The sequence below is a fragment of the Scyliorhinus torazame genome, chromosome 11 (genome assembly GCF_047496885.1).
Source record: "Scyliorhinus torazame isolate Kashiwa2021f chromosome 11, sScyTor2.1, whole genome shotgun sequence".
NCBI classification, from domain to species: Eukaryota; Metazoa; Chordata; class Chondrichthyes; order Carcharhiniformes; family Scyliorhinidae; genus Scyliorhinus; species Scyliorhinus torazame.
The window spans coordinates 231,080,312-231,151,636 of record NC_092717.1 but is presented as its reverse complement, the minus strand read 5'-3'; the positions used below and the strand labels follow the sequence as shown (position 1 = coordinate 231,151,636).

General features: G+C 48.8%; 1 protein-coding gene across 1 annotated transcript; it reads left to right on the top strand.

Annotated features, from left to right (window-relative positions):
* Positions 1–35,736: 35,736 nt before the first annotated feature.
* On the top strand, positions 35,737–60,156 carry seh1l (SEH1-like (S. cerevisiae)). Its single transcript, XM_072468428.1, is given in 11 exon segments — positions 35,737–35,922; positions 42,343–42,393; positions 44,100–44,246; positions 45,965–46,176; positions 50,381–50,479; positions 51,746–51,810; positions 51,813–51,854; positions 51,857–51,884; positions 55,127–55,284; positions 57,479–57,641; positions 59,917–60,156. Coding segments are annotated over 11 exon segments (1,086 nt in total). The 5' UTR covers positions 35,737–35,811; the 3' UTR covers positions 59,927–60,156.
* The last annotated feature ends 11,169 nt before the right edge of the window (positions 60,157–71,325 follow it).

Genomic DNA, 71,325 nt, shown 5'->3' with positions numbered 1-71,325 from the left:
CTGCTACTGTAATAGCTGTCTCTGGATCTGCTGCTGTAGTAGCTGTTTCTAGATCGTCTGCTGTAATAGCTGTCTCTGGATCTGCTGCTGTAATAGCTGTCTCTGGATCTCCTGCTGTAATAGCTGTCTCTGGATCTGCGACTGTAAAAGCTGTCTCTGGATCTGCTGCTGTAATAGCTGTCTCTGGATCTGCTGCTGTAGTAGCTGTTTCTGGATCTGCTGCTGTAATAGCTGTCTCTGGATCTGCTGCTGTAATAGCTGTCTCTGGATCTGCTGCTGTAATAGCTGTCTCTGGATCTGCTGCTGTAATAGCTGTCTCTGGATCTGCTACTGTAATAGCTGTTTCTGGATCTGCTACTGTAAAAGCTATCTCTGGATCTGCTGCTGTAATAGCTGTTTCTGGATCTGCTACTGTAATAGCTGTCTCTGGATCTGCTGCTGTAATAGCTGTTTCTGGATCTGCTACTGTAATAGCTGTTTCTGGATCTGCTGCTGTAATAGCTGTCTCTGGATCTGCTGCTGTAATAGCTGTTTCTGGATCTGCTACTGTAATAGCTGTCTCTGGATCTGCTACTGTAATAGCTGTCTCTGGATCTGCTGCTGTAATAGCTGTCTCTGGATCTGCTGCTGTAATAGCTGTCTCTGGATCTGCTGCTGTAATAGCTGTTTCTGGATCTGCTGCTGTAATAGCTGTCTCTGGATCTGCTGCTGTAATAGCTGTCTCTGGATCTGCTACTGTAAAAGCTGTCTCTGGATCTGCTGCAGTAAAAGCTGTCTCTGGATCTGCTGCTGTAATAGCTGTCTCTGGATCTGCTGCTGTAATAGCTGTTTCTGGATCTGCTACTGTAATAGCTGTCTCTGGATCTGCTACTGTAATAGCTGTCTCTGGATCTGCTACTGTAAAAGCTGTCTCTGGATCTGCTGCAGTAAAAGCTGTCTCTGGATCTGCTGCTGTAATAGCTGTCTCTGGATCTGCTGCTGTAGTAGCTGTTTCTGGATCTGCTGCTGTAGTAGCTGTTTCTGGGTCGTCTGCTGTAATAGCTGTTTCTGGATCTGCTACTGTAAAAGCTGTCTCTGGATCTGCAGCTGTAATAGCTGTCTCTGGATCTGCTGCTGTAGTAGCTGTCTCTGGATCTGCAGCTGTAATAGCTGTCTCTGGATCTGCTGCTGTAAAAGTTGTCTCTGGATCTGCTGCTGTAATAGCTGTCTCTGAATCGTCTGCTGTAGTAGCTGTTTCTGGATCTGCTGCTGTAATAGCTGTTTCTGGATCTGCTGCTGTAATAGCTGTCTCTGGATCTGCTGCTGTAAAAGCTGTCTCTGGATCTGCTGCTGTAAAAGCTGTCTCTGGATCTGCTACTGTAATAGCTGTCTCTGGATCTGCTGCTGTAATAGCTGTCTCTGGATCTGCTGCTGTAAAAGCTGTCTCTGGATCTGCTGCTGTAATAGCTGTCTCTGGATCTGCTGCTGTAATAGCTGTCTCTGGATCTGCTACTGTAATAGCTGTCTCTGGATCTGCTGCTGTAGTAGCTGTTTCTAGATCGTCTGCTGTAATAGCTGTCTCTGGATCTGCTGCTGTAATAGCTGTCTCTGGATCTCCTGCTGTAATAGCTGTCTCTGGATCTGCGACTGTAAAAGCTGTCTCTGGATCTGCTGCTGTAATAGCTGTCTCTGGATCTGCTGCTGTAGTAGCTGTTTCTGGATCTGCTGCTGTAATAGCTGTCTCTGGATCTGCTGCTGTAATAGCTGTCTCTGGATCTGCTGCTGTAATAGCTGTCTCTGGATCTGCTGCTGTAATAGCTGTCTCTGGATCTGCTACTGTAATAGCTGTTTCTGGATCTGCTACTGTAAAAGCTATCTCTGGATCTGCTGCTGTAATAGCTGTTTCTGGATCTGCTACTGTAATAGCTGTCTCTGGATCTGCTGCTGTAATAGCTGTTTCTGGATCTGCTACTGTAATAGCTGTTTCTGGATCTGCTGCTGTAATAGCTGTCTCTGGATCTGCTGCTGTAATAGCTGTTTCTGGATCTGCTACTGTAATAGCTGTCTCTGGATCTGCTACTGTAATAGCTGTCTCTGGATCTGCTGCTGTAATAGCTGTCTCTGGATCTGCTGCTGTAATAGCTGTCTCTGGATCTGCTGCTGTAATAGCTGTTTCTGGATCTGCTGCTGTAATAGCTGTCTCTGGATCTGCTGCTGTAATAGCTGTTTCTGGATCTGCTACTGTAATAGCTGTCTCTGGATCTGCTGCTGTAATAGCTGTTTCTGGATCTGCAGCTGTAATAGCTGTCTCTGAATCGTCTGGTGTAATAGCTGTCTCTGGATCTGCTGCTGTAATAGCTGTTTCTGGATCTGCTACTGTAATAGCTGTCTCTGGATCTGCTACTGTAATAGCTGTCTCTGGATCTGCTGCTGTAATAGCTGTCTCTGGATCTGCTGCTGTAAAAGCTGTCTCTGGATCTGCTGCTGTAATAGCTGTTTCTGGATCTGCTACTGTAATAGCTGTCTCTGGATCTGCTGCTGTAATAGCTGTTTCTGGATCTGCTACTGTAATAGCTGTTTCTGGATCTGCTGCTGTAATAGCTGTCTCTGGATCTGCTGCTGTAATAGCTGTTTCTGGATCTGCTACTGTAATAGCTGTCTCTGGATCTGCTACTGTAATAGCTGTCTCTGGATCTGCTACTGTAAAAGCTGTCTCTGGATCAGCTGCTGTAGTAGCTGTCTCTGGATCTGCTGCTGTAATAGCTGTCTCTGGATCTGCAGCTGTCGTAGCTGTTTCTGGATCTGCTGCTGTAGTAGCTGTTTCTGGGTCGTCTGCTGTAATACCTGTTTCTGGATCTGCTACTGTAAAAGCTGTCTCTGGATCTGCAGCTGTAATAGCTGTCTCTGGATCTGCTGCTGTAGTAGCTGTCTCTGGATCTGCAGCTGTAATAGCTGTCTCTGGATCTGCGACTGTAAAAGCTGTCTCTGGATCTGCTGCTGTAATAGCTGTCTCTGGATCTGCTGCTGTAGTAGCTGTTTCTGGATCTGCTGCTGTAATAGCTGTCTCTGGATCTGCTGCTGTAATAGCTGTCTCTGGATCTGCTGCTGTAATAGCTGTCTCTGGATCTGCTGCTGTAATAGCTGTCTCTGGATCTGCTACTGTAATAGCTGTTTCTGGATCTGCTACTGTAAAAGCTATCTCTGGATCTGCTGCTGTAATAGCTGTTTCTGGATCTGCTACTGTAATAGCTGTCTCTGGATCTGCTGCTGTAATAGCTGTTTCTGGATCTGCTACTGTAATAGCTGTCTCTGGATCTGCTGCTGTAATAGCTGTCTCTGGATCTGCTGCTGTAATAGCTGTCTCTGGATCTGCTACTGTAATAGCTGTTTCTGGATCTGCTACTGTAAAAGCTGTCTCTGGATCTGCTGCTGTAGTAGCTGTTTCTGGATCTGCTGCTGTAATAGCTGTCTCTGGATCTGCTGCTGTAATAGCTGTCTCTGGATCTGCTGCTGTAATAGCTGTCTCTGGATCTGCTGCTGTAATAGCTGTCTCTGGATCTGCTACTGTAATAGCTGTTTCTGGATCTGCTACTGTAAAAGCTATCTCTGGATCTGCTGCTGTAATAGCTGTTTCTGGATCTGCTACTGTAATAGCTGTCTCTGGATCTGCTGCTGTAATAGCTGTTTCTGGATCTGCTACTGTAATAGCTGTTTCTGGATCTGCTGCTGTAATAGCTGTCTCTGGATCTGCTGCTGTAATAGCTGTTTCTGGATCTGCTACTGTAATAGCTGTCTCTGGATCTGCTACTGTAATAGCTGTCTCTGGATCTGCTGCTGTAATAGCTGTCTCTGGATCTGCTGCTGTAATAGCTGTCTCTGGATCTGCTGCTGTAATAGCTGTTTCTGGATCTGCTGCTGTAATAGCTGTCTCTGGATCTGCTGCTGTAATAGCTGTTTCTGGATCTGCTACTGTAATAGCTGTCTCTGGATCTGCTGCTGTAATAGCTGTTTCTGGATCTGCAGCTGTAATAGCTGTCTCTGAATCGTCTGGTGTAATAGCTGTCTCTGGATCTGCTGCTGTAATAGCTGTTTCTGGATCTGCTACTGTAATAGCTGTCTCTGGATCTGCTACTGTAATAGCTGTCTCTGGATCTGCTGCTGTAATAGCTGTCTCTGGATCTGCTGCTGTAAAAGCTGTCTCTGGATCTGCTGCTGTAATAGCTGTTTCTGGATCTGCTGCTGTAATAGCTGTCTCTGGATCTGCTGCTGTAATAGCTGTCTCTGGATCTGCTGCTGTAATAGCTGTTTCTGGATCTGCTGCTGTAATAGCTGTCTCTGGATCTGCTGCTGTAATAGCTGTTTCTGGATCTGCTACTGTAATAGCTGTCTCTGGATCTGCTGCTGTAATAGCTGTTTCTGGATCTGCTACTGTAATAGCTGTTTCTGGATCTGCTGCTGTAATAGCTGTCTCTGGATCTGCTGCTGTAATAGCTGTTTCTGGATCTGCTACTGTAATAGCTGTCTCTGGATCTGCTACTGTAATAGCTGTCTCTGGATCTGCTACTGTAAAAGCTGTCTCCGGATCAGCTGCTGTAGTAGCTGTCTCTGGATCTGCTGCTGTAATAGCTGTCTCTGGATCTGCAGCTGTAGTAGCTGTTTCTGGATCTGCTGCTGTAGTAGCTGTTTCTGGGTCGTCTGCTGTAATAGCTGTTTCTGGATCTGCTACTGTAAAAGCTGTCTCTGGATCTGCAGCTGTAATAGCTGTCTCTGGATCTGCTGCTGTAGTAGCTGTCTCTGGATCTGCAGCTGTAATAGCTGTCTCTGGATCTGCTGCTGTAAAAGTTGTCTCTGGATCTGCTGCTGTAATAGCTGTCTCTGAATCGTCTGCTGTAGTAGCTGTTTCTGGATCTGCTGCTGTAGTAGCTGTTTCTGGATCTGCTGCTGTAATAGCTGTCTCTGGATCTGCTGCTGTAAAAGCTGTCTCTGGATCTGCTGCTGTAGTAGCTGTTTCTAGATCTGCTGCTGTAATAGCTGTCTCTGAATCGTCTGCTGTAGTAGCTGTTTCTGGATCTGCTGCTGTAGTAGCTGTCTCTGGATCTGCAGCTGTAGTAGCTGTTTCTAGATCTGCTGCTGTAATAGCTGTCTCTGGATCTGCAGCTTTAGTAGCTGTTTCTGGATCGTCTGCTGTAATAGCTGTCTCTGGATCTGCTGCTGTAATAGCTGTCTCTGGATCTGCTGCTGTAATAGCTGTCTCGGGATCTGCAGCTGTAGTAGCTGTTTCTAGATCTGCTACTGTAAAAGCTGTCTCTGGATCTGCAGCTGTAAAAGCTGTCTCTGGATCTGCTGCTGTAATAGCTGTCTCTGGGTCTGCTACTGTAATAGCTGTTTCTAGATCGTCTGCTGTAATAGCTGTCTCTGGATCTGCTACTGTAATAACTGTCTCTGGATCTGCTACTGTAATAGCTGTCTCTGGGTCTGCTACTGTAATAGCTGTTTCTAGATCGTCTGCTGTAATAGCTGTCTCTGGATCTGCTACTGTAATAACTGTCTCTGGATCTGCTGCTGTAATAGCTGTCTCTGGATCTGCAGCTGTAATAGCTGTCTCTGGATCTGCTGCTGTAATAGCTGTCTCTGGGTCTGCTACCGTAATAGCTGTTTCTAGATCGTCTGCTGTAATAGCTGTCTCTGGATCTGCTACTGTAATAACTGTCACTGGATCTGCTACTGTAATAGCTGTCTCTGGATCTGCTGCTGTAATAACTGTCTCTGGATCTGCTACTGTAATAGCTGTCTCTGGATCTGCTGCTTTAATAGCTGTCTCTGGATCTGCTACTGTAATAGCTGTCTCTGGATCTGCTGCTGTAATAGCTGTCTCTGGATCTTCTGCTGTAATAGCTGTCTCTGGATCTGCTGCTGTAATAGCTGTCTCTGGATCTGCTACTGTAATAGCTGTCTCTGGATCTGCTGCTGTAATAGCTGTTTCTGGATCTGCTGCTGTAATAGCTGTCTCTGGATCTTCTGCTGTAATAGCTGTCTCTGGATCTGCTGCTGTAATAGCTGTCTCTGGATCTGCTGCTGTAAAAGCTATCTCTGGATCTGCTGCTGTAGTAGCTGTCTCTGGATCGTCTGCTGTAATAGCTGTCTCTGGATCTGCTGCTGTAATAGCTGTCTCTGGATCTGCTGCTGTAATAGCTGTCTCTGGATCTGCTGCTGTAAAAGCTGTCTCTGGATCTGCTGCTGTAATAGCTGTCTCTGGATCTGCTGCTGTAATAGCTGTCTCTGGATCTGCTGCTGTAATAGCTGTTTCTGGATCTGCTGCTGTAATAGCTGTTTCTGGATCTGCTGCTGTAATAGCTGTTTCTGGATCTGCTGCTGTAGTAGCTGTCTCTGGATCTGCAGCTGTAGTAGCTGTTTCTAGATCTGCTGCTGTAATAGCTGTCTCTGGATCTGCTGCTGTAATAGCTGTCTCTGGATCTGCAGCTTTAGTAGCTGTTTCTGGATCGTCTGCTGTAATAGCTGTCTCTGGATCTGCTGCTGTAATAGCTGTCTCTGGATCTGCAGCTGTAGTAGCTGTTTCTAGATCTGCTGCTGTAAAAGCTGTCTCTGGATCTGCAGCTGTAAAAGCTGTCTCTGGATCTGCTGCTGTAATAGCTGTCTCTGGGTCTGCTACTGTAATAGCTGTTTCTAGATCGCCTGCTGTAATAGCTGTCTCTGGATCTGCTACTGTAATAACTGTCTCTGGATCTGCTACTGTAATAGCTGTCTCTGGGTCTGCTACTGTAATAGCTGTTTCTAGATCGTCTGCTGTAATAGCTGTCTCTGGATCTGCTACTGTAATAACTGTCTCTGGATCTGCTGCTGTAATAGCTGTCTCTGGATCTGCAGCTGTAATAGCTGTCTCTGGATCTGCTGCTGTAATAGCTGTCTCTGGGTCTGCTACTGTAATAGCTGTTTCTAGATCATCTGCTGTAATAGCTGTCTCTGGATCTGCTACTGTAATAACTGTCTCTGGATCTGCTACTGTAATAGCTGTCTCTGGATCTGCTGCTGTAATAGCTGTTTCTGGATCTGCTGCTGTAATAGCTGTCTCTGGATCTGCTGCTGTAGTAGCTGTTTCTGGATTTCCGCTGCAATAGCTGTCTCTGGATCTGATCCTGTAATAGCTGTCTCTGGATCTGCTGCTGTAAAAGCTGTCTCTGGATCTGATCCTGTAATAGCTGTCTCTGGATCTGCTGCTGTAAAAGCTGACTCGGGATCTGCTGCTGTAATAGCTGTCTCTGGATCTGCTGCTGTAATAGCTTTTTCTGGATCTGCTACTGTAATAGCTGTCTCTGGATCTGCTTCTGTAATAGCTGTCTCTGGATCTGCTACTGTAATAGCTGTCTCTGGATCTGCTGCTGTAATAGCTGTCTCTGGATCTGCTGCTGTAATAGCTGTCTCTGGATCTGATCCTGTAATAGCTGTCTCTGGATCTGCTGCTGTAAAAGCTGACTCGGGATCTGCTGCTGTAATAGCTGTCTCTGGATCTGCTGCTGTAATAGCTTTTTCTGGATCGTCTGCTGTAGTAGCTGTCTCTGGATCTGCTGCTATAATAGCTGTCTCTGGATCTGCTGCTGTAATAGCTGACTCTGGACCTGCTGCTGTAGTAGCTGTTTCTGGATCTGCTGCAGTAATAGCTGTCTCTGGATCTGCTACTGTAATAGCTGTTTCTGGATCTGCTACTGTAATAGCTGTCTCTGGATCTGCAGCTGTAATAGCTGTCTCTGGATCGTCTGCTGTAGTAGCTGTCTCTGGATCTACTGCTGTAGTAGCTGTCTCTGGATCTGCTGCTATAATAGCTGTCTCTGGATCTGCTGCTGTAATAGCTGACTCTGGATCTGCTGCTGTAGTAGCTGTTTCTGGATCTGCTGCTGTAATAGCTGTCTCTGGATCTGCTACTGTAATAGCTGTTTCTGGATCTGCTACTGTAATAGCAGTCTCTGGATCTGCTACTGTAATAGCTGTCTCTGGATCTGCTACTGTAATAGCTGTTTCTGGATCTGCAGCTGTAATAGCTGTCTCTGGATCTGCTGCTGTAATAGCTGTCTCTGGATCTGCTGCTGTAGTAGCTGTCTCTGGATCTGCTGCTGTAATAGCTGTCTCTGGATCTGCTGCTGTAATAGCTGTTTCTGGATCTGTTACTGTAATAGCTGTTTCTGGATCTGCTGCTGTAATAGCTGTCTCTGGATCTGCTGCTGTAATAGCTGTTTCTGGATCTGCTACTGTAATAGCTGTCTCTGGATCTGCTACTGTAATAGCTGTCTCTGGATCTGCTACTGTAAAAGCTGTCTCTGGATCTGCTGCTGTAAAAGCTGTCTCTGGATCTGCTGCTGTAATAGCTGTCTATGGATCTGCTGCTGTAGTAGCTGTTTCTGGATCTGCTGCTGTAGTAGCTGTTTCTGGGTCGTCTGCTGTAATAGCTGTTTCTGGATCTGCTACTGTAAAAGCTGTCTCTGGATCTGCAGCTGTAATAGCTGTCTCTGGATCTGCTGCTGTAGTAGCTGTCTCTGGATCTGCAGCTGTATTAGCTGTCTCTGGATCTGCTGCTGTAAAAGTTGTCTCTGGATCTGCTGCTGTAATAGCTGTCTCTGAATCGTCTGCTGTAGTAGCTGTTTCTGCATCTGCTGCTGTAATAGCTGTTTCTGGATCTGCTGCTGTAATAGCTGTCTCTGGATCTGCTGCTGTAAAAGCTGTCTCTGGATCTGCTGCTGTAGTAGCTGTTTCTAGATCTGCTGCTGTAATAGCTGTCTCTGAATCGTCTGCTGTAGTAGCTGTTTGTGGATCTGCTGCTGTAGTAGCTGTCTCTGGATCTGCAGCTGTAGTAGCTGTTTCTAGATCTGCTGCTGTAATAGCTGTCTCTGGATCTGCTGCTGTAATAGCTGTCTCTGGATCTGCTGCTGTAATAGCTGTCTCTGGATCTGCAGCTTTAGTAGCTGTTTCTGGATCGTCTGCTGTAATAGCTGTCTCTGGATCTGCTGCTGTAATAGCTGTCTCTGGATCTGCTGCTGTAATAGCTGTCTCTGGATCTGCTGCTGTAATAGCTGTCTCTGGATCTGCTGCTGTAATAGCTGTCTCTGGATCTGCAGCTGTAGTAGCTGTTTCTAGATCTCCTGCTGTAAAAGCTGTCTCTGGATCTGCAGATGTAAAAGCTGTCTCTGGATCTGCTGCTGTAATAGCTGTCTCTAGGTCTGCTACTGTAATAGCTGTTTCTAGATCATCTGCTGTAATAGCTGTCTCTGGATCTGCTACTGTAATAACTGTCTCTGGATCTGCTACTGTAATAGCTGTCTCTGGGTCTGCTACTGTAATAGCTGTTTCTAGATCGTCTGCTGTAATAGCTGTCTCTGGATCTGCTACTGTAATAACTGTCTCTGGATCTGCTGCTGTAATAGCTGTCTCTGGATCTGCAGCTGTAATAGCTGTCTCTGGATCTGCTGCTGTAATAGCTGTCTCTGGATCTGCTGCTGTAATAGCTGTCTCTGGATCTGCTGCTGTAATAGCTGTTTCTGGATCTCCTGCTGTAGTAGCTGTCTCTGCATCGTCTGCTGTAATAGCTGTCTCTGGATCTGCTCCTGTAATAGCTGTCTCTGGATCTGCTGCTGTAATAGCTGTCTCTGGATCTGCTGCTGTAAAAGCTGTCTCTGGATCTGCTGCTGTAATAGCTGTCTCTGGATCTGCTGCTGTAATAGCTGTCTCTGGATCTGCTACTGTAATAGCTGTCTCTGGATCTGCTGCTGTAATTACTGTCTCTGGATCTTCTGCTGTAATAGCTGTCTCTGGATCTGCTGCTGTAATAGCTGTCTCTGGATCTGCTGCTGTAATAGCTGTTTCTGGATCTGCTGCTGTAATAGCTGTCTCTGGATCTGCTGCTGTAATAGCTGTCTCTGGATCTTCTGCTGTAATAGCTGTCTCTGGATCTGCTGCTGTAATAGCTGTCTCTGGATCTGCTGCTGTAATAGCTGTTTCTGGATCTGCTGCTGTAGTAGCTGTCTCTGGATCGTCTGCTGTAATAGCTGTCTCTGGATCTGCTCCTGCAATAGCTGTCTCTGGATCTGCTGCTGTAATAGCTGTCTCTGGATCTGCTGCTGTAAAAGCTGTCTCTGGATCTGCTGCTGTAATAGCTGTCTCTGGATCTGCTGCTGTAATAGCTGTCTCTGGATCTGCTGCTGTAATAGCTGTTTCTGGATCTGCTGCTGTAATAGCTGTTTCTGGATCTGCTGCTGTAATAGCTGTCCCTGGATCTGCTGCTGTAGTAGCTGTTTCTGGATCTTCTGCTGCAATAGCTGTCTCTGGATCTGATCCTGAAATAGCTGTCTCTGGATCTGCTGCTGTAAAAGCTGTCTCTGGATCTGATCCTGTAATAGCTGTCTCTGGATCTGCTGCTGTAAAAGCTGTCTCTGGATCGTCTGGTGTAATAGCTGTCTCTGGATCTGCTGCTGTAGTAGCTTTTTCTGGATCTGCTACTGTAATAGCTGTCTCTGGATCTGCTGCTGTAATAGCTGTCTCTGGATCTGCTACTGTAATAGCTGTCTCTGGATCTGCTGCTGTAATAGCTGTCTCTGGATCTGCTGCTGTAATAGCTTTTTCTGGATCGTCTGCTGTAATAGCTGTCTCTGGATCTGCTGCTGTAAAAGCGGTCTCTGGATCTGCTGCTGTAATAGCTGTCTCTGGATCTGCTGCTGTAAAAGCTGTCTCTGGATCTGCTGCTGTAATAGCTGTCTCTGGATCTGCTGCTGTAAAAGCTGTCTCTGGATCTGCTGCTTTAATAGCTGTTTCTGGATCGTCTGCTGTAATAGCTGTCTCTGGATCTGCACCTGTAATAGCTGTCTCTGGATCGTCTGCTGTAGTAGCTGTCTCTGGATCTGCTGCTGTAGTAGCTGTCTCTGGATCTGCTGCTGTAATAGCTGTCTCTGGATCTGCTGCTGTAATAGCTGTCTCTGGATCTGCTGCTGTCGTCGCTGTTTCTGGATCTGCTGCTGTAATAGCTGTCTCTGGATCTGCTACTGTAATAGCTGTTTCTGGATCTGCTACTGTAATAGCTGTCTCTGGATCTGCTACTGTAATAGCTGTCTCTGGATCTGCTACTGTAATCGCTGTTTCTGGATCTGCAGCTGTAATAGCTGTCTCTGGATCTGCTGCTGTAATAGCTGTCTCTGGATCTGCTGCTGTAGTAGCTGTCTCTGGATCTGCTGCTGTAATAGCTGTCTCTGGATCTGCTGCTGTAATAGCTGTCTCTGGATCTGCTGCTGTAATAGCTGTCTCTGGATCTGCTGCTGTAATAGCTGTCTCTGGATTTGCTGCTGTAATAGCTGTCTCTGGATCTGCTGCTGTAATAGCTGTCTCTGGATCTTCTGCTGTAATAGCTGTCTCTGGATCTGCTGCTGTAATAGCTGTCTCTGGATCTGCTGCTGTAATAGCTGTTTCTGGATCTGCTGCTGTAGTAGCTGTCTCTGGATCGTCTGCTGTAATAGCTGTCTCTGGATCTGCTCCTGCAATAGCTGTCTCTGGATCTGCTGCTGTAATAGCTGTCTCTGGATCTGCTGCTGTAAAAGCTGTCTCTGGATCTGCTGCTGTAATAGCTGTCTCTGGATCTGCTGCTGTAATAGCTGTCTCTGGATCTGCTGCTGTAATAGCTGTTTCTGGATCTGCTGCTGTAATAGCTGTTTCTGGATCTGCTGCTGTAATAGCTGTCCCTGGATCTGCTGCTGTAGTAGCTGTTTCTGGATCTTCTGCTGCAATAGCTGTCTCTGGATCTGATCCTGAAATAGCTGTCTCTGGATCTGCTGCTGTAAAAGCTGTCTCTGGATCTGATCCTGTAATAGCTGTCTCTGGATCTGCTGCTGTAAAAGCTGTCTCTGGATCGTCTGGTGTAATAGCTGTCTCTGGATCTGCTGCTGTAGTAGCTTTTTCTGGATCTGCTACTGTAATAGCTGTCTCTGGATCTGCTGCTGTAATAGCTGTCTCTGGATCTGCTACTGTAATAGCTGTCTCTGGATCTGCTGCTGTAATAGCTGTCTCTGGATCTGCTGCTGTAATAGCTTTTTCTGGATCGTCTGCTGTAATAGCTGTCTCTGGATCTGCTGCTGTAAAAACGGTCTCTGGATCTGCTGCTGTAATAGCTGTCTCTGGATCTGCTGCTGTAAAAGCTGTCTCTGGATCTGCTGCTGTAATAGCTGTCTCTGGATCTGCTGCTGTAAAAGCTGTCTCTGGATCTGCTGCTTTAATAGCTGTTTCTGGATCGTCTGCTGTAATAGCTGTCTCTGGATCTGCAGCTGTAATTGCTGTCTCTGGATCGTCTGCTGTAGTAGCTGTCTCTGGATCTGCTGCTGTAGTAGCTGTCTCTGGATCTGCTGCTGTAATAGCTGTCTCTGGATCTGCTGCTGTAATAGCTGTCTCTGGATCTGCTGCTGTAGTAGCTGTTTCTGGATCTGCTGCTGTAATAGCTGTCTCTGGATCTGCTACTGTAATAGCTGTTTCTGGATCTGCTACTGTAATAGCTGTCTCTGGATCTGCTACTGTAATAGCTGTCTCTGGATCTGCTACTGTAATCGCTGTTTCTGGATCTGCAGCTGTAATAGCTGTCTCTGGATCTGCTGCTGTAATAGCTGTCTCTGGATCTGCTGCTGTAGTAGCTGTCTCTGGATCTGCTGCTGTAATAGCTGTCTCTGGATCTGCTGCTGTAATAGCTGTCTCTGGATCTGCTGCTGTAATAGCTGTCTCTGGATCTGCTGCTGTAATAGCTGTCTCTGGATCTGCAGCTGTAATAGCTGTCTCTGGATCAGCTGCTGTAGTAGTTGTCTCTGGATCTGCTGCTGTAGTAGCTGTCTCTGGATCTGTTGCTGTAATAGCTGTCTCTGGATCTGCTGCTGTAATAGCTGTCTCTGGATCTGCTGCTGTAATAGCTGTCTCTGGATCTGCTGCTGTAATAGCTGTCTCTGGATCTGCTGCTGTAATAGCTGTCTCTGGATCTGCAGCTGTAATAGCTGTCTCTGGATCTGCTGCTGTAATAGCTGTCTCTGGATCGTCTGGTGTAATAGCTGTCTCTGGAGCTGCTGCTGTAGTAGCTGTTTCTGGATCTGCAGCTGTAATAGCTGTCTCTGGATCTGCTGCTGTAATATCTGTCTCTGGATCTGCTGCTGTAATAGCTGTCTCTGGATCTGCAGCTATAATAGCTGTCACTGGATCTGCAGCTGTAATAGCTGTCTCTGGATCTGCAGCTGTAATAGCTGTCTCTGAATCGTCTGGTGTAATAGCTGTCTCTGGATCTGCTGCTGTAGTAGCTGTTTCTGGATCTGCAGCTGTAATAGCTGTCTCTGGATCTGCTGCTGTAATAGCTGTCTCTGGATCTGTTGCTGTAATAGCTGTCTCTGGATCTGCAGCTATGATAGCTGTCTCTGGATCTGCAGCTGTAATAGCTGTCTCTGGATCTGCTGCTGCAATAGCTGTCTCTGGATCTGCAGCTATAATAGCTGTCTCTGGATCTGCAGCTGTAATAGCTGTCTCTGGATCTGCTGCTGTAATAGCTGTTTCTGGATCTGCTGCTGTAATAGCTGTCTCTGGATCTGCTGCTGTAATAGCTGTTTCTAGATCGTCTGCTGTAATAGCTGTCTCTGGATCTGCTGCTGTAATAGCTGTTTCTGGATCTGCTGCTGTAATAGCTGTTTCTGGATCTGCTGCTGTAATAGCTGTCTCTGGATCTGCTGCTGTAATAGCTGTCTCTGGATCTGCTGCTGTAATAGCTGTTTCTGGATCTGCTGCTGTAATAGCTTTTTCTGGATCTGCTGCTGTAATAGCTGTTTCTGGATCTGCTGCTGTAATAGCTGTCTCTGGATCTGCAGCTGTAATAGCTGTCTCTGGATCTGCTGCTGTAATAGCTGTTTCTGGATCTGCTGCTGTAATAGCTGTCTCTGGATCTGCTGCTGTAATAGCTGTTTCTGGATCTGCAGCTGTAATAGCTGTCTCTGGATCTGCTGCTGTAATAGCTGTCTCTGGATCTGCTGCTGTAGTAGCTGTTTCTAGATCGTCTGCTGTAATAGCTGTCTCTGGATCTGCAGCTGTAATAGCTGTCTCTGGATCTGCTGCTGTAATAGCTGTTTCTGGATCTGCTGCTGTAATAGCTGTCTCTGGATCTGCTGCTGTAATAGCTGTTTCTAGATCGTCTGCTGTAATAGCTGTCTCTGGATCTGCTGCTGTAATAGCTGTTTCTGGATCTGCTGCTGTAATAGCTGTTTCTGGATCTGCTGCTGTAATAGCTGTCTCTGGATCTGCTGCTGTAATAGCTGTCTCTGGATCTGCTGCTGTAATAGCTGTTTCTGGATCTGCTGCTGTAATAGCTTTTTCTGGATCTGCTGCTGTAATAGCTGTTTCTGGATCTGCTGCTGTAATAGCTGTCTCTGGATCTGCAGCTGTAATAGCTGTCTCTGGATCTGCTGCTGTAATAGCTGTTTCTGGATCTGCTGCTGTAATAGCTGTCTCTGGATCTGCTGCTGTAATAGCTGTTTCTGGATCTGCAGCTGTAATAGCTGTCTCTGGATCTGCTGCTGTAATAGCTGTCTCTGGATCTGCTGCTGTAGTAGCTGTTTCTAGATCGTCTGCTGTAGTAGCTGTTTCTGGATCTGCTGCTGTAGTAGCTGTTTCTGGGTCGTCTGCTGTAATAGCTGTCTCTGGGTCTGCTGCTGTAATAGCTGTTTCTGGATCTGCTGCTGTAGTAGCTGTTTCTAGATCGTCTGCTGTAATAGCTGTCTCTGGATCTGCTGCTGCAATAGCTATTTCTGGATCGTCTGCTGTAGTAGCTGTTTCTGGATCTGCTGCTGTAATAGCTGTCTCTGGATCTGCAGCTATAATAGCTGTCACTGGATCTGCAGCTGTAATAGCTGTCTCTGGATCTGCAGCTGTAATAGCTGTCTCTGAATCGTCTGGTGTAATAGCTGTCTCTGGATCTGCTGCTGTAGTAGCTGTTTCTGGATCTGCAGCTGTAATAGCTGTCTCTGGATCTGCTGCTGTAATAGCTGTCTCTGGATCTGTTGCTGTAATAGCTGTCTCTGGATCTGCAGCTATGATAGCTGTCTCTGGATCTGCTGCTGCAATAGCTGTCTCTGGATCTGCAGCTATAATAGCTGTCTCTGGATCTGCAGCTGTAATAGCTGTCTCTGGATCTGCTGCTGTAATAGCTGTTTCTGGATCTGCTGCTGTAATAGCTGTCTCTGGATCTGCTGCTGTAATAGCTGTCTCTGGATCTGCTGCTGTAATAGCTGTTTCTGGATCTGCTGCTGTAATAGCTTTTTCTGGATCTGCTGCTGTAATAGCTGTCTCTGGATCTGCTGCTGTAATAGCTGTTTCTGGATCTGCTGCTGTAATAGCTTTTTCTGGATCTGCTGCTGTAATAGCTGTTTCTGGATCTGCTGCTGTAATAGCTGTCTCTGGATCTGCAGCTGTAATAGCTGTCTCTGGATCTGCTGCTGTAATAGCTGTTTCTGGATCTGCTGCTGTAATAGCTGTCTCTGGGTCTGCTGCTGTAATAGCTGTCTCTGGATCTGCTGCTGTAGTAGCTGTTTCTAGATCGTCTGCTGTAATAGCTGTCTCTGGATCTGCTGCTGCAATAGCTGTCTCTGGATCTGCTGCTGTAATAGCTGTCTCTGGATCTGCTGCTGTAATAGCTGTTTCTGGATCTGCTGCTGTAATAGCTGTTTCTGGATCTGCTGCTGTAATAGCTGTTTCTGGATCTGCTGCTGTAATAGCTGTTTCTGGATCTGCTGCTGTAAAAGCTGTTTCTGGATCTGCTGCTGTAATAGCTGTCTCTGGATCTGCTGCTGTAATAGCTGTCTCTGGATCTGCTGCTGTAATAGCTGTCTCTGGATCTGCTGCTGTAATAGCTGTCTCTGGATCTGCTGCTGTAATAGCTGTCTCTGGATCTGCTGCTGTAATAGCTGTCTCTGGATCTGCTGCTGTAATAGCTGTCTCTGGATCTGCTGCTGTAATAGCTGTTTCTGGATCGTCTGCTGTAGTAGCTGTTTCTGGATCTGCTACTGTAATAGCTGTTTCTGCATCCGCTGCTGTAATAGCTGTCTCTGGATCTGCTGCTGCAATAGCTGTCTCTGGATCTGCTGCTGTAATAGCTGTCTCTGGATCTGCTGCTGTAATAGCTGTCTCTGGAACTGCTGCTGTAATAGCTATTTCTGGATCGTCTGCTGTAGTAGCTGTTTCTGGATCTGCTGCTGTAATAGCTGTCTCTGGATCTGCTGCTGTAGTAGTTGTCTCTGGATCTGCTGCTGTAATAGCTGTCTCTGGATCTGCTGCTGTAATAGCTGTTTCTGGATCTGCTACTGTAATAGCTGTCTCTGGATCTGCTGCTGTAATAGCTGTCTCTGGATCTGCTGCTGTAATAGCTGTCTCTGGATCTGCTGCTGTAATAGCTGTCTCTGGATCTGCTGCTGTAGTAGCTGTTTCTGGATCGTCTGCTGTAGTAGCTGTCTCTGGATCTGCTACTGTAATAGCTGTCTCTGGATCTGCTACTGTAATAGCTGTCTCTGGATCTGCTGCTGTAGTAGCTGTTTCTGGATCGTCTGCTGTAATAGCTGTTTCTGGATCTGCTGCTGTAATAGCTGTCTCTGGGTCTGCTGCTGTAATAGCTGTCTCTGGATCTGCTGCTGTAATAGCTGTTTCTGGATCTGCTGCTGTAATAGCTGTCTCTGGATCTGCAGCTGTAATAGCTGTCTCTGGATCTGCTGCTGTAATAGCTGTTTCTGGATCTGCTGCTGTAGTAGCTGTCTCTGGATCGTCTGCTATAATGGCTGTTTCTGGTTAAGGGGTTTTGGTTGATTCATGGTACTTGCACTCGAACGCTGTACTGCATGCCCATCAACTGGTGAGGCATCTAATGTCGGCATTCTTTCAGCCGTTTTCGAAGTTGCAGGCAGGTTTGCAACTTCAGGGCAGCACGGTGGCGCAGTGGTTGGCACCGAGGACCCGGGTTCAAATCCCGGCCCTGGGTCACTCATGTGGAGCTTACACATTCTCCCCGTGTCTGCATGTGTTTCACTCCCACAGCTCAAAAGGTGTGCAGATCAGGTGGATTGGCCTTGCCAAATTGCCCCTTAATTGGAAAAATAAATAAATAATTGGGTACTCTAAATTTATTTTTAAAAGGTTTGCGACTTCAGGAATGATCTGCAAACCCTTGCATAGTATCTTAGATAGATCAATGTCCTGAACATTAGGCAATACTTCTTCATTTTGTATTTTAGTCTCAATTAGTGGCTCATCCTCATCTGATAGAACGATACATGTTTTGTCTATTGTTGGAGAACTGCACAAAGCTGTATCCATCTGTTCTACCTGCAGGCTTTTTGATGGACTGACCTCGAGTACTTGGGAAGCCACTGCAGGAACCATGCTGTGGGCATAGGATAAATCAGTGTGCTTCTTTGGAGCCGATTTCTCCAAAATGGGGATTATTTCCTCAGTTACCAGTTGGCTGTATGCAGTTGACTTGCTCTCAAATTGGTTTGCTGTTGCAATCTCACTTTCAACGTCTGCACACTCCAGCTTAGAACTTTCGCACTCATTGTTGTCCAGCACAGATTGGAACCTTCTTGCTATCACCTCATCACTAATACCAAATAAACTAAATAAATTTGCACGGTCGTCCTCTTCTGGCTCATCACCCGTTCCTTCACCTTTCTCGTCATGATCAGCGTCTGCCGCTTCTCCTGCCAAGTATAACACTGCTCTTGGAATAATGTGTTCATGGAAAAAATGACCAACTGCAAAGTCAGCAACGAGTCGTGCCACCGAACCTTCATCCAGTTTCCCATTCTCTGGAGCAGCAGGAGAATTACAAAAATTGAAAGAAGAGTCATTTGGTACAGTTTTCGGAACTGTTCTACCAGTGTCCCGATCCTTATGCCTCTGCTCCGTTTTAATGGTCTTCATGGTAACGCTTTTTTCCTTTCTCCCAGTCGATCTGGCATCCTGTGCATCCTATAATTTCTGGTTCATCAAAGAAGAAAAAATCTGACTCACCAGGCTGGGTCTTCATTGATCAGTGTTTCATTTGTGAAATACTCATTTGGCTCAAATTTACACTCCAGAGTGAAACTCAGTGGCTGCCCTGGATCTGAAAATGTCACCTCTAAGCTTGTAATTGCTTTAGGATGGTCTCATCATGCTGCTATATCATGTCACTGATCATATCCACGTTCTTGATGACCGCTAACCAGAATTCTGGAATTCTGAATGCTCCTCCATCTCTTCATTTGGTTTATCTTCCTCCACCTTGACATTTGCTTTCATCTCATTGGATAACTACTCCACTTCATCTCGTTCCCATTTGCAATCATCCTCTGTCGTAGTGCTGTCTGGAATATACGATCGCTCAACTAGGTTCAATGCCTCACATGCTTCCCGTTCTGTGTCCACAATGGAAAATGTTATGGTGCGACCTCTGTTGTGTACCCATGCTTCAAGATCACTTGCCCCTAACATCGCAATCTCCTTCCCATTGTGGTCTCTTAGCAGTCTTGTTTGATTGACGACTGTCGATTTGACTATCAGCCTGTTCAAACCTGACAAACTGATAAGGTTGGCCCTCGCTCCCATATCGAGCTTGCATTTGATCAGTGTGCCATTCAGCATCAATGGAATTGTCCATTTGTCTTCCATGGAGTCAGGATCACTGTCACTACTGCTGCAACTGGTAAGTGAGACTTCTTCAAGGTCGGACTCATTGTGTCCTCCATCGAAATCATATCCATGACAAACAGGTCAACGATGCACATCTCATCAATCACGTTAACTGATCCTGTTTGGTGCCCAGTTGTACGTGAAAAACATTGCCCTGCAAAGTGATTTGTTCTGCCACACTTGGAACACACCTCCCCAAATGTTGGACATTGCCATGGCCCATATCCATTGCCGCATCGCTGGCACAAAATGGCGGATCCAGTCGGTCTTTTAAAATGGCCGCACCCACTGGGACCATGCATCTTATGCGGCTGCGTCACTATGCTTATGGCGCTGGCGTCTTCTTCCAGATTGGCGCCAAAATGTTTCAGGTTGAGCACGTTAATCTGCTGTGCAGCTAGCTTGCTTGCATGACAAATATTGTAGCATTTTCTAATTGAAGATCTTCTTCTTCAATAGCCTCTCACGTTCCTTATCATTCGATATCCCGAACACTACCTGATCGCGGATCATCGATGACTTAATAATAACTAGGAGCAGGATTAGGCCATCTGGTCCCTCGAGCCTGCTCCGCCATTCAATGAGATCATGGCTGATCTTTTGTGGACTCAGCTCCACTTTCCGGCCCGAACACCATAACCCTTAATCCCTTTATTCTTCAAAAAACTATCTATCTTTATCTTAAAAACATTTAATGAAGGAGCCTCAACTGCTTCACTGGGCAAGAAATTCCATAGATTCACAACCCTTTGGGTGAAGAAGTTCCTCCTAAGCTCAGTCCTAAATCAACTTCCCCTTATTTTGAGGCTATGCCCCCTAGTTCTGCCTTCACCCGCCAGTGGAAACAACCTGCCCGCATCTATCCTATCTATTCCCTTCATAATTTTCTCTGTTTCTATAAGATCCCCCTGCATCCTTCTAAATTCCAACGAGTACAGTCCCAGTCTACTCAACCTCTCCTCGTAATCCAACCCCCTCAACTCTGGGATTAACCGAGTGAATCTCCTCTGCACACCCTCCAGCGCCAGTACGTCCTTTCTCAGGTAAAGGACTTTAAAGTACTAAAATTGCACGACTGCACCTTCAACTGCAAGTCGGTTAGAAAACTTTCTGTGACTGCTTCTCCTCGTGACCCTGCCCCTTCGCCACTTCCCTCCCGCTTCCCCTGTGGCCCCTCACCACTTGCTCCATTGCTGGCTTGTTCCTTTCATGGATGGAAGGCAGCGGGGTGAGGTGAAGGGTATGGAGAGGGTGGCAGGGGTAGCAGTGAAGGGGACAAGAGGGAATTTGGAGGAAACAAAGGGAAGTGGCAGAGGGAGTGGTTGGGGATGTTGTGATGGGAGCAGGCAGCAATAGGCAGGAGGGGAGCAAGCAGAGGATGGGAGCTGAGGTTTTGGGACTTAAAATGATGACATAAGGTGTTGGAGAAACCGCACATGCATTGGCCGCTGTGGCCAACATCCTGATTTCCTTTTCATGTTTGGCGGCAGCAGGAGTTACAATGTTTTGCTACTCCACCCGAATGACAAAGGTAAGGAGTTCTGTTAGAGAGGATTAATGATGATAGGAAGGACTAAGGGCACAATATGCCAGCCTAAGAATCATTGTAACATGATAGAGTGGCTAGCCAGAGACTTTCCCCAGGGTGGAAAGGCTGTCACGAGGGGACATAGTTTTAACGTGATTGGAGGAAGGTATAGGGGAGATGTCAGAGGTAGGTTCTTTACACAGAGAGTGGTGGGTGCGTGGAATGCACTGTCAGCAGAGGTGGTGGAGTCAGAGTCATTAGGGACATTTAAGTGACTCTTGGACAAGCACACGGACAGCGGTAAATTGAAGGGGTGTAGGTTAGGTTGACTTTAGATTAGGATAAATGGTTGGCATAACATCGAGGGCCGAAGGGCCTGTAATGTGCTGTACTGTTCTATGTTCTATGTTCCATGTTCTATGTTCATGCAGTTGAGTCTCCAGCAGGAGTTGTTGCTAAAAGAGCATAAATGGGAGCCCAGTGTTCCATTACTGAATAGTAGGTTGCAAGAGCCAATTACTGTAAAGTATAGACAATGACTTCCGAAGTACAACCTGCAAGGCTGGCAATTAGGTTGCCAGAACAGATCCCAACATTTGCTAGGATACCAGAGAGGAACACTTTTTTTTTGTAAAACTGAGTGATATAACCCCACGGGACTTACGGGGTGGGAGCAATCACCATCCCCATGAGTCTCGCAGAATACAAATTACCCCGCTAAGGAGTCGGGGAGCCGAGATCGGGTTCTATATAAAGTCAGCCAAGGGTGGAACCAACAATCAGACCCATCTGGGATCTGCTTGTAAATATCTTAAGTTACAATAAACCAAAATTGCTTTTTACTCAACTGGGTTTGGACTCCTGATGGTACAAAACCGAGGAAAGGATACTTCACTCCAGGAGTGATTCCACAAATAGGGATATGGTGTATTAAAACAAACGTTATTATTAACACAGTATTGAACTAACTTAACATCACAGAAATATAGCTTACACTTAGCAGTTAAGCAATGTTTAAAAATAAAAGGAAAAACTTAAATTTCTATCTGATACCTTCTCTAGCTCCAATCAAGCAAAATCCAGCCCAGGTCAAAAACCACTTGTAAATAAGGTTAGCAAACACGGGATTACTTGCTGTTCTCTGGATTGAGAGGGCTTTGAAATACTGGTTGAAAAGAGAGAGATTATTTCAGGCTGGATAGCTGGTTTGTGATGCAGAGCGACGTCAACGGCGCGGGATCAATTTGCATACCAGCTGAGGTTATTCATGGAAGCCCCGCCTTCTCAACCTTGCCCCTCGTCTGAGGTGTGGTGATCCTCAGGTTAAATCGCCACCAGTCAGCTCTCTCCCTCAAAGGGGAAAGCAGCCTATGGTCATCTGGGACTATGGCGACTTTACTTTTAATTCACATATTACAACCAATTTCATACATTCATCACAGTTATTTCATGTTTTAACTTTCCCAGCAGTTCTCGGTACATGTTGTTTGCAGGTTAGTGATTGATCAAGGGTGATGGTCAGGTGTTAGAAACAAAAGTATAATTTTTAATTTAAATATATATATGTTTGTGTTAAGAAGGGTAAGATGGTTCCACTTTCATCCAAGTTGTTTTTGGACTTTGGTACCCAGAAGTCTGGATGGACCTGTGGCTGAAAGGTCAGTCTTCTCGGTTTGTTTATATATGTATATATACATTTACGTATTCATTTTTAATGAGGGTTTACAACCTCTGAAGTTAAAAAGCTGGGTTTAAAAGGGTTTAGAAGTCTCGTGATTTTGGGGGGGGGAATCAAAGTAGAAAAAACTGGGCTTCGGGGCAGCACGGTGGCGCAGTGCTTAGCACTGCTGCCTCACGGCACCAAGGAACCAGGTTCAATCCCGGCCCTAGGTCACATTCTGTACATTCTCTCCATGTCTGCATGGGTGTTATGCCCACAACCCAAAAAGATGTGCAGAGTAGGTGAATAGGCCACACTAAATTGCCCCCAATTGTAAAAAAAAAGTATTGGGTACTCAAAAAAAGATAAGTGAGTTTTTGCCCAGCAACAGTGGCCAAGTGACACAGAGGCACTGAAAAAGACAGTTCAGTAAGTGTTTGTCAGAAAGCTTCAGGGATTTTCAGCTCTCTGAGGTAAGAAATATCACAAGGCTACTGAGAGACTGAGTTCAGGGAACTCATGTGTTTCCTTTATAGTTGTATCAATATTGAATTTCGAGACAAAAACAGAAAGTGCTGGATCATCTCAGCAGGTCTGACAGCATGTGTGGAGAGAGAACGGAGCTAATGACAAAGAGTCATCCAGACTCAAAACGTTAGCTCCATTCTCTCTCCAGACACTTTCAGACCTGCTGAGATTGCCCAGCATTTTCTGCTTTTGGTTCAGATTCCAGCATCCGCAGTAATTTTCTTTCATTGACTTGAGCGTGGTTTTGGGTCTCGGGGAGAGATATGAGTTGGGTGGTAAGCATTGAATGCATGCTCAAGAATTCGCCGAAAGAAATAAAATTGCACATGTGTCAGTTCCACGCAAAGGGGCCCTTGTGTCAAAGTAGTGGTAAATCTTCATTGGTTTGTGTGTCTGTAAAGGTATTGCTTGGTAAAGGAATATTGGGAAATTGTATCCCCTTCTTGTGTTTGTATTGTGATCTTTCCAGCCTTATTTTCTGATGTAATATAGTTCATTTTTTCCCCTTACAAAGAACAAAGAAAAGTACAGCATAGGAACAGGCTCTTCGGCCCTCCAAGCCCGTGCCGACCATGCTGCCCGACTAAACTACAATCTTCTACACTTCCTGGGTCCATATCTGTTATAACCTGCCTGCTTACCATTGGCTGGGGACTAACGACAATCCCACAATCCTGTGGGAGTATGAGCTTCCCCAATAAGGGGGGTGGAGAAATCATTAGCAAACTCCCTGTATAAATAAAGCTGGCCAGTTTGGAACCAGCAGGAAGGAGTAAGCAGCAAGCGAGGTTGCTGCTGTTGTATATATAGTAAATAAATGTTATTTCTTTGTATCCTTGAAACTCGTGCTGGATTCTTCATGGCCCTCACAAAACTGGCGACGAGGGTTAAAGTGAATAGCTGTCTACACTGCTGAAGCCACCTCCCTGGATTTTTGTTGGATACAGGTTGGAAGTTGTTTTCTATTACACCATGCCTCTGTACGGACGTTTGGATGTTTTTGATGCTGCGCTGGAAAGCTGGAACCAGTACGCACAACGGATGCGTTACTATTTCCGGGCAAACAATATCACCGAAAACGAGCGCCAGGTGGTCATATTGCTCACCGCCTGCGGCCTGCATACGTTTGGGGTGATTAGGAGCCTTACGTACCCAGCTGCGCCGGACAGCAAAACGTTTGATGAACTTGTGAATTTAGTGGGGCAGCATTTTAACCCAACTCCGTCCACGATAGTCCAACGTTACCGGTTTAATACCGCTGAAAGGACCCCAGGAGAATCCCTTGCCGATTTTCTATCCAGGCTACGCAGGATTGCGGAGTACTGTGACTATGGTGAGACCTTGTCAGAAATGTTACGTGACCGTTTGGTTTGCGGTATTAACAATTCGGCCACCCAGAGAAAGTTGTTAGCTGAGCCAACATTAACTTTTCAACAGGCCATTCGAATAGTATTGGCCCAAGAGAGCGCAGAACGAGGAGTGCAGGAGCTACAAGGAATGGAAGTGCAGCCTTGGGGCGCAACCACTTCCGTCCGAAAACGTACCCCCGCACTCCTGCGGTACCTTGGGCGAGGCGACATCTGGATCGACGCCAGTGGCCGTCGGACATTCCTCCCCGAAGGGAGCCTTCTCCAGAACCAATGGATGAGGAGCCATGTCCGTGTCAGACTTGTAGGCGCCGACCTCGTCGTGGACGCTGGTCCTGGGGGCGCCAGAGGCGCCGTCGTTCTGACCCAAACTGGGACCAGCCCAGGGGCTGTACCTTCCATGTGGATGAACCTGTGGCGGCTACTCCTGAGGACGTGGAGACGGAGGACGACTGCCTACAGCTGCATTGTGTGGCAGCTCCCCGTGTGGCCCCCATTAAGGTGACAGTACGGGTCAATGGTCACCTGCTTGAGATGGAGTTGGACACTGGCGCAGCGGTCTCCGTGATTGCCCAGAGGACATTCGACCACATCAAGCAGGGTATACAGACCCTTACATTAACTGACACACAGGCCAGGTTTGCCACCTACACGGGGGAACCATTGGACATTGCAGGAATTACGATGACCCCTGTTGTTTATGGACGCCAGGAGGGGCATTTCCCACTTATTGTGGTGCGCGGCCATGGGCCCAGCCTGTTGGGTCGGGACTGGTTGCGCCATTTACGCTTGCAGTGCCAGCACATCCTCCAAACAGTTTCTGGAGGGTTGACTGAGGTGCTAGGACGATACCCAGATGTATTCCAGCCCGGTTTGGGGAAAATAAAAGGGGCCATAGCCCGTATCCAAGTCGAACCAGGAGCCACGCCGCACTATTTCCGGTGCCTTACGCCTTGCTCGAGAAGGTAGAAGGGGAGCTCACTCGTTTGGAGAGTTTGGGTATTATCAGGCCCGTCCGTTTCGCTGACTGGGCAGCACCAATTGTATCTGTAATGAAGCCAGATGCCACAGTTCGCTTGTGCGGCGACTATAAACTTACAGTGAATACGGCTTCCCGACTCGACCAACATCCAATGCCTCGCATAGAGGATCTCTACGCAAAGCTTGCAGGGGACCCGTTCACAAAATTAGATATGAGTCACGCCTACCTCCAGTTGGAGCTGGACCCTGCCTCCCAGCCATATGTAGCGATTAATACACACCAGGGCCTGTATGAATATACACGTTTGCCCTTTGGAGTATCCTCTGCCTGCGCTATTTTTCAACGCGTTATGGAGGGCATTTTGAGAGGTTTACCGCGTGTCGCTGTCTACTTAGCTGATGTTTTGATCAGAGGGACGTCAGAGCAGGAACATTTGGAAAATCTGGAGGCTGTCCTTAGACTCTTTTCGAAGGCTGGAGTCCGTTTACGTCGCACAAAGTGCGTCTTTCAAGCGAAGGAAGTAGACTACCTTGGTTATCGGGTGGACCGCGAATGTTTGCACCCCGTCGCAGAGAAGGTGCGCGCGATTCAACAGGCCCCTGCCCCGACTGACACTTCGCATCTTCGTTCTTTTCTCGGCCTCGTAAACTATTACGGGAAGTTCCTCCCCAATCTGGCAACTACGCTGGCCCCTTTGCACCTTCTGCTAAAGAAAAATCACACCTGGGTTTGGGGTCAGCCGCAAGAAACCGCTTTCCGGTGGGTAAAACGACAATTGTCGTCGTCTGGGTTACTAACCCACTATGATCCTGGAAAGCCTTTGCTCGTCACATGTGATGCATCCCCGTATGGTATTGGGGCCGTGCTGTCCCACAAGATGGAGAACGGGGCCGAGCGGCCGATAGCTTTCGCCTCCCGCACATTGACTGGAGCAGAGAAAAAGTACGCGCAGATCGAGAAGGAGGGCCTGGCAGTGGTCTTTGCGGTGAAACGTTTTCACCAGTACGTGTATGGCCGCCACTTCACTATCGTGACGGATCATAAGCCTCTGCTGGGACTTTTCAGAGAGGATAAGCCAATACCGCCCATTGCTTCCGCACGGATCCAGCGCTGGGCTTTGTTGCTCGCTGCATACGAGCATTCTCTGGAGCACAAACCAGGAACGCAGATAGCGAATGCCGACGCACTGAGCCGATTGCCTTTATCGACCGGCCCCATGTCGACCCCCACGACCGGTGAGGTGGTCGCAACCCTAAATTTTATGGACACCTTGCCTATCACGGCATTACAGAGCCGTGAGTGGACCCAGACGGAGCCAGTCCTGTCAAAGGTTCGACACATAATCCTGTATGGTGGGCAGCACAGACAGCTCCCAGGTGAGTTGCGGGCGTTTTCCTCCAAGCTGTCAGAATTCAGCGTGGAAGACAGCATCCTCTTGTGGGGGACGTGTGTGATTGTCCCTGAAACAGGACAGGAGCTGATACTAAGAGACTTGCACAATGGGCATCCAGGTGTGACCAAAATGAAAATGTTGGCCCGGAGTTATGTTTGGTGGGCAGGTCTCGACGCCGACATTGAGAAGGTGGCCCAAAACTGCTCCATTTGTCAGGAGCATCAGAAGCTTCCGCCGGCTGCGCCCCTACATCACTGGGAATGGCCAGGGCACGCTTGCATGTGGATTTCGCCGGCCCTTTTCAAGGATCCATGTTCCTTTTATTAATTGACGCCCAGTCTAAATGGCTAGCGGTGCATAAGATGATAGGCACAACGTCCTGCGCAACAATTGAGAAGATGCGTTTGTCTTTTAGTACGCGTGGCCTCCCCGAGGTGCTGGTCATGGATAACGGCACTCTATTCACCAGTGAGGAGTTTGCGAGGTTCATGAAGATGAACGGCATACGCCATATCCGCACTGCCCCTTATCACCCGGCTTCAAATGGATTGGCGGAGCGCGCAGTGCAGACATTCAAACGAGGTCTAAAGAAGCAGTCTCCCGGGTCAATGGACACGAGACTGGCTCACTTTTTGTTTTCGTATAGGACCACACCCTATGCGGTGACTGGGGTAGCTCCCGCAGAACTCCTAATGGGCCGGAGACTTCGCACCCGTCTTAGCATGGTTTTCCCGGACATTGGCGCAAAAGTACGCCGCACACAAGAACGGCAGGGACAGGGTTTTTCGCGGCATCGGCCGATTCGGCAGTTTGCGCCCGGTGACCCAGTGTTCGTTCGCAATTTTGCTGGTGGTGCACAGTGGGTCCCTGGCGTAATCTTTCGCCAAACGGGCCCTATAACTTACCAGGTGCAAGCCCAGGGTCATCTCCAGCACAAACATGTAGACCACGTTCGGTCCAGAAGACTATCCTTCCAAAGATTCCCCGCCCCCGAAGCTCATTTCCACAGCCGCAGAGACCAGAGACAATGGAAAGTAGTCCTCACAATCTTCCTCTGGTGCCTCACTCAAAGCCTGCGCAGCTCGTTACAGAACCGTGTGGAGATAGAGACGCTGACATGACAGAAGCAGCAGACTCTGACTCCAAGATGGAGACACAGGACGCATCAGAGGGGGAATCCTCGGGCCCACGAGCCGTGGATGTACAACCGTTACGCCGTTCATCACGGAAGCGCCAGTCTCCGTCTCATTACACGCCGCCTGATCCAGCGCCTCGTGCAAATGATGTCCGGCCTGTGGCCAAACGAGTCCGACGCCCTCCTTCGCCAGGGTCTTCGGTAGATTCCTTGGACTTTGGGGGGGAGGGATGTTATAACCTGCCTGCTTACCATTGGCTGGGGACTAATGACAATCCCACAATCCTGTGGGAGTATGAGCTTCCCCAATGAGGGGGGCGGAGAAATCATTAGCAGACTTCATTGGCCAGTTTGGAACCAGCAGGAAGAAGCAGCAAGCGAGGTTATAGGAAATAAATGTTATTTCTTTGTATCCTTGAAACTCGTGCTGGATTCTTCGTGGCCCTCACAAAAGTATCCCTCTATTCCCATCCTATTCATGTATTTGTCAAGATGTCCCTTAAATGTCACTATCGTCCCTGCTTCCACCACCTCCTCCGGCAGCGAGTGCCAGGCACCCATTACACTCTGTATAAAAAACTTGCCTCGTACATCTGCTCTAAACCTTGCCCCTCACACCTTAAACCTATGCCCCCTAGTAATTGACCCCTCTACCCTGGGGAAAAGCCTCTGACTATCCACTCTGTCTATGCCCCTCATAATTTTGTAGACCTCTATCAGGTCGCCCCTCAACCTCCGTTGTTCCAGTGAAAACAAACCGAGTTTATTCAACCGCTCCTCATAGCTAATGCCCTCCATACCAGGCAACTTTCTGGTAAATCTCTTCTGCACCCTCTCTAAAGCCTCCACATCCTTCTGGCAGTGTGGCGACCAGAATTGAACCCTATACTCCAAGTGTGGCCTAACTAAGGTTCTATACAGCTGCAACATGACTTGCCAATTCTTATACTCAATGCCCCGGCCAATGAAGGCAAGCATGCCGTATGCCTTCTTGACTACGTTCTCCACCTGTGTTGCCCCTTTCAGTGACCGGTGGACCTGTACACCTAGATCTCTCTGACTTTCAATACTCTTGAGGGTTCTACCATTCACTGTATATTCCCTACCTGCATTAGACCTTCCAAAATGCATTACCTCACATTTGTCCAGATTAAACTCCATCTGTCATCTCTCCGCCCAAGTCTCAAAACAATCTAAATCCTGCTGTATCCTCTGACAGTCCTCATCGCTATTCGCAATTCCACCAACCTTTGTGTCGTCTGCAAACTTACTAATCAGACCAGTTACATTTTCCTCCAAATCATTTATATATACTACGAACAGCAAAGGTCCCAGCACTGATCCCTGTGGAACACCACTAGTCACAGCCCTCCAATTAGAAAAGCATCCTTCCATTGCTACCCTCTTGCCTTCTATGACCTAGCCAGTTCTGTATCCAGCTTGCCAGCTCACCCCTGATCCTGTGTGACTTCACCTTTTGTACTAGTCTACCATGAGAGACCTTGTCAAAGGCCTTACTGAAGTCCATATAGACAACATCCACTGCCGTACCTGCATCAATCATCTTTGTGACCTCTTCGAAAAACTCTATCAAGTTAGTGAAACACAACCTCCCCTTCACAAAACCATGCTGCCTCTCACTAATACGTCCACTTCCTTCCAAATGGGAGTAGACCCTGTCTCAAAGAATTCTCTCCAGTAATTTCCCTACCACTGACGGAAGGCTCACCAGACTGTAGTTCCCTGGATTATCCTTGCTACCCTTCTTAAACAGAGGAACAACATTGGCTATTCTCCAGTCCTCCGGGACATCACCTGAAGACAGTGAGGATCCAAAGATTTCTGTCAAGGCCTCAGCAATTTCCTCTCTAGCCTCCTTCAGTATTCTGGGGTAGATTCCATCAGGCCCTGGGGACTTATCTACCTTAATATTTTTCAAGACGCCCAACACCTCGTCTTTTTGGATCTCAATGTGACCCAGGTATCTACACACCCTTCTCCAGACTCAACATCTACCAATTCCTTCTCTTTGGTGAATACTGATGCAAAGTATTCATTTAGTACCTCGCCCATTTCCTCTGGCTCCACACATAGATTCCCTTGCCTATCCTTCAGTGGGCCAACCCTTTCCCTGGCTACCCTCTTGCTTTTTATGTACGTGTAAAAAGCCTTGGGATTTTCCTTAACCCTATTTGCCAATGACTTTTCGTGACCCTTTCTAGCCCTCCTGACTCATTGATTAAGTTCCTTCCTATTTTCCTTATATTCCACACAGGCTTCGTCTGTTCCCAGCCTTGTAGCCCTGACAAATGCCTCCTTTTTCATTTTGACGAGGCATACAATATCTCTCGTTATCCAAGGTTCCCGAAAATTGCCGTATTTATCCTTCTTCCTCACAGGAACATGCTGGTCCTGAATTCCTTTCAACTGACACTTGAAAGCCTCCCAAATGTCAGATGTTGATTTACCCTCAAACATCCGCCCCCAATCTAGGTTCTTCAGTTCCCGCCTAATATTGTTATAATTAACCTTCCCCCAATTTAGCATATTCACCCTAGGACCACTCTTATCCTTGTCCACCAGCACTTTAAAACTTACTGAATTGTGATCATTGTTCCCGAAATGCTCCCCTACTGAAACTTCTAACACCTGGCCGGGCTCATTCCCCAATACCAGGTCCAGTACAGCCCCTTCCCTAGTTGGACTGTCTACATATTGTTTCAAGAAGCCCTCCTGGATGCTCCTTACAAACTCTGCCCCATCTAAGCCCCTGGCACTAAGTGAGTCCCAGTCAATATTGGAGAAGTTGAAGTCTCCCATCACCACAACCCTGTTGTTTTTACTCTTTTCCAAAATCTGTCTACCTATCTGCTCCTCTATCTCCCGCTGGCGGTTGGGAGGCTTGTGGTAAACCCCAACATTGTGACTGCACCCTTCTTATTCCTGATCTCTACCCATATAGCCTCACTGCCCTCTGAGGTGTCCTCCCGTAGTACAGCTGTGATATTCTCCCTAACTAGTAGCGCAACTCCGTCACCTCTTTTACATCCCCCTCTATCCCGCCTGAAACATTTAGCTGCCAATCCTGCCCTTCCCTCAACCAGGTCTCTGTAATGGCAACAGCATCATAGTTCCAAGGACTAATCCAAGCTCCAAGTTCATCTGCCTTACTCGTAATACTTCTTGCATTAAAACATATGCACTTCAGGTCACCAGACCCGCTGTGTTCAGCAACTTCTCCCTGTCTGCTCTGCCTCAGAGCCATACTGGCCCTATTCCCTAGTTCTCCTTCAATGCTCTCACCTTCTGACCTATTGCTCCCATGCCCCCCCCCCCCCCCCCCGCCATACTAGTTTAACCCCTCCCGTGTGACACTAGCAAACCTCGCAGCCAGGATATTTATGCCTCTCCAGTTTAGATGCAACCCATCCTTATATAGGTCACACCTGCCCCAGAAGAGCTCCCAATAGTCCAGATAACGGAAACCCTCCCTCCTATGCTACTTGTTCAGCTGCTCTATCTTCCTATTTCTAGCCTCACTGGCACGTGGCACAGGGAGTAATCCCGAGATTACAACCCTAGAGGACCTGTCTTTTAACCTTCTGCCTAGCTCCCTGAACTCCTGCTGCAGGACCTCATGCCCCTTCCTGCCTATGTCGTTCGTACCAATATGTACAACGACCTCTGCCTGTTTGCCCTCCCCCTTTAGGATGCCCTCTACCCGTTCGGAGACATCCTGGACCCTGGCACCAGGGAGGCAACATACCATCCTGGAGTCTCTTTCACGTCCACAGAAGCGCCTATCTGTGCCCCTGACTAGCGAGTCCCCTATGACTATTGCTCTTCTGCGCTTTGACCCTCCCTTCTGAACATCAGAACCAGCCGTGGTACCACGGCTCTGGCTGCTGCTGTTTTCCCCTGATAGGCTATCCCCCCCGACAGTATCCAAAGGGGTATACCTGTTTGAGAGGGGGACAACCACAGGGAATTCCTGCACAGACTGCCTGCCCTTTCTGGTGGTCACCCATTTCTCTGCCTGCACCTTGGGTGTGACCACATTTATATAACTGCTATCTATGACGGTGTCCGCCACCAGCATGCTCCTAAGTCCATCCAGCTGCTGCTCAACCGAACCATGCGGTCTGTGAGGAGATCCAGTTGGGTGCACTTTCTGCAGATGAAGCCATCGGGACACTGGAAGACTCCCAGACCTGCCACATCTCACAGTCAGAGCACTGCACCCCTCTAATTGACATTGCATCAATTAATTAGTAAATTAAACTTAAAAGTTAAAAAAAATGTTACTGTTAACTATATGTTTCCTAGTACTAGATTTCTACTATAAATGTGAAAGCTAAATACAGTACTCTCCGATCTCTGGCTTAGATACCCCTCTAAATTATAATTAAGTAATTATGTTTAATTAGTTTACCAATGCTTAATTTTTAAATTTAGTGTAGATTCCCAACCAGCCAATCAGGTCACAGCTTTTATGTGATGTCACTTCAGTTCCCCCCCCCCCCCCACACACACACAATTTGAAAGGGTAATAAAAGTTAAAATGAATAAAAATCACTTACTTACCTTCCGAGGGTCTCAGATGCTCTCTGGTTCTCTCCCTGCAGATTAAAAGTTACAGGCCAGAAGAAAGAGAGAGAACAAAACAGTAGGGAAAAAGCACCTTCTGCAACTCTGCAACGAATGACCTCACTGCACCAAATTACCAAGTTCCAAATTCCCACTCTGGATGTGTCTCACTCAGGCTGTGTCTCTTTGACCTGCGCAAAGTTTAATAAATATTTTATTCTTTGTGATAAAAGTTCATCAGCAAATTCCTGTGAATTTGTTTAGTAACATTCCTCCACTTTTTCTAATACGAAAGTTAGGATCTATTAAGCCAGGTTTCACTCTGAGGTGTGACTTGTCCGGTATTAATATCAGAGACCTGACTTGTCCAGTATTAACATCAGGTAATAACACAGGCAAACAGGCTCAGCATCATTTTTGACCATTTAGGATGATAGAAAGTTTGCAAGTAGCAGTAGCACTGTGCTGGTGAAAGACGGAGGACATTCAATGCAAACAAAAGGAATATGTTCAAGTCTTGCCGTTTTAAAAAAAAATTATGCCTGAACTTGGGAAGCCAATAGTTCCCTGTTGTTTTCTCCACAGCAACACCTCAGCCAATCAAAGGTGATTCGACAACCAATCACTACCCTTTTCCCACTGGTATAAATCCGTGTGATTGTTTGTCCTGATGAGTGCAAAGTGAAAAGGTTTGACAACATGTCTCTCTTTTCAACAATACAATCTTTGTGGCATCTGGTAGAAGAAGCCATTTCAGGCAGGACACCGACATAGGTTTCACATCAATACCGAGTGTGATTTCCAAGAAGTCATTAGCTTATGTAGTAAAGGCACTGTCATCAGCATAGATTCATTTCCTCAATCTGTTCACAGACAGGTTCTTTATGTTTGGGTTAGAAAGGAGTGGGTGCCAGAGCAGATTACTGATTTTTGTACCATTAGGAGCTGGCAGGGTCAGCTAAGTGAGCACGTTAACCCCAAGACAGTAATACAATTCAGCCAGAGGCTTAAAATAGCAGGGACTCTATATTTTCAACAGCATGTCAAATAGTGCCACAGGCTGCTGTTAGATTGAGGAAGACAGCACGGGTGTTCAGGCTTTTCTGAAAGTAATTTTCAATGATACTGGTCAGAGCAAATACCTGGCCACACAGTAGAAATGGCCTGACCTGGGCTCAGAGTAGCCATGGTTAGGAGGATCAGACACTCAAGCATGTTATGACCAACAGTCAGGAGGAAGATGGTCAGTAGCCAGTTTGCTAACGTTAAGAACATAAGAAATCAGAGGAGTAGACCATTCGGCCCATCTAGTCCCCTTCGCCATTCAAAGAGATCGTGGATGACCTGCTACTTCAACACAATTTTCCTGCATTATTCCCATATCCCTTGATGTTTTTAATATGTAGAAATCTATCAATCTCATTCTTGAACATACTCAATGACTGAGCCTTCACAGCCTCTGGGACAAAGAATTCCAAAGATTTACCACACTCTTGAGTGGAGAAATTACTCCTCACCTCAGTCTTAAATGGCCTGCCACTTACTCTGACCCTGTGTCTCCTGGCTCTGGACCCCACAGCGAATGGAAACATCCTTTCTGCATCTACCCTGTGAAGCCCTGTAAGAATTTAATACTGGTGCCAATGCCCCACTAACTGGAACCCACTTTTCCCCACACTAGTCTTTGAGCCACACATCCACCTCTCTAATCTTATTTACCGTCTGCCAATTTGCACTCAGTTAATAATTCAGAGATTATTACCTTTGAGCTTCTGCATTTTAATTTATTGCCAAGCTCCTCATACTCCTCCTGCAGAACATCTTTCCTATTCTTACCTATGTTGTTGGTATCTACATGGATCACGACCACTGGATCCTCCCCCCACTGCACATTCCTCTCCAGCCGAGTAGATATCCCGAACCCTGGCACTGGGCAGGCAAAACAGCTTTTGGATTCTCAGGCTCAGAGGCGTGGGTACATTGGCGAGATCATGCAGACGCCGCGACAACAAATGAATGGACATTACTTGACAATCACCAGGCAGGAATGTTCTCCTCCAGTTGGATAACACTTCAGCAGTCAAGGGCATTCAGCTCTGATCTTAGGGTAAGCTCTCTAAGTTCTCTAAGGCGCTTCAGGACCCGCGACAGCACAGAATCACCGAGCAGAAACTGAGAGCCAAGTTCCGCACGCATGAGTATGCCTCACCGGGACCTTGGATTCATGTTGCATTACATTCACCGCCCACCATCTGGCCTGGGCTTGCAACATCCTATCAACTGTCCTGGCTTGAGACAATTCACACCTCTTTAACCTGTGATTATCCCTCTCCCCAGTCACACCGTCTGGACCTGTAAAGACTTAATTATCGGCAAAGACTTGCATTCAAAGCATTGTCTTGCATCATTGACTTTGTCTATATTGGTGTCCCCCTCCGTAATACAACAGCCAGAGACAACGCCACACACCAGCTCCTCTGTGATATAACAGCCAGGGACAGCACAATTCTGGTCACCACACTACCAGAAGGACGTGGAGGCTTTGGAGAGGGTGCCGAGGAGGTCTACCAGGATGTTGCCTGGTTTGGAGGGTGTTAGCTATGTGGAGAGGCTGAATAGACTCGGACTGTTTTCATTAGAAAGGTGGAGGATGAGGGGTGACCTGATAAGAGGTCTACAAGATAATAGGGGGACGGATAGAGTGGATGGGTAGGCACTCTTTCCTGGGGTGGAGGGCTCCTGTACCAGGGGGCATAGGGTTAAGGTCCATGGGGCAATTAGAGATGTGCGAGCCAGCATTTTTACGCAGAGCGTGGCGAGTGACAGGAACGCATTTCCAGGGGAGGTTGTGGAAGCAGATACATTAACAAACACATGGATAGGATGGGTATAGAGCGATACGGTACAAGGAAGTGCTGAGGGTTTTGACAAAGGTTGGTATCATGACTGGCACAGGCTTGGAGGGCCGAAGGGCCTGCTCCTGTGCTGTATTGTTCTTTGTTCTATATGTGTTTCTGGAACCCACCTCGTCATTCACCTGAGGAAGGAGCTGCGCTCCGAAAGCTAGTGATTCAAAAAAAAAACCTGTTGGACTTTAACCTGGTGTCGTAAGACAACAGGCAGGAACAGTGCCACCTACCGGCTCCTCTGTGAAACAACAGCCAGAGACAACGCCACCTACCAGCTTCTCCGTGATACAACAGCCAGGGACAGTGCCATCTCCCGGCTCCTCCGTGATACAACAGGCAGGCACATCGCCACCTACCGGCTCCTCTGTGATACAACAGACAGAGACACCGCCACCTACCGGCTCCTCTGTGATACAACAGCCAGAGACAACGCCACCTACCTACTCCTCCGTGATACAACAGGCAGGCACAACGCCATCTACCGGCTCCTCTGTAATACAACAGCCAAAGACAACGCCACCTACCGGCTTCTCCGTGACACAACAGACAGGGACAGTGCCACATACCGGCTCCTCCGTGATACAACAAGCAGGGGCAGCGCCATCTCCCGGCTCCTCCGTGATACAACAGGCAGGGGCAGCGCCATCTCCCGGGTCCTCCGTGATACAATAGCCAGGGACAGTGCCACCTACCGGCTCCTCCGTGATACAACAGGCAGGGGCAGCGCCATCTCCCGGCTCCTCCGTGATACAACAGCCAGGGACAGTGCCACCTACCGGCTCCTCCGTGATACAACAGCCAGGGACAGTGCCACCTACCGGCTCCTCCGTGATACAACAGCCAGGGACAGTGCCACCTACCGGCTCCTCCGTGATACAACAGGTAGGGGCAGCGCCACCTACCGGCTTCGCTCCGTCATTATCGGCCAAGCGAGAAGCGCCAAACCCGCCCCTCCCCCCTGCCCTGTCGGATCCCGGCCTGACTGAGGCCCGCGCGTTTCCGCAGCCAGAAGCGGCCGGGGGGATGTTCGTGGCCCGGAGCATCGCGGCCGATCACAAGGACCTGATCCACGATGTTTCCTTCGACTTCCACGGGCGGAGGATGGCGACTTGCTCCAGCGATCAGAGCGTGAAGGTGGAGAGGCGGCGGGGGCGAGGGGAGGGGGGGGTGAGGGGGGGGCGAGGGGGAGGGGAGGGGGGGCGAGGGGGAGGGGAGGGGGGGCGAGGGGGGGTGGGGGGGCGAGGGGGAGGGGAGGGGGCGAGGGAGGGTGAGGGGGGGCGAGGTGGAGGGGGCGAGGGGGGGGCGAGGGGGCGAGGTGGAGGGGGTGAGGGGGGGCGAGGGGGCGAGGTGGGGGGCGAGGTGAGGGGGGGTGGGGGGATGAGGGGGCGAGGTGGGGGGCGGGGGGGGCGAGGTGGGGGGCGGGGGGGGCGAGGTGGGGGGCGAGGGGGTGTGAGGGTGAGGGGGGGCGAGGGGGGTGAGGGTGGGGGGGTGAGGGGGCGAGGGGGGGTGAGGGGGGTGTGAGGGGGCGGGGGGCGAGGTGGGGTGAGGGGGCGGGGGGGTGAGGGGGCGAGGTGGGGGGGGGTGAGGTGGGGGCGAGGTGGGGGGGGTGAGGTGGGGGGGGGTGAGGGGCGAGGTGGGGGGGGTGAGGGGGCGAGGTGGGGGGGGCGAGGTGGGGGGGTGAGGTGGGGGGGGTGAGGTGGGGGGGTGAGGGGGCGAGGTGGGGGGGTGGAGGGGGCGAGGTGGGGGGGTGAGGGGGCGAGGTGGGGGGGGTGAGGGGGCGAGGGGGGGTGAGGTGGGGGGGGCGAGGGGGGGTGGGGGGGCGAGGCGGGGGGGGCGAGGGGGGGGCGGGGGGGCGAGGGGGGGTGAGGGGGTGAGGGGGCGGGGGGGTGAGGGGGCGAGGTGGGGTGAGGGGGCGGGGGGGTGAGGGGGGTGTGAGGGGGCAAGGTGGGTGAGGGGGCGGGGGGGTGTGAGGGGGCGGGGGGTGTGTGAGGGGGCGTGGTGGGGGGTGTGTGAGGGGGCGAGGTGGGGGGTGTGTGAGGGGGCGAGGTGGGGGGGGTGTGAGGGGGCGAGGTGGGGGGGTGTGAGGGGGCGAGGTGGGGGGGGGGTGAGGGGGCGAGGTGGGGGGGGTGAGGGGGCGAGGTGGGGGGGTGAGGGGGCGAGGTGGGGGGGTGGGGGGGGTGAGGGGGCGAGGTGGGGGGGTGAGGGGGCGAGGTGGGGGGGTGAGGGGGCGAGGTGGGGGGGTGAGGGGGCGAGGTGGGGGGGGCGAGGTGGGGGGGTGAGGGGGCGAGGTGGGGGGGGTGAGGGGGCGAGGTGGGAGGGGAGAGGGGGCGAGGTGGGGGGGGTGAGGGGGCGAGGTGAGGGGGCGAGGTGAGGGGGCGAGGTGGGGGGGTGAGGGGGCGGGGGGGTGAGGGGGCGAGGGGGTGTGAGGGTGAGAGGGGGCGGGGGGGCGAGGGGGGGTGAGGGGGCGGGGGGGTGAGGGGGGTGTGAGGGGGCAAGGTGGGGTGAGGGGGCGGGGGGGTGAGGGGGCGGGGGGGTGTGAGGGGGCGGGGGGTGTGTGAGGGGGCGAGGTGGGGGGTGTGTGAGGGGGCGAGGTGGGGGGGTGTGAGGGGGCGAGGTGGGGGGGTGTGAGGGGGCGAGGTGGGGGGGTGTGAGGGGGCGAGGTGGGGGGGGGTGAGGGGGCGAGGTGGGGGGGGTGAGGGGGCGAGGTGGGGGGGGGTGAGGGGGCGAGGTGGGGGGGGGTGAGGGGGCGAGGTGGGGGGGGGGTGAGGGGGCGAGGTGGGGGGGTGAGGGGGCGAGGTGGGGGGGGTGAGGGGGCGAGGTGGGGGGGTGAGGGGGCGAGGTGAGGGGGGTGAGGGGGCGAGGTGAGGGGGCGAGGTGGGGGGGTGAGGGGGCGAGGTGGGGGCGAGGTGGGGGGGTGAGGGGGCGGGGGGGTGTGAGGGTGAGAGGGGGTGAGGGGGCGGGGGGTGAGGGGGCGAGGGGGGTGAGGGTGGGGGGGTGAGGGGGCGGGGGGGTGAGGGGGGTGTGAGGGGGCGGGGGGTGTGAGGGGGCGAGGTGGGGTGAGGGGGCGGGGGGGGTGAGGGGGCGAGGTGGGGGGGGGTGAGGTGGGGGTGAGGTGGGGGCGAGGTGGGGGGGGTGAGGTGGGGGGGGTGAGGGGCGAGGTGGGGGGGGTGAGGGGCGAGGTGGGGGGGGTGAGGGGCGAGGTGGGGGGGGTGAGGGGGCGAGGTGGGGGGGTGAGGGGGCGAGGTGGGGGGGGTGAGGTTGGGGGGGGTGAGGTGGGGGGGTGAGGTGGGGGGGGTGAGGGGGTGATGTGGGGGGGGTGGAGGGGGTGATGTGGGGGGGGTGGAGGGGGCGAGGTGAGGGGGGTGAGGGGGCGAGGTGGGGGGGATGAGGGGGCGAGGGGGGGTGAGGTGGGGGGGGCGAGGGGGGGTGGGGGGCGAGGCGGGGGGGCGAGGGGGGGGCGAGGGGGGGGGCGGGGGGGCGAGGCGGGGGGGTGAGGGGGGTGAGGGGGCGAGGGGGGTGAGGGGGCGGGGGGGTGAGGGGGCGGGGGGGTGTGAGGGGGCGAGGTGGGGTGAGGGGGCGGGGGGGTGAGGGGGGTGTGAGGGGGCAAGGTGGGGTGAGGGGGCGGGGGGGTGAGGGGGCGGGGGGGTGTGAGGGGGCGGGGGGTGTGTGTGAGGGGGCGAGGTGGGGGGGGTGTGAGGGGGCGAGGTGGGGGGGTGTGAGGGGGCGAGGTGGGGGGGGGGTGAGGGGGCGAGGTGGGGGGGGTGAGGGGGCGAGGTGGGGGGGGGTGAGGGGGCGAGGTGGGGGGGGGTGAGGGGCGAGGTGGGGGGGGTGAGGGGGCGAGGTGGGGGGGGTGAGGGGGCGAGGTGGGGGGGGTGAGGGGGCGAGGTGGGGGGGGTGGGGTGAGGGGGCGAGGTGGGGGGGGTGAGGGGTGGGGGGGGTGGGGTGAGGGGGCGAGGTGGGGGGGGGGTGAGGGTGAGGGGGGGGGCGAGGTGGGGGGGGGTGAGGGGGCGAGGTGGTGGGGGGGTGAGGTGGGGCGAGGTGGGGGGGGTGAGGGCGGTGAGGGGCGAGTGGGGGCGAGGGGGCGAGGTGGGGGGGTGAGGTGGGGGCGAGGTGGGGGGGGGTGAGGGGGCGAGGGGGCGAGGTGGGGGGGTGAGGTGGTGGCGAGGTGGGGGGGGGTGAGGTGGGGGGGGTGAGGGGGCGAGGTGGGGGGGGGTGAGGGGGGGCGAGGTGGGGGGGGTGAGGGGGCGAGGTGGAGGTGGGGGGGGTGAGGGGGCGAGGTGGGGGGGGTGAGGGGGCGAGGTGGGGGGGTGAGGAGGGCGAGGTGGGGGGGGGTGAGGTGGGGGGGGTGGAGGGGGTGATGTGGGGGGGGTGGGGGGGGCGAGGTGGGGGGGGTGAGGGGGCGAGGTGGGGGGGGGTGAGGGGGGCGAGGTGGGGGGGTGAGGGGGCGAGGTGGGGTGAGGGGGCGAGGTGGGGGGTGGGGTGAGGGGGCGAGGTGGGGGGGGTTGAGGGGGCGAGGTGGGGGGGGGGGTGGTGAGGGGGCGAGGTCGGGGGGTGAGGGGGCGAGGTGGGGGGGGTGAGGGGGCGAGGTGGGGGGGTGGGAGGGGGTGAGGTGAGGTGGGTGAGGGGGCGGGGTGGGGGGGGTGGAGGGGGCGGGGGGGGTGGAGGGGGCGAGGTGGGGGGTGGAGGGGGCGAGGTGGGGGGGGTGGAGGGGGCGAGTTGGGGGGGTGAGGTGGGGGGGGGTGGGGGGGGCGAGGTGGGGGGGTGAGGGGGCGAGGTGGGGGGGGTGAGGTGGGGGGGTGATGGGGCGAGGCGGGGGGGGGGTTAGGGGGCGAGGTGGGGGGGGCGGGGTGAGGGGGCGAGGTGGGGGGGGCGAGGTGGTGAGGGGGCGCGGGGGGGTCAGGGGGCGCGAGGGGGCGAGGTGGGGGGGTGAGCGGGCGAGGTGGGGGGGGGGTGAGGGGGCGAGGTGGGGGGGGTGAGGGTGCGAGGTGGGGGTGGTGAGGGGGGGTGAGGGGGGCGAGGGGGGGTGAGGGGGCGGGGGGGGGTAGGGGGGGTGAGGGGGCGGGGGGGTAGGGGGGGGTAGGGGGGGTGCGGGGGGGGTAGGGGGGTGAGGGGGCGGGGGGGGTGAGGGGGCGGGTGGGGTGTGAGGGGGCGGGGGTGTGAGGGGGCGGGGGGTTGAGGGGGCGGGGGGGTGAGGTGGGGGGGGGGTGAGGGGGCGAGATGGGGGCGAGGTGGGGAGGGTGAGGGGCGAGGTGAGGGGGTGAGGTGGGGGGGGGTGAGGGGGCGACGTGAGGGGGCGAGGTGGGGGGTGGAGGGGGGCGGGGGTGGGAGGGGGCGAGGTGGGGGGGGTGAGGGCGAGGTGGGGGGGGGTGAGGTGAGGGGGGTGGGGGGGGCGAGGTGGGGGGGTGAGGGGGCGAGGTGGGGGGGCGAGGTGGGGGGGCGAGGTGGGGGGGTGAGGTGGGGGGGTGAGGGGGCGAGGTGGGGGGGTGAGGGGACGATGTGGGGGGGGTGAGGGGGCGAGGTGGGGGGGCGAGGTGAGGGGGCGAGGTGGGGGGGTGAGGGGGGTGAGGGGGCGAGGTGGGGGGGGTGAGGGGGCGAGGTGGGGGAGGTGAGGGGGTGAGGGGGCGAGGTGGGGGGGGTGAGGGGGCGAGGTGGGGGAGGTGAGGGGGCGAGGTGGGGGGGTGAGGGGGCGAGGTGAGGGGGGAGGTGAGGGGGCGAGTTGGGGGGGTGAGGGGGCGAGGTGGGGGGGTGTGAGGGGGCGAGGTGGGGGTTAGGGGGTGAGGTGAGGGGGTGAGGTTGGGAGGGGGATGAGGGGGCGAGGTTAGGGGGCGAGGTGGGGGGGGTGAGGGGGCGAGGTGGGGGGCTGAGGGGGCGGGGGTGAGGGGGCGAGGTGGGGGGGGTGAGGGGGCGAGGTGGGGGGGGGGGGTGAGGGGGCGAGGTGGGGGGGGGGTGAGGGGGCGAGGTGGGGGGGGGGGGTGAGGGGGCGAGGTGGGGGTGAGGGGGGGGGGGGTGAGCGTGTGAGGTGGGGGGGTGTGAGGGGGCGAGGTGAGGGGGTGAGGTGGGGGGGTGAGGGGGCGAGTTGAGGGGGGCGAGGTGAGGTGGGGAGGGGGTGAGGTGGGGAGGGGGGATGAGGGGGCGAGGTGGGGGGGTGAGGGGGCGAGGTGGGGGGGTGAGGGGGCGAGGTGGGGGGGTGAGGGGGCGAGGTGGGGGGGTGAGGGGGCGAGGTGGGGGGTGTGAGGGGGCGAGGTGGGGGGGTGAGGGGGTGAGGTGGGGGGGTGAGGGGGCGAGGTGAGCGTGGGGAGGGGGTGAGGTGGGGAGGGGGATGAGGGGGCGAGGTGGGGGGGGTGAGGGGGCGAGGTGAGGGGGCGAGGTGGGGGGGTGAGGGGGCGAGGTGGGGGGGGTGAGGGGGCGAGGTGGGGGGGTGAGGGGGCGAGGTGGGGGGGTGAGGGGGCGAGGTGGGGGGGTGAGGGGGCGAGGTGGGGGGGTGAGGGGGCGAGGTGGGGGGGTGGGGGGGCGAGGGGGCGAGGTGGGGGGGCGAGGGGGCGAGGTGGGGGGGCGAGGGGGCGAGGTGGGGGGGCGAGGGGGTGAGGGGGCGAGGTGGGGGGGTGAGGGGGCGAGTTGGGGGGGTGAGGGGGCGAGGTGGGGGGGTGAGGGGGCGAGGTGGGGGTGTAAGGGGGGTGAGGGGGCGAGGTGGGGGGGGGTGAGGGGGCGAGGTGGGAGCGGGTGAGGGGGCGAGGTGAGGGGGCGAGGTGGCGGGGTGAGGGGGGGGCAAGGTGGCGGGGGTGAGGGGGGGGCGAGGTGGGGGCGAGGTGGGGGGGGGTGAGGGGGCGAGATGGGGGGGTGGGGGGTCGAGGTGGGGGGGTGAGGGGGCGAGGTGGGGGGGTGAGGGGGGAGAAAGGGGTGAGGTGGGGAGAGGAGTGGGAGGGAGGATGAGGTGGAGAGAGGTTGGGGGGTGCACATCCAACTCGCATCAGAAATGAGCAGCTCATCATTCCCTCCCTCTCGGCCTGTTTCAATCACCCTGCAGACTCCCAGAATCTGACTCCCACTGGCTGTCCTCCAGATAGGGAACTGCAGACCTTTTATAACATCTGGAAAAGCCTTGCATTATTCCATTCTGAGCACCTACATTGTGACACAAGTTGATTGAAAGTCGAATTGAGAAGAGTGGGGTTTTTCTCATCTCTACTTTCTTCCTGGTTATGTGGCAATGTGCCATTCATTCTCTGGCCTTGCTGGTTAGCAAGGATGTAATGTGCTGCTCAGCACATGGGAGTTGGGAAGAGATGGAACTTGCATTCCTACTTAATATTCCTGGGGAAGCACCTGATCACCACTTGGGACAACGGTACATAGATCGCATCCACTGGTCCAACATTTTCCATTGCAATGGTTCAATGTTCCACAGGTTTTGTACTCCATTCATTCCCTGTGCAATGTAATCTCAATCCCAATCAGGAAAGTGTGATGGTAGGAGCTTGTATTATCAATAAAGAAGCAGCTGGTGGAATAGTATTGATGTCGTAGTTTTTAACGAATACTACATTGGTTTGACAGGTGTGGGACAAAGGTGAATCTGGGGAGTGGCACTGCACAGCAAGCTGGAAGGTAAGGAGCTTCTGTTTGAGTTTAGAGGCGCATGTGCCTCTTAACCACACTGTACTCAAGTAGACACGTACACCATATTGTAACTTTTTAATGTGTGTGCGTATAATATCCAATCTCGCAAAGACTCTGAATTTGGAGAAAACAAAGCTCCATAATCTCTCCCTTACAAATAACCATCATTTCAGCTTCAACCCCAAATATTGTGGGGCAGCACGGTAGCGCAGAGGGTTAGCTCTATTGCCTCACAGCGCCGAGGTCCCAGGTTCGATCCCGGCTCTGGGTTCTGTCCGTGTGGAGTTTGCACATTCTCCCCGTGTTTGCGTGGGTTTCGCTCCCACAACCCAAAGATGTGCAGGCTAGGTGGATTGGCCATGCTAAATTGCCCCTTAATTGGAAGAAGTGAATTGGGTACTCTAAATTTTTTTTAAAACTTTGTGTGTTTGTGATCACATCGTGCGAAGGCTCCTTCACATCGTTCAAATCTGTAAAACCTGCATTACAGACTGAATAGTAACCTCTAATCAGAAATTTAAAAATATCAAACTGTTCAAGTTTATCATAGTTTTTTTGGTTTTTTGAATTTGTGACTAAAGGCTCCCTTTATGCAAAATAAAAACAAAATGCTGAAAATAAAACCCAGTGAAGAGTTCAAGAGAAACGTCTTTCCCCAGCGAGTGGTTAGAATGTGAAATCAGTCTCCTCTGCTACTGTGCCTTGGTGGGGGGGACAGAAACAAACCTTTTACTAAAAATAATGTGAAATTAGAAGACTTCAGTTGGAAAGATGATTTAGATCAAGCTAGATTAATAGATGAGAGAGAAGAGAATAAAATGTTATAAGAATATAAGAAATTGGATCAGGAAGAGTCCATAGAGTCCTTCAAGTCGATGCTGTCTTTCTACATCAAGTCCATTTTCCTCCCCATGTCCCTTGATTCCCTTAGTGTCAAAAAAAAAATCTGCCCATCTCACTCTTGCATATGTTCATTGACTAAAGAATTCCAAACATCCACAACCCTCTGCGTGAAGAAATGTCTCCTCATCCCAGTGCTAAATGGCCGATCTCTTATCCTGAGGCAATGACCTTGTGTTCTAGATTCTCCAGCCAGGGGAAAGAAGCGTCACAGCATCTACCCTCTCGGAACAGTATAATTTCAAGAAGATCACCTCCCTTTATTCTAAACCCCAGAGAAGAGAGGCCAATTCTAGACAATCTCCTCCACTGGACAACTCTATCGTGCTAATAGAGTTGGATAAAGTCTTGGCAGGTTGGGTGGGTGGCCTGTTTCTATTCTGTAACTATAGAATAGAATTGCAGCAGTGCAGAAGGAGGCCATTTGGCCCATCGAGTCTGCACCGATCCTCTAAAAGAACACCCTACCCAGGCCCACTCCTCTGCCCTATCCCCCAAACCTAAACACATATCTTTGGACAGTAAGAGACAATTTAGCATGGGCACTCCACATAACTTGAACATCTTTGGACTGAGCGAGGAAGCCAGAGCACTCGGAGAAAACCCACGCAGACACTGGGAGAATGTGCGAACTCCACACAGTCACCCAAGGCCTGAATCGAACCGGTGTCCCTGGAGCTGTGAGGCAGCAGTGCTAACCCTGTGCCGCCCATAATACGGCTACCATTGTAACTGAGATTCTTACCACTGCTCTCTAACCTAACGCATAGTATTTTATACAATCTGTTTTGTAGACACACAGTGGATCAGTATGGCGAGTAACATGGGCCCACCCTGAGTTTGGGCAAGTGTTAGCTTCCTGCTCCTTCGATCGGACAGCAGCTGTATGGGAGGAGATAGTGGGCGAGTCTAATGATAAACTGCGGGGACAGAGCCATTGGGTAAGTTTGGATCTCTTCATTACTCATGCTGCGGTGTTTTGGTTGATTTTGGATGGTGCTGCTGGTTTGCGATGGATTGTAGCAAATTACAGTTTTACCACATTCCAGTCCCCAGGTCAACTAATCCACCTGAGGTGCAACAATTAAATTTATAAAGTTCAACATATTATGTTCATTCTACTACTAGACAAACCAATTATTCAAGTTGAAATATTTTTTTAATGCGGTCAGTGAAATGGTGAGTATTGGTTTAATTATCTGTCAGAATTGTAAGCTGACCGATGTATGGGGAAATGCAAATAGATGCCAATTGGAAGTGAAAAGAAAAAAACATGCATTTCAGTAGCACCTTTCACGACCCAAGGAGGTCCCAAAGAACTTTACATCTAATGCAGTACCTTTGAAGAGCAATCACTGTTTTAATGCGGCAACTAGTTTTGTGCACAGTAAGCTACCACAGACACCAATGTGATGATGACCAGATGTTTTTGAGATGTTGTTTGAGGGTTAAATATTACCCAGGGCACATGTTTTCAGAATAGTACCATGGAATCCTTTACATCTCCCTGAGATCACAGGCAAGGCATCAGTTTAACATGCCATCCAAAAGGCAGTGCCTTTGACAGTGCAACATTCCCTCAATGTAGCACTGTGACGTCAGCCTAGATTCTGTGCTCAAGTCTTTGGATTGGGACAGGAGCCCACACCTTCTGCCTCAGAGGCAAGGTTGATGCAACTTGGCACCCTCTTTTTTTTTCAGTATATCTATTTATACCCATTTTAACCGCTCCTATCAGTGGCACATTCCTGTGAGGGGAGGCAGTGGCGTAGTGGTATTGCCACTGGATTAGTAATCCAGAGGCCCAGGGAAATGCTCTGGAGACCCGGGTTCGAATCCCACCAGGACAGTTGGTGGGATTTTAATTCAATACTAAAATCTGGAATTAAAAGTCTAATGACGACCATGACACCATTGTCGTAAAAACCCATCTGGTTCACTGATGTCTTTTAGGGAAGGAAACCTGCCGTCCTTACCCGGTCTGGCCTACATGTGACTGCAGACCCTCAGCAATGTGATTGACTCTTAAATGCCCCCAGTGATGGGCAAAAAATGTTGGCCCCGCCAGTGATGAAGGAATAAATAAAAAATGATATGTTCACTTATTAAGGCACTGGGCTGTGACAGTGGTGCATTTTCCCTTTCATTAAATATCGTCTTTAGCCATGACAATTGAGTGTAATTAACGCAAATTACTGCGGATGCTGAAATCTGAAACAAAAACAGAAAATGCTGGACAATCTCAGCAGGTCTGACAGCATCGGTGGAGAGAAAAGGGAGCTAATGTTTGGAGTCTGGATGACTCTTTGTCTAAGCACAATTGAGTGTATCCCCTGTATTAGGGAGAGGGTGAAAATGAAATCATTGAGGATTCCTCCATTCATGTCCCTGATTGTTATCATTTGGTCTGCGCTGTAATATCGTGTGTCAGATGAGAACAGGATTAAATTCAGATATGATGCCCCTCATGGTCCAATAACTTAACACTTGCACGAGGAATAGCTTCAGGTGAATATTGGAAGTCTGCACCGAAATTGCTCGTCTGACGAGTCAGTGCCTTCCCAGAGAGGAGGGAGAATGAGACGGGATTGGAATGAAACCTAAACCATTGTCAATAGCTACATGTACATTAATAGGCCTTTGACTGACCTCCAAACAGGTGAAGAGGACGACACTTGTGGACAGCAGAACCTCGGTGACTGATGTGAAATTTGCTCCGAAACACATGGGTTTGGTTCTAGCCACCTGTTCTGCAGATGGTGTTGTACGAATCTACGAGGCCCCAGACGTCATGAACCTCAGTCAGTGGTCATTGCAACATGAGATCTCGTGCAAATTGAACTGTAGCTGTATTTCCTGGAACCCTTCAAGGTGAGAGTGTGTGAGTATTTTCACCTCGCAGCTTGGAGCATTTTAATTTAACAGTGCCCCAGTTTCAGACAAAACAGTAACTCCAGCAAGGTAAAAGCCTAACATTGTTTTTTTTGGTGAACAAGGGGCGTTATTACCGTTTTGACGAAGCGAATGGGCGGCATGGTAATACGGTGGTTAGCACTGTTGCTTCACAGCTCCAGGGTCCCAGGTTCGATTCCCGGCTTGGGTCACTGTCTGTGCGGAGTCTGCACGTTCTCCCCGTGTCTGCGTGGGTTTCCTCCCACAAGTCCCGAAAGACGTGCTGATTGGTAATTTGGACATTCTGAATTCTCCCTCCATGTACCCGAACTGGCGCGGGACTGTGGTGATGAGGGCTTTTCACAGTAACTTCATTGCAGTGTTAATGTAAGCCTAATTGTGACACTAAGAAAGATTATTACTTTGTGGCCTGGCAGATTGTCCACTCTACCATTATCATCAAAACGAAGGGATTGACCCTGGTTGAAGACCTAAAAATGAGGTGTCTGCACGTTTTCCCCATGTCTCAGTGGGTTTCCTCTGGGTGCTCCGGTTTCCTCCCACAGTCCAAAGATGTGCAGGTTAGGTGGATTGGCCATGCTAAATTGCCCTTAGTGTCCAAAAAAGGTTGGGTGGGGTTACAGGGATAGGATGGAGGTATGGGCTTGGATAGGGTGCTCTTTCCAAGGGCCGGTGCAGACTTGATGTGCCGAATGGCAGCCTCCTGCACTGTAGATTCTATGATTCAAATTCAGAATAAGTTTCTGTTGAACTACTGTAATCAGTTACTGTGAATAAAATTGTTAAGATGATTTCTTAATTCTGCCGCTGCTATGTGGAGCTGTTGAAGGGAAAGACAAGGATGTGTTTTAGAATAAGCTAGGTAAACCTGTGGGAGAAAGAAATAGAGGGTCATGCTGTACAAAGAGGTGAAGTCGGGGAGAAGGAGGCTTATGTTACCCCTCCTGGACGAGGGTCACAACTGACACATCACACAAACTGCACACACAGGTGTTCTTGAATCAAGTTTACTTTAATCGGATCAAATGTGTCACACAAATGTGTCTTCTGCAGTTAATTATTGTCACACAGACTAATACTTAACCCTTAATAAAACTGTCACATGGACTAATACTCAATAAGTGTCACACGGACTAATACTCAACAAGTGTCACATGGACTAATACTCAATAAATGTCACACGGACTAATACTCAATAAGCGTCACACGGACTAATACTCAACAAGTGTCACACGGACTAATACTCAATAAGTGTCACACGGACTAATACTCAATAAGTGCTAACTGTTACTCAACTCACGAATCAAACTCAAATGTCATCCTAAACAGAACAGCTGACCAAGCTTTCTCGAAGGATGCTTTACTGATCAGCGAGCCCTTGACTCTGCGTAATCTTCTGAGCTGGTTGTTTCTGAGTTTTTCGCTGATGAAGCTTTGAATCATTGCTTTTTATGATTTCTTCGAGCTTTTCGAGGGTTTGATAATGTCCGTTTTATGATCCCCAGTTGCTGAGATTGTGTTTCAAAGATCCAGTAAACTGGGGCGTAATTCTCCGGAAACTGCGCGATGTCCGCCAAACTGAGCGCCCAAAACGGCGCAAATCAGTCGGGCATCGCGCCGCCCCAAAGGTGCGGAATGCTCCGCATCTTTGGGGGCCGAGCCCCAACCTTAAGGGGCTAGGTCGCGCCGGACGAATTTCCGCCCCGCCAGCTGGCGGAAAAGGCCTTTGTTGCCCCGCCAGCTGGCGCGGAAATGACATCTCCAGGCGGCGCATGCGCGGGAGCGTCAGCGGCCGCTGGCGGCATTCCCGCGCATGCGCAGTGGAGGGAGTCTCTTCCGCCTCCGCCATGGTGGAGGCCGTGGCGGAGGCGGAAGGGAAAGAGTGCCCCCACGGCACAGGCCCGCCCGCGGATCGGTGGGCCCCGATCGCGGGCCAGGCCACCGTGGAGGCACCCCCCCCGGGGCCAGATCGCCCCGCGCCCCGCCCCCCCCCCCCCCCCCCCCCCCCCCCCCCCCCCCCCCCCCCCCCCCCCAGGACCTCGGAGCCCGCCCGCGCCGCCTTGTCCCGCCGGTAAGGTAGGTGGTTTAATCTACGCCGGCGGGACAGGCATTTTAGCGGTGGGACTTCGGCCATCCGGGCCGGAGAATCGGGTGGGGGGGCCGCCAACCGGCGCAGCGCGATTCCCGCCCCCGCCGAATCTCCGGTGCCGGAAACTTCGGCAACCGGCGGGGGCGGGGTTCACGCCAGCCCCCGGCGATTCTCCGACCCGGCGGGGGGGTCGGAGAATCTCGCCACTGATGTTTTATCAAACCATAGCATCTGTATTATGACTTGTTATTCTTCACACTTATTAACGCTCATCCTGCCTTTGCCTTTGTTCCCAAAGTTTGTTCCTCTGGTTCCTTGAGCTGATGACAATCTTCTTTAAGGCTCAGGGCCTCTTGCTGTCGTCCATCCTCTTGTAGAAACTGCATTCCCAGGAAGTCTTCAGAAAGCCTCTGTGATTTCTTTAATATCTTTGTTACTGGGCTACATTTCCCATCAGGCTACAATGTCTTTTGTTTCTTGGCCATATTTCCCAGTAGGGTTAGGGCCAGGGCTACACTTTGTGGAACGTAAACATTGTCATTAACCAGTTTGGCTGCATGGCCTGTTTCTGTGCTGTAGATACGGTGTAGACTATACTGTGGAAACAATTCCCCAAAAAGCAAACCATTAATATAAGTAGGACCATTATCCATTTGGAGAAACTTTAGCCACAATGGGGTGATCACCTCTGTTTCTTGTTTGATAATCTTTGCGATGGTCAGCCTTTGTTACTTTTGTTTTACCATCTCACACAATCCCAGGACTGTTGTGGTGCAGAAGGAGACTATTTGGCCCGCCGTGTCTGCACTGGCGCTACAAGTGAGCATTGTGACTTAGTGCAGTTCCCCTGCCTTTTCCCTGTACCACTACACATTGTCGATTCAATTAATCATTTAATGCCCTCTTGAATGCCTCGGCTGAACCTGCCTCCATCATGCTTCCTAGCAGTGCATTCCAGACTTGAGAGAGTCGTTGTGTGAAAATGCTTTTCTCACATCACATTTGCAGCTTTTTCTCTCGTCTCATTTGCTCCTCCAGTTGTTTCCTACTGTATTTGATCTAGGCGAGCGGCTAAATTAAGAGTGTTGCATTTCCTTCAACACTGATATCCCTTGCTTTCAGCGAATCTGGCAGCCCACCAAGCCTGTGTCAGCTCTATGAAAGAGCAATCCAATCAGTCCAAACCTTGCTCTTTCCATCTGATCCTGCAATTTTTTCCCTTTCAAATAATTATTGAATTCCCTTGTCTAAGTTTTTACTGAATCTGCTCCTACTACCTTGTCAGCGAGTGTATTCCAGACCACAATAACTTGTGTATGTAAAAAAAAAAAACATTCTAGTCTCCCATCAACCTTTCTGATCAGGAAAAATCTGCTTAAAATGTCTATTGTGTTTGGAATCTTAACAGCTATTGGAAATGCACGTTATAATTCTGTGTCCATGCTGTGTCCTCCATTGAGGAGGCAGTGGCCTAGTGGTATTGTCACTGGATTAATAATCCAGAGACCCAGGGTAATGCTCTGGGGACCTGGGTTCCAATCCCACCAAGGCAGATGGTGAAACTTGAATTGAAAAAAAAAAGCTGGAATTAAAAGTCTAATGATGACCATAAAACCATTGTCGATTGTCATAAAATCCCATCTGGTTCCCTAATGTCCTTTAGGGAAGGAAATCTGTCATCCTTACCCGGTCTGGCCTACATGTGACTCCAGACCCACAACAATGGGGTTGATCTTAAATGCCCTCAGGGATGGGCAATAAATGTTGGCCCCGCCAGCGAAGCCCACATCCCATGAACAAATAAAGAAAATTAATGACAAGTTACCTGCTTCTGAATCGGATCGTTTGTGTAATCAGCCGTGGGTTCAGCCGAAACACTCTTTTTATTTATTTTTGTTTCCCCTGTCTTTTCAAGAGCATTTAAAAAAAACATAGTGCACCTTTCAAGCACAGTGAAAATGATCTCGCTGAGAGTTGATATTTGTACAGATTTGATTGTATGCTGCCACCATTATTATGTAGAGCTTAAGATGTAGATCTCAAACATTCTTTTTCTAATGTCATTCTTCACAGTTCCCGTTCTCATCCCCCTATGATAGCAGTGGGAAGCGATGACAGCAGCACAAATGTAGGGGGGAAAGTGCAGGTTTATGAATACAACGAAAACACCAGGTAAGATATGAAGGAACGTAAAGAAAATGTACATTTTTTTGCCATTCTCTCCTGATGGTGCATGCACATGCTCCAGAATAAAGTTCCAATAACAGTTATTGTCTGTTGAGGTGTAACTCAAGTGCCAGATCTTCCATGTATAAACCCAGGTGGTGCAGGAAACGGCCATACCAGTCCAGATCCTGAATGTCCCTGGACCCACACAGATTCAAGCGCTTGTCGCGCAGGTTCCGAATTGGAGACCCTGATTGGATTTTGTCAACCCCCTTAACCTGGAGCCTGTGAAACCAACTGTTACATTATCTCACTGCTGTCCCAACTGAGATCTGCTGAAAGCATGGGTTATTAATGAAAGTCGTTACCTTTCTGGTCTCTGGTATTCATCAGCATGGGTGGTTACCTCTGACCCTGTTGTAAGACAGGAAAAAAAGTCGGTGGGAGACCATCAGTGACTAAAAGCTACAGGTAACAACCACCTGTGATTTCACCATTGGTTTATCCCTCGCTTATCTTTTTGAAACAGGTTAAAAGTTTCGTATTGGGGGTATTCAACTTTAGTTTAAAAGAAATATATTTTCCTGCACCATCTCTTAAGCATTCTATGGAAGGACTGTTTACGAAAAGTACTTGTGGTGCTGATGTGCAGTGGCATTATATATAAAATTAATATCCTTTTTCTCGGCACCCTCCCAGAAACTGTAGATGTATGAGATGCTAAGATATGCCATTCTCTTGCTTTAGGGTTGTGGGCCAACTATAACTAGCTAGGAAATAATGGCCAGTCCCTCCATGGACTTTATCTTGTGGGTCTGACTGAGCAAAAGATCACGAGAAATAAGAGCAGGGGCGGGGCCATTTTGCCCTTTGAGCCACCTCCGCCATTCAGTAAAATCATGGCTGATCTGATGGTGGCATTAACTCCACTTTCCTGCCCGTGCCCCACTTCCCTCCACTCCCTTATGGATCAAAACATCACTTTCCTCAGCGGCAATGTTAAATAACGAGCATGAAAGTGAGTAGGTTAGCTGCAGGTTGTACCATTTCTTCAACCTGGTCACCTACGGAATGTATTCGGTATCACCAAAGCAGTTTCTGATGCAGGAGGTTTTGGTCACTGCCTTGTTCTCGTTATCCGCCCATTTACGAAGGAGCTCTTGCACTTTGCAGCAGCATTTTTCGGTTTCGACGGTGGAAGTGAAAAGAAAATGCGAGCAAAGAAAAATAAATGATCTGAATCCTGATTTGATATCTGTGTTTTGTTTTTAGGAAGTATGCAAAAGCTGAAACCCTAATTACAGTCACCGATCCGGTGCATGATATTGCATTTGCTCCAACCTTGGAAGGTCTTTCCATATCCTTGCAGTAGCAAATAAAGATGTCGAATTTTCACACTAAAACCTTTAAGGTGAGCATTACTTCGGTCTTAATTTCTGCCTTACCTATTGTATGTAAAATGGCCAAAGCAAATTTGTATTGAAGCTATGCGATATAATTTGTATTTATATACTACCTTGTGCCACTCGGGGCATTGTATAGTACCATGTCATGTTTTTTTTTTAATTTAGAGTGCCCAATTATATTTTTTTGGATTGAGGGGCAATTTAGTGTGGCCAATCTACCTACCCTGCACATCTTCGGTAGCGGGGATGAAACCCACACAGACACGGGGAGAATGTGCAAACTCCACACAGACAGTGACCCGGGATGGAACCTGGGTCCTCCGTTCCGTAGGCAGCAGTGCTAACCACCGTGCTACCGTGGCCGCTCTAGCACCACATAATGTTAAATCATAGTGATTGTTGCTTTGTGGAATACAGTAGGTGTTTTGTGAATAGCAAATACTGGTGATAATACAAAAGTAAAATACTGCCAATGCTAGAAATCTGAAATAAAACAGAAAATGCTGGAAATACTCAGCAGGGCTGGCAGCATCTGTTGAGAGAGAGAAGCAAAAGTTTAATTTTTTAAAAAAATTCAATTAAGGGGCAATTTAGGGTGGCCAATCCACCTATTCTGCACATCTTTTAGGTTGTGGGGGTGAAACCCCACGCAGACACAGTGAGAATGCAAACTCCACTTGGACAGTGACCTGGGGTCGGGATCGAACCTGGGTCCTCGGCGCCGTAGGTAGCAATGTTAACCACTGATCCAGTGTGCTGCCCTTAGAACCAAGAGTTAATGTTTATGGTCTATGAACTTTCACCAGAACTGGGAGAAGTTAGAAATGTAGCAAATGAAGTCAGATGGATGATAAAGATCCTCTTGGCACTTGAAAAAGAGCAGCAAGCTCTGGACAACATTCTTGCCTGCACCAATACCACAACAACAAAGAGTAGAATAATTGGTTATCACCTTTTTCTAATTTTTCCTAGTTCAGATAAAAGGTCACAGACCAGAAATGTGAACAGTTTCTCCCTCCACAGATGCCACAGACCTGCTGAGCACTTCTGGCAGTTTCTGTTTCTTTTTGGATTTCCAATATTCAGCGAAGGAAACGTGGGCTTCACCCAAATTCGGGCTGGAGGCTGTTACAGAGATAGGGAGGGCAAAGCCTGGGAGGGGTTTCAACATGAGGATCAGAATGTTAGAATTGAGGTGTTGCCTGCCCAGGAGCCAACTTTGGTCGACAAGCACAGGGGTAAATAAGACTTGGTGCAGATTAGGATCTGAGTAGCAGGAGAGTGGCCATGAGAGCATTGAGCAGTCAAGTCTGGAGGTAATAGCATGGATGATGGCTTCAGCAGCTGATCATTGAGGCTGCAGCGGAGTCAGTGACATTAAAGAAGTGGAAGTAGATGGTCTTAGTGATGGAGAGGATATGGAATTGGACGGGTGCCTGGGAGGGAAATTTAAAAAGTGATGACAGGTTAGATATTAGCTCTGGTCTTCCAGATGTTTACAGCCAATGTGGCCAGAAACGTAGTCACTATTGGAATCTAGGACACATGTCAGCAGATTTGTGCACTGCGGTGTCCCACAAACAGCAATTAGATAGATTAAACTGGGTAATCCATTTTACTGACGTTAAGTGAGGGATAAATATTGACTAAGTGTCAGCCCTGGATTATGTGCTCAAGTCTTTGTCGTTTGGTTTGAACCACAATCTCCTGCCCAGTTAGCAAAGAACGCTACCCACTGAGCCACAGCTGATGCTTAACTCCGTGCTCAGTCGGATTTGAAATTGCAACATTTGACTGGCGGCACTTAATTAGAGCATGTGAATAATAATTTAAAACTCAAAAATGAAATATTCTATGAATGTAAAAATGCATTATGAATTTTTCTATTCTTTATTCCTTTAATGCATTTCTAACCTTTTTCCAATACCTCACCCCACCTCAGCTGTTGATAACTGTAAGAGTGATTCCACCTATCAGCCCAGGAAGCCGTAGCAATTAAAAATACAATTTATAACTGTTTTGGTTAGTGTTAGAAAATGGAAGGTCTCGTTAGAACAGCAATAGAATCAGAATCCACAAAGCTATTAAAATAATACGGATAAACAAAACATAATTAAAAAGGATTAATTGTTTGTCTCACGTGAGCTATGGAGCAGTTGAGCCTAATCGCTTGCTTCTGTGTTGTACGATTCTATGATTTAACACCCTTTAAACCAAGAGGCTCACAGCCATGAAGGGCCGCTAAGGCTTGCGAGTGAACCCCATTCCCTGAGGTGCCGAGACTGAACCAGCCTCCCCGGCCCCGGGTTGGACTTATCTAGGTCCCCCTCATCCTCTCTGCTGCCCCCTCTGCAATTGACACCCTGGAGGGTGATGGCAACCTGAGCGCTAACCTCTGATATTTCCATTGGAAGTGAGGTTGCCATGTTGGCGTTTTTATACAGCTGTTGTGAATCACATCGGCATGACATCATGCTAGCCCGGTAGCACAGTGGTTATCACTGTTGCTTCACAGCGCCAGGGTCTCGGGTTCAATTCCCGCTTGGGTCACTGTCTGCGGAGTCTGCACGTTCTCCCTGTGTCTGCGTTGGTTTCCTCCCACAAGTCCCGAAAGACTTGTTTTTTGGGTGAATTGGACATTCTGAATTCTCCCTTTGTTTACCCGAACACACGTCGGAATGTGGTGACTAGGGGATTTTCACAGTAATTTCATTGCAGTGTTAATGTAAGCCTACTTGTGACACTAATAAAGATTATTATTGGCGGAGTGTGAGGGGGGGGGGGGGGGGGGCTGGCAGGAGAGCTAGCCAGTGAGATGTTAAATCATGTAAAGGAGGATCCCGATGTTCCTGGGCAGAAACCTGGTTACAGCACCAACGTGGGGCCTGGAAAATTGGTGAACTCCATTTCCCTATTCTCGCAGAATTTTGCACCCGTTGTGGCTTCTCATTGGCTAACATGGGCTCAAAATTCCGTCCAGTTTCCATTATGACTCTTTTGAACACAGATGCTGCCAGACCCACTGAGCGTTCCTGTCTTTATTTCATATCTCTAGCATCTGCAGTATTTTGCTTTTATCGTGATGTGATGTGATTGGGGAGTGTGTATAATATTTTTTTTAAATAAATTTAGAGTACCAGCAACATAACCACTACTGTACTAATCTGATTATTTCTAACCGGGTACATAACTAGGGGACATAACTAATAAAAAGTAAACTTTACACCTTTATCATCTTTTCCCATAGAAAAGAATTAAGTGGTTCGGGAGGGCCAACAAAATTTGAAATCCAGACAGTGGCCCAGTTCGAAAACCACAATTCGCAGGTATGGCGTGTGAGCTGGAATATCACTGGTACAGTCTTGGCATCTTCCGGAGATGATGGATGTGTCAGATTATGGAAAGGTGACCTTGAATTTCTAAACACACTTGGATTTCTGTCAAACAATTGTTTTGATTGTGTTGTATTGTAATTATTGAGAGGTTTGGTTGAAGATTGCCAGTTGTTGATCTCAATGCATCAATAAGATCAGTTGAGTGGCTATTGGTAAAGTGGTTTTAATTTCGATTTTGCTGCTGGCATTATTACACTGTTACACAGGAATACTCTCACATGAACTTTTAACATCAAGATCTAATTACTAGATGTTTTATAATAACATGACATTTTCAACTGTTTTAATAATGCAAATTAGTATTATCATTACCTTTGGTTTTACCTGCAATGCAAGTACTGATGTAAACTGAAAGCTGGTGACTGATAATAGTGCTAGGACTTCTGGTTATTATTAAATGACCTGCAAGATAGTAATTGTTGATAAGAGACCAAAGCAGTGAAAGGAGAGTTGTACCACCTTATAAGAACATAAGAACTAGGAGCAGGAGTAGGCCATCTGGCCCCTCGAGCCTGCTCCACCATTCAATGAGATCATGGCTGATCTTTTGTGGACTCAGCTCCACTTTCCGGCCCGAACACCATAACCTTTAATCCCTTTATTCTTCAAAAAACTATCTATCTTTATCTTAAAAACATTTAATGAAGGAGCCTCTACTGCTTCACTGGGCAAGGAATTCCATAGATTCACAACCCTTTGGGTGAAGAAGTTCCTCCTAAACTCAGTCCTAAATCTACTTCCCCTTATTTTGAGGCTATGCCTCCTAGTTCTGCTTTCACCCGCCAGTGGAAACAACCTGCCCGCATCTATCCTATCTATTCCCTTCATAATCTTATATGTTTCTATAAGATCCCCCCTCATCCTTCTAAATTCCAACGAGTACAGTCCCAGTCTACTCAACCTCTCCTCGTAATCCAACCCCTTCAGCTCTGGAATTAACCTAGTGAATCTCCTCTGCACACCCTCCAGTGCCAGTACGTCCTTTCTCAAGTAAGGAGACCAAAACTGAACACAATACTCCAGGTGTGGCCTGATTTCTGTAGCTGATTTCTTTGATGTTAAATTGAGCTTTGAAACACTAGCTAGAAACTGAGTGCTACTTCACTTGTTCCTCATTTTAATGCTGTGCGCTGTAATCTAATTGTAGCCACGCAATTTGATTCCTGCTTAATGGAATAAGTCTCTTTATTTTGCAGAGACGGTTTCTGATTTGGGGGAAACAACATTTTACTGTAGATGTTTTTTCCTCTTGCCTATTGTGGGTTTCCTCAATTGCTAGTGAAATGTTTCCAGTGAGTAACTCTGTCACACAGATCAGGATTGGCAGGAAGAGCAGTGCACTTGAATCTTAGCCCCTCTGTTTCTGGAGGAGATGCTGGGGTTCCAGCTCCTAGCTGCTAAGTATTGATGATTGTTTAAAGTGAATCTTGATGAATGACAGGTTCAGGCATGGCCATGAAGAATTCTATCATCTTATGGACGGTCAGGCTCAAGGGGGCTAGCACAACTAGATTGCCAGTTATTCCTTTCTCATTACACAATACCCAGTCTCGGATGTCTGTTCTCTAGTTGGTTCCTCAACTTATTGGTCCAGAAAACAATCCAATATACACTCCAGAAATTCTTCCTCTACAGTATTGTAACGGTATATCCAGGCTTGGGCTGACAATTGGCAAGTTACATTCGTGCCACAAAAGTGGCAGGCAATGACCATCTCCTACAAGAGAGGATCTAACCATCGCCCCTTGACATTCGATGGCATTACCATCACTTAATCCAAACTCCAATTTAGCACACCTCCGCTCTCTGCCTCACTCTTTTTCGCGCTCTTTGCCCTCCCGACTCCGCTCTCAGTCTCTTTTTTTAAAATCTCCCCAGCTCCACTCTCCTTTGGCTCCGGTGGCTGCCGTCGGATCTGTAATTCTCTCCCTCAACCCTTTCTGCCTCCCTTTTCTTGCTACTTCGAACCTACCATTTTAACCAAGCTTTTGTCTTAATATCTCCCATTGTGGCTCAGTATCAAATGTCTGTTAACACCCCTGTGAAATGCTACATTAAATGCAGTATTTGTAACTGGCCTATATTCCAAGTTAAAAGCACATTAATCTATCAAATGCATGAAATGTTAATTTATTTTCACTTGGGGTCAGAAATGCTTTGCATGTATACCCCTGTGGACTGAAGTCCCTTTTTTTGTTTTTCAGCTAATTATATGGACAATTGGAAATGTACAGGCATATTGAAAGGAGATGGAAGTCCTGTAAATAATGCCTTACTCCAACAGCCATTGGGAATTCTTAATTCTTCCTCAGTATTTGGCAGTGCGGCCTCACAGAATACAATGAATGGAACATCTTCTGGAGGAAGGTAGGTTGATGATGCTTTCAGTTCAGAGACATTAATGAAGATTTGAGAAATATAAACACAAGATCTTAATCTGGAGGTTAATACATTTCATTTGACTTGGGTTTTTTTTTTCAAGCATTAGCTAGGTTGGCATTACACTGCAGGGTTTGAACACCGGGGTTTCATGGACTCCAGCACCAAATGTCCAATCCTGTCGTAAACACTGGTTGGCTTCACTGAAACTTTATGCTGGGGTGAGACTAGAAGCTATCTATTGTGAAAAGTGTGTAATAGGTGATGTGAATGATGCCCACTGAATTTGGGAATCTGCCAGTGCTGTTCTGTGATTGCTACTGGGTGGTGTGGATCACTCTATCCTCTAATGGCCACCTTTCCCAAAGTCAGGCTTAATTAAGAAACTTGCCATTTGGGAAATTGAGTATTGTGGGAAGATTCATTCAAAAATCAATATGCTGCTACTGCTCCTTTTTTTTCTGCATTACCTTTTAAGATTTTTGAATGATAGCATCTTTTAAAAGTAATGTATTATGTAGCTGTAAAAGCGAATCTGCCTGAATAAACGTCTGACCCTTGACACAAACTCCCGACCCTTGACATAAATCCCAAAATGAACAGGATCTGCTCTTAAATTCTTCATTTATTTCAACAGATTTATTTAAAAGTACTGGGTATAGTCATAGCCATACATTAGATTCCATAACCATAAACTTCTCAAGATGAAGAGACAACAGTGAGAACTCCGTACTGTGTCACTATGTTGTGTCCATAACTAAACTTGTTTTACTTTGAAGAATTGATGCATGTACCACTGAAACACTTCTGAAATAATGAAGATCTAAATTTACAAAAGGAAGAGCAGGGAAACACAATAACAAGCACAAAGTATTATTGCAAAAGCTTGGAACTGAAAATCATCCTTGTGGCACTTAACTGTACAAAACTCTGAGCTTGTACTTAATGGGTTAAAATAATTCAGAGTTCAATTTGCCCGATTTGTCATAAATCAAGCCCCAAAAATGCATGAGACAATACCAGTGGAATGTACACGTAAACCAGATTTATTATAGATCAGTGATATTTTCATTGGAAAGAAAACCCAGAAATCCAAGAATATGATTAGAGAAAAAATGGAGCTGGGCGGGGGGGGGGGGGGGGGGGGGGTGTTCCTACTTGGGTGTAAATGTTTTTTTAATGTAACCGCTGATTCAAAGGCCAGTGGAGCTGGACCATTTTCTGTCGCATTCTGAAGGCATTTCATGTATCCCAGTAATGGTTTCAGTAGAGTAACATCATGGAAAAGTCCTGTGGATTGCCAATCAGGACATGCTGAGTTGCTGATTTTTGAGCCTGGTAAAGATGGTGCTGGATGAGCTCAGCTCTGTATTCATAGGGAAGAAAATAGCTGAGGGTGTTTTCTCTAGCTCCAATCTTGCGCCAATTCCTCGCCCATCTGACTGGAGATTTCACCTCTGACTCTCTCCATCCCTTTCTGAGGAAACAGTGTTCCTGATGCTTGGCTTAAGATCAGGAACCTGGCAGTGATCGCTAACTTGGTGGCAAGAAGCATTGCTTCCAAAACAGTTCATCGACTAGAGGTACCACTCCCACCCATTTTTAGGTTACTCAATTTTTTAATTTGAGTTTGTTGTGTTGTGGTGCAGAACAGTGTGTCTGGACATTGCTTGCATATCTTTGCAATATACAAGATTTGTATTGACATATCAAAGAAACCAGGGGTCGGTTAACTTAGTTGAACGGCTGGTTCGTGATGCAGAGCGATGCCAAAAGCTCGGGTTCAATTCCCGTACCGGCTGAGGTTACTCATCTCAACCTTGCCCCTTGCCTGAGGTGTCGGGGCAAGGGTTAAAGGGATATGGGGAACAGGTAGGGAGGTGGATTTGAGACCAGGAAGAGATCAGCCATGATCTGATTGAATAGCGGAGCAGGCTCAAGGGGCTGAAATGCCCACTTCTCCTAATTCCTATGTTAGTGCCCCTTGGGATAAATCACCACCTGTCAACTCTCAATGGGGAGAGCAGCCTATGGTCCTCTGGGACATTGGCGACATGAACATCAAAAACACAAACCTTTGGAGCAAGATTAAATGGAGCAAAGAATTTGGATTTCTTTACTTAGCCATAAAAGTGAATGTTACATTTGAAATGTTCTCGTTTTTTTTTTCTCCAACCCACCCCCGGAAATATAATCAAATAGAAAGGATTACAAACATTTTCACATTTGAAATGTGGTATATGTTCATTTTTTTTTCTTTTAGGAAACCTTGATACACCTTGCCTTCTACATATATAATGCCCTTTTCAACAGACAGAAAGCACAGCTGATCTCGAGCTAACTGGAATAACTTGGCTATTTTGCTGCTTGTTGCATGCACACAGGAATGAAAAGTGAACTCCTTTTTCCCCCTCCCCAGTGTCATCAGAGGCCAACCAGCAACCTGCTTACTAATAATCTTGGATGGAAGGCTTCATAAAATTACATTTTTTTTCCCCCTGTTTGTTAGTGTTTATTTTCCTGAATAAGTTTGACATTGTTCTTGAAGAGTTGGCACCAATGTACAGGAAACTCAGGAGAGGCACATGTTACATTATCTTAGAGAAGCAAGCTTGGATGAAATCAATGCTACATCTTCTATAGCCATATACATAACGTATGTATAACATTAAGGTGACGATAAATGACTTTGTAAACATTTAAGCAAAATAATGCAAAAGTATGAAGGCTGAAAGGAGAATACAGTTTTAATTAGTTTGATTCATGGTAATCATCCTTCTAAATAGCAACTGCACACACAATGACACCACATATGCAGTGTTACTCATGGCAGGTACTAATGAGGATGTACAAAGCCAAACAGACATGTTCCTTTTTTCTCATTGTGGAACCAGTGTTCTGTGTTTTCTAATTAGAATGAATTAAATAAATTGAGACTCCAATAAACACAGTATTGCGTGTGCTTGTTTTTTTCAGTGTATTTCAGATTAAATTTTTTGCAGTCTCCAAACTCTCTCCTAATATTGATTGATAGGTGTGTTTACATAATGATGGGGGAAGTTGAGAATACATATGAAAGATACTTAAAGGTCATTGAACTGTTGCATGGAATTGCCTTGCTGTGGTCAGTTTCCTGAACCTAGACCCAGTGTTTTTGTTTGTTTCTTTTTCCAGGCATGTATATCTTTCATTTTCTTATATTCACCACTTTTTCTCTTTGTCTTCTGTTCTTCTTTTCTCCCATTTTTTTCCCTCTCACCTGTGTGTTCCCGTCGACATTGTTTCAGGTATTTCTTTCCCCCTTCGGACCATGCTCGGGCTGGATCAAGATGGTCCAGTAATGCCCAGCTTCTTCCTCTTCCTCCTCCTCCTCCTATGGCAGAACAGTCTTGTGATGCTGATACAACTCACCTTCAGTATCGTAACCCTCACAGTCGATACTCCTGCAGAACTCTAAATTCCTTGCCAGAGGATGAGGGGGTGCAATAAAAAAGACTTATTTATGCAGAGCTGTGATTGTGTATGTTTCTGCTAAGATATTTTCCATCCATCCTCACTTCTACTGTACAGAGTAAGTTTCTCAATAGTTGGTTTATTGAGGTCCTAACTCCGATAAATTGTATAGATGTTGCAATTTCTCTATCAATCTGGTAGTTCCAAAATATTTGAGATTGGAAAGCTGCAATTGACATCTGTATATGATAACAGCTAGTAGACCAAGCTAAACTGGGGAGTTGTGTTGTGCCTTAGAAATGCCTACTGTTAATTGATTTTTAATGGCGATTAATCTGTATCATAAGTACTTTTTGAAAGAAATATACATTTTAAATGATCGATTTTACTGAATATTTCTTGTGTTGTGTTTGAGAGAAAACCTGTCTTAACTATGTTACCAGCTTCAGAGTGGTGCATCCAGCATGGCTTATGTATGGCAGGATGATGATGGAAGCTGAGCTATGATGCCATTCCTGTCCTTGAGGTGAAGTAGACCACCATGTAGTCAGTGTCTTGCCAAATACTTATACATGTGATGGTATAGGATTACACTGAATAATGAATTGAGTGTAAAATTGTTTTGTTAAATAAAGATGCATGCAAACAACTGACTCGATTATAATTTTTTTCCCCCCCACATGTCGGGCAAATGTTAGTCATTCATTCACTGAGTACTGATCTCTCATTGAATAGATTTTGTTCAGTATTATTTGTGTCTCAAATAGTATAAATGTTTGAAATTAGTAGTCAATTAAAGGGATTTTGGGTTGACAAGCTGGTGGTTTATCAGTAAACTGACTATTGAATTATTTAAATATATTCATTTGCAAACAGAATAAGAAGTCTGCCTTGGAAACAAGAGTGACACACTTTGTTAAATTATTAAAAATACAAAGTAACAGGTAGATATCAAAATACCACACATCTAAGGCTAGCTATTTGGAGAGTCATGTAAAACATGACTTAAGGATTATACTTCTGCTGCCCTTATCCAATTGTGCATGGCAGCACAGTGGTTAGCATTGTTGCTTCACAGCGCCAGCGTCCCAGGTTCGATTCCCAGCTTGGGTCACTGCCTGTGCGGAGTCAGCACGTTTTCCCCGTGTGTGCGTGGGTTTCCTCCCACAGTCCAAAGATGTGCAGACTAGGTAGATTGGCCATGCTAAATTGCCCTTAGTGTCTAATAAGGTTAAGTGGGGTTACAGGGATAGGGTGGAGGTGTGGGGCTTAAGTGGTGCTCTTTCCAAGGGCCGGTGCAGACTCGATGGGCCAAATGGCCTCCTTCTATACTGTAAATTCTATGTACCTCAAAAGAGCCGGAATGTGGTGACTAGGGGCTTTTCACAGTAACTTTATTGCAGTGTTAATGTAAGCCTACTTGTGACAATAAAGATTATTATTGATTAAAAACGGTGAAGAACTCCAACACAAATAAACCGCTGTTGGCTTCCCCTAGTGACAGTCTCACACAAACCTCTTTCATCCACACACCTTTCCTACGCAAGTATCATCAATTTGCAGTCCATCTGAATATCTGGCTGCCAATTTCATCAATTTTACCCGACAGCTTTTTGGAAATCCCGGTGCTGGGGAGAAGTGTTAACTCTTACTGGGGGAACCGTATTTGATGTGGGTCAAATACACTTAGGATGTCACTATGTGTGGTGGCTTAAAATTGTTAATGTCCAACTAACTAAAATTAACTATTCTCTCCAAAATAATTAAATCTCTCTAGATAGAACCACAAGTGACTTTGTTCCCCCAGTAAGAGTTAACACTTCTTCCCAGCACCGGGATTTCCAAAAAGCTGTCAGGTAAAATTCAGATTTTTAGATAGACTGCTAATTGGCTATCCTTGCGTAGGCAAAGTGTTGTGATTCAAGGTTTATGTGAGGCTCTGTCATTAGGGCAAGCCACCACGTTTATCATAAATTGAATCGGGAGCAGAAGTATAATTCCGAAGTTAATGACTGCACAAAGATGTGAAGCATTTTAGAGGAGTAACGGAATGAAGTCTCTAACAAGCAAATAATGCTGGATGAAGGGGTGGGGAGGCATCAATATTACAGCACTGTGAAAGTATTCACTGAGCACTCAAACTGGATTTTGGGTATGACTGATTCACCACTGTAAAGGAAATGGAGAAAGGATTGGTGGTAAAAATCATACTACAAGAAAAGGGAAATTGCATAAAATGAGCATGTTGAGGACATGATGGTTAAAGGACAAGTGGTAATAAAAAAAAAAAAGAAATAAGATAAATTAAATCAGGGCAATTATAAAACCATAAGACATAGAAGCAGAATTAGGCCACTCCGCCCACCGGGTCTTCTCCGTCATTAAATCATGGCTGTTTTGTTTCTCATCCCCATTTTCCTGCCTTCTCCCTATAACCCTTGAACCCCCTACTCATCAAGAACCTATCTATCTCTGTCTTAAAGACACTCAGTGATTTGGCCTCCACAGCCTTCTGCGGCAAAGAGTTCCACTGATTCACGACCCTCTGGCTAAAGAAATTCCTCCTCATCTCAGTTTTAAAGGATTGCCCCATCAGTCTGAGATTGTGTCCTCTGGTTCTAGTTTTTCGTACAAGTGGAAACATCCTCTTCACTTCCACTCTATCCAGGCCTCGCAGTATCCTGTAAGTTTCAATAAAATCCCCCCTCGTCCTTCTAAATGCCAATGAGTACAGATCCAGAGTCCGCAACCACTTCTCATACGACAAGCTCTTCATTTCAGTGATCATTCTTGTGAACCTCCTCTGGACCCCTTCCAAGGCCAGCACATTCTTCCTTAGATACAGGGTCCAAAACTGCTCTCAATACTCCTAATGGGGTCTGAACAGAGCCTTATACAGCCTCAGAAGTATATCCCTGCTCTTGTATTCTAGCCCTCTCGACATAAACAGAAATATGTTTTTGATTTCCCCCTTTATAAGTGGTGGCGTATTTTCAATTTGGAGTGATCCAATCCTAATCCCACGGCAAACAAGATAAGGTAAAATAAGAGGGTTGGATTATTTTACACACTCACAAAACACAGAAAGGTGTTATGCCTTGTTTGCAATCCTACAATAAAAGAGGAATTAAGAAAAGAAAGGGGAGTGTAGGGCAAGACCACAAAAAAGAATTATAGTTTCTTGCGAGTTCAGAATCAAAGGTCCTTCAGAGGTTAGAAGGTGGTAACTTTCAGGTGATCTGTCTTTTCAGAAGTGAGGATTTCCATGATGGAAGAGGCACATAGATTAATTTGTCTTGTAAGCACCTATAAATTGTTACTATGTTCCAGTAGTACACAGTGTAGATTATGACCAGGGTGGCATGGTAACACAGTGGTTAGCACTGTTGCTTCACAGCTCCAGGGCCTCGGGTTCGAATCCCTTGGGTCACTGTCTGTGTGGAGCCTGCACGTTTGCACCATGACTGCATGGGTTTCCTCCAGGCGCTCCGGTTTCCTCCCACAAGTCCCGAAAGACGTGCTGTTAGGTAATTTGGACATTCTGAATTCTCCCTCTGTACCTGAACAGGCGCCGGAGTGTGGCGACCAGGGGATTTTCACAGTAACTTTATTGCAGTGTTAATGTAAGCCTATTTGGGACGATAATAAAGATTATTATTATAGATTAATATTAATTTACCAGGACAGAGCTCTTTCTGCTTCTACCTGTTGGGTGACAAAATGCTAGACTTTTTAAGTTCAGTTCCATGTCCCAATATTACAGGTTCTAAAGGCTTGGAGGGAGGGATGGGCAAAGAATGCTGGCCTTGCTAGAGATGCTCACATCCCATAAAATATTTTTTTTCCTTTTAAAAATAAAATTAGAGTACCCAATTCATTTTTTTTCAATTAAGGGGCAATTTAGTATGGCCAATCCACCGACCCTGCACAGCTTTGGGTGTGGGGGCAAAACCTACGCAAACATGGGGAGAATGTGCAAACTCCACACGGGCAGTGTCCCAGAGCCGGGATCGAACCTGGGACCACGGCGGTGTGAGGCAGCAGTGCTAACCACTGCGCCACCATGCTGCTCTATCCCATAAAATAATTTTTAAACCTCGTGCAGTAGGGAGCTCCACATTCTCACTATGTTTTGATTAAAGAAGTTTCTTCCTAATTCTCTTTTGGATTTCTTGGTGACTATCTTATATTGATGGTGTAATATCCTGAAAGACTGGCCACCACCAAGTAAATCAACAAATAAATAGTTTATTAAGATAAGTAACTATTTACAGACAGTGAGATGAAGGCTACCATACTCCACAACTCCAAACAGGCAGAAGTGCTAACCACTGTGCCACCCATAAGTTGCGGAAAATAAACACTCATTGGCATGGATTGAAGATTGGCTAGCTAACAGGAAACCGAATTGGCATAAATGGGTCATTTTCTGGTTGACAGAATGTGCCAAGGGATTAATGCTGGGGCCTCAATTCTTTTACAACTTGTGTAAATAGCTTGGATGAGGGGCTGAAGGCATGGTTGCTAAATTTGCTGACAACATAAAGATTGGTAGGAAAGTAAATTGTAAAGATGATGTGAGGCTGCAAAAGGGCATGTATAATGTGGGCAAATGTGAAATTGTCCATTTTGGTAGGAAGAATAAAAAAAGCTTATGTAAATGGTGAGAAGTTGCAGAGCTCTGAGGTGCAGAGGGATCTGGGTGCCCTAGTGCATGAATCACAAAAGTCTAGTATACAGGTACAGCAAGTTATTAGGAAAGCCAATACAATATTATAGCTTATGTGAGGGGAATTGTTTATAAAAGTAGGGAAGTTATGCTTCAGTTGTAAAGGGCATTGGTGAGACCACATCTGGAGTATTCTGCACAGTACTGAGCTTTAAGGAAAGAGTAAATGCGTTAGAAGCAGTTCAGAGAAGGTTTGCTACTAATACCAGAAATGGGAAGGTTGTCTTATGGAGAAAGATTGGCAAGGTTAGATTTGTATCCACCAGAGTTTAGAAGAGTAAGAGGCGACTTGATCGAAACCTTAAAGAACCTGAGGTATATTGACAGGGTGGATGTGGAGAGGATATTTTCTCTTGTCGGAGAATCTAGGACTAGGGGTCACTCGTTTAAGATGAAGAGAATTTTTTTTCTCTGAGGTTCATGAGTCTCTGGAACTCTTCCTGAAAGGTATTTTAAGGCAGAGCGAGATAGATTTTTGATTAACAAGGGGGTGAAAGGTTACCGAGCGTTGGCAGGAATCAGATCAACCATGAACTTATTGAATGGCAGAGCAAGCTTGAGGGGCTAAGTGGCCGACTGCTGCTCTTAATTAGTATGTGTTTGTAAATCTCTGCACTCTCTCCAGTGTCTCTATATCCTTTGGATAATATGGTGACCAGCTATGCACACATTATTGTTTAAGGGCTAGATTTCTGATGTTGAGGCAGGTATCAAGTCAAGAAATTTCCCAACTCGGCAGACCACCTTGATAGAATGTTCTCTCAATTTTTATTTTATTGAGTCATGGGATCACTGGCTAGGCCAAAATTTATTGACCATCCCTAATTGCCCTTGAGAAGGTGGTAGTGAGCTGCCTTCTTGAACTGCTGCTGTCCGTGTAGTGTAAGTACAACCACAGTGCTATTAGGAAGGCGGTTCCAGGATTTGTTTTCACAATCTTTGCTCTGGGAGTGGGGCGGGGTGCAGGTGTGGGATTCAGTTGGGCCCAGTGATCCTGGGCACAGTACTGACAAGGTGGGATAGTTAGAAGACCTGCATCTGTTATCTGGGACTTTGTTCCAGTTGTATTAAAGGCTGTTAGGCAATTTAGCCCTCACCCTTCATGCTCCCTCTCAACCCCATCCACTTCCCATGCTGCATCCATGTCAATTCATGCCAGCTTATGCCCCCAGGTCAACTCAAGCCCACCCCATCCAGAAAGAACAACTTCTGGTCACTTAAATATGAGGCCATCCAATTCTACTTAAACCGTTCTTGCACCTGTCATCATTATTCATGCTTGGCTGAAAACCTAGACTCATAAAAGGATTATCTCAGCAGAGGTTGTTTTGACAACTGGAAACAGCTGTCGACTTTGCTTAATTGACAACTTTAAGTGGTTATAATAAGTTTTATTTAAAAATTTGTTCATAGGATGTCCAAAAATGTAGTTAGGTGGATTGGCCCTGCTAAGTTGCCTCTAGTGTCCAAAGGCTAGGTAGGGATAGGGCACGGGTGTGAGACGAGATAGGGTGCTCTTTCAGGCAGTCAGTGCAGATCGAGTGGCCTTCTGTGGGGATTCGATGATTCTAATCTATTCTGTGTGGGCGTCGCTGGCTAGTCCAACATTTATTGCCCATTCCTAATTGCTCTTGAGAAGGTGGTTGAGCTGCCTTTTTGAACCTGTAATCTTGGGTACATTTCAAAAGGTTCCCAAATCCATGGTTCACAACTCCTCGGAGGGCCAGTGAATCACAAGTCATAGAGATGCTGGTCCGATCCATAAAAATTGTGGGGAACTGGGAGATGCCTATACCCGCAGTGCAGCTTGCGAGGTTAGGATTGCAAAGTGCACAGGTCTTGCTAATCACACCCTTATCCCATGCTAGTGAAATTTGGGGGTGTTGGTAATGGGAGTGGGAACCCTGAAATTGGGTCCTGTCTGCCATTGTTAAATTACTTCAGAGTTATTCTGACTGCGAAAACCCGAAAATTATCTGGAGATTTACACTTTTGAGGGCGTGCTTGCTGATTTCCTACCTAATTCTCTAAATTCAGACTGTTGGACCACACCCTTCTGCCTATGTTGTTCAAACCAATGTGAACCATGACTGCTGGCTGATCATCCTCACCCCTCAGGGTGTTCTGCAGACGTCCAGTGACATTAGTGCGGCACAGTGATTAGCACTGCTGCTTCACAGCGCCAGGGACTCGGGTTCGATTCTGACCTCCAGATACTGTCTGTGTGGAGTTTGCATTTTCTCCATGTGTCTGCGTGGGTTTCCTCCATGTGCTCCGGTTTCCTCCCACAGTCCAAAGATGTGCAGGCTAGGTGGATTGGCCATGCTAAATTGCCCTGAAGGTTGGGTGGGGTTGCGGGGATAGGGTGGGGTTTTGGGCCTAAGTAGGGTCCTCTTTCTAAGAGTCAGTGCCGGCTCGATGGGCTGAATGGCTGACCTCTGCACTAGAGGGTGTCATAATATGCACTCATGCACATAATGAGATACAGACTGGCAGTGCCAGACACTCAGTACAGCCATTCAACACACAGGACAGAACACAACCAATCACCAGGCAGAACACTGGAAGAGGGTTTCCCACTATAAAACACACCAGGCATCAGCACTCTGCCTCTTTCCACGAGTGACAACTGTAGTGACAGTCAGGGTGTATATATCAGTTAGCACCTTCTACATATGGCTCAGAGCTAGTCTGGTCTAGTTAGTGATCGTAAGCATGCTTAGGTTAGTAGAGTGACAAACCCACAGCGAACTGTGTGCACTGCTTAGCAGGTTCAATAAAATGTGTTGAACGAACATCAACATTTGGAGTCTACTTTCCAGTACAAGTGCATCCAGTTGCAGTCCGTGTTACCCCAGGGTGATTAACACGACATGGTACCAGTCGTCTACTTTCCCTAAGTGGCTTACCTCGAGTGATTCCGTGATGACCAGCAAGTGCCTTCCAGCGGCATGGAGAAGATCCAGGCCCCTCCACAGCTCCGGATCTCCGGCAATCTCGGGGCCAACGGGCGGGTCTTCAAGCAGAAGTTCCTTCTCTACATTCAGGCCTCAGGCCTCGAGGATGCGTCCAATGCCAGAAAAATTGCGCTGCTCCTATTAACTGCGGGGGACCAAGCCATCCAGATTTTCAACTCGCTTGATTTTACCGACGGCCAGGACAAGACCAAATTCAAGACCGTTTTAGAGACGTTCGACTGTCACAGTGAAGTCGAAACAAACAAGAGCTTTGAGTGCTATATCTTCCAGCAACGCCTTCAGGGTAAGGATGAACCTTTCCAATCCTTTCTAACTCAGCTCTGTATACTAGCACAGTCCTGCAATTATGGTGACACCGCTGATTCCCTCATCGGGGATCAGATCGTGTTGGGGTGCACTCCGATTCCCAGCGGGAGCAACTCCTCAAAATTAAGAACATGACCCTGCCAATCGCAATCGAGACGTGTATAGTGCATGAGCATGCGAGAAATCGATACTCCTGTCTCAAATCGGCAGAATACGAAAAACTTGCCTCTCACGAGGCTGAGAGTGTACAGGCCATCGCCCGGATGCAGCGCCTCAGTATCGATGAAAGCGGCCATTTTGCGCGCTTTTCCCGGGGCCTCACGCATGCGCAACACGAACGGGAGAACAAAGCGGCCGAAAACCTAACTGCGCAGATGCTAACATCGGCTGACCGCACTGCGCATGTGCGACGACGCACTGAGCGTGACGACGTCAACATCATGTCATGCCTGAACTGCGGCACCGCCCAATTAAAGGGGCAATGCCCTGCAAAAGGCAGGCGATGTCTACATTGCAGGAAGCCTGGACATTATGTAGCCGTGTGCAGGTCTGCACCACCAGTCGGGCCAGCGATCTCAATTTCAACGCAAGCGCGTTCGATGCGTACAGCAAGGTCTACTGGATTCTGATCCTGGTAGCAATACGGATCCAGAGGACTGCCTACAGTCCCCCTATCGTGTGGGCATCATCACTACATGCGAGTATGCCTCCTCAAATTCAGCAAGATGCTATCCTCAATGTGGATTCCGCAGCAAATGGCGTGCTGTCGTACACGTAAATAAATGCAGCATCGAGTTTAAGCTGGACATTGGTGCTTCAGCCAATCTCATCTCTCAAGCTGATCTTGACTGCATTAAAAAGCAACCCAAAATTCTTCCGCCAGCCTGCCAGCTCCTCGATTATAATGGCAATGCCATAACTGCACTAGGATCTTGTCACTTATCTGTCTCCAACAAGGACATCAATGTCACATTGCGATTCGAAATTGTCAAGCCTGATAAGGTATCCCTGCTCGGTGCCCATGCATGCAAGCTACTCAACCTCGTACAGCGAGTCCATGCCATGTCTTCTGCCAATGTGGATCTACAGGCTGACATTGATGACATCCTGGCTCAATACTCAGATGTATTTGATGGAATGGGTACTCTGATGCCATGCCTGTAATCCATGCACCACGCCGGGTGCCGGCTCCACTGAAGGAACGTTTAAAGGCACAGCTACAGGAGCTCCAAGACCAGGCCATTATATCCAAAGTGACGGAACCAACTGACTGGGTCAGCTCGATGGTCTGTGTGAAGAAGCCCTCAGGAGAGTTGCGGATATGCATAGATCCCAAAGATCTTAACCGGAACATAATGCGGGAACACTACCCGATCCCGAAGCGGGAGGAACTGACCAGTGAGATGGCACACGCCAGATTCTTCACAAAGCTCGATGCACCCGTGGTTTCTGGCAGATACAACTGGAAGCTTTGCACGTTCAACACACCATTCGGCAGGTACTGTTATAACCGTATGCCGTTCAGCATTGTCTCAGCCTCTGAAATCTTCCACAGGATGATGGAACAAATGATGGAGGGCATTGAGGGTGTGCGTGTCTACGTAGATGATGTAATCATATGGTCCATGACCTCCGAGGAACACATATCTCGTCTCAAACAAGTCTTTCGACGTGTCCATGCAAACGGCCTCAAGCTGAACAAGGCCAAGTGCTCCTTTGGCATGTCATCCATCAAGTTCTTGGGCGACCAGATATCCCAGCAGGGTGTGCGACCAGATCCGGACAAGGTCAAGGCCATTAAAGCCATGAAGACCCCGGAAGACAAAAAGGTAGTATTACGCTTCCTCGGGATGGTGAACTTCTTGGGAAGATTCATTTCCAACATGGCCTCACACACCACAGCTCTCGGGCATCTGGTAAAGAAGTCCACTGCATTCCAGTGGCTACCCACACACCAAGCAGAGTGGCTCGAGCTCAAAGCAAAGCTCACCACTGCTCCGGGACGAGCGTTTTTTGACCCGGACAGGGAAACAGAAATTTCCAAGGATGCAAGCCAGGACGGCATTGGTGCAGTGCTCCTCCAGAGGGATGACTCCTCGCCCTGGGCTCCAGTTGCTTCTGCGTCAAGGGCCATGATGCCTACTGAACAGAGGTATGCCCAGATAGAAAAAGAGTGCCTGGGCCTCCTGACCGGCATTGTGAAGTT